At 39.3% G+C, this 72,089-nt stretch overlaps 2 protein-coding genes across 5 annotated transcripts; one reads left to right on the plus strand and one right to left on the minus strand.

Moving 5' to 3' along the window:
- Nucleotides 1-1,049: 1,049 nt before the first annotated feature.
- On the plus strand, nucleotides 1,050-43,129 carry GRAMD2B (GRAM domain containing 2B). Of its 4 annotated transcripts, none has more exons than XM_059492905.1 (14): nucleotides 1,050-1,233; nucleotides 25,778-25,900; nucleotides 27,914-27,995; nucleotides 28,307-28,373; nucleotides 29,321-29,424; nucleotides 32,829-32,924; nucleotides 33,611-33,682; nucleotides 33,799-33,879; nucleotides 34,512-34,623; nucleotides 36,266-36,388; nucleotides 36,577-36,664; nucleotides 37,156-37,257; nucleotides 38,751-38,844; nucleotides 41,877-43,129. In XM_059492905.1, exons 1-14 carry the CDS (start codon nucleotides 1,109-1,111, stop codon nucleotides 41,916-41,918), a joined length of 1,311 nt encoding a protein of 436 aa, XP_059348888.1. In that variant the 5' UTR covers nucleotides 1,050-1,108; the 3' UTR covers nucleotides 41,919-43,129. The 4 variants fall into 4 exon arrangements, with proteins under 4 accessions (XP_059348888.1, XP_059348891.1, XP_059348889.1 ...); XM_059492908.1 differs by lacking the exon at nucleotides 1,050-1,233 and adding an exon at nucleotides 12,450-12,499; XM_059492906.1 differs by lacking the exon at nucleotides 1,050-1,233 and adding an exon at nucleotides 12,479-12,613.
- Nucleotides 43,130-55,752: 12,623 nt separating this feature from the next.
- ALDH7A1 (aldehyde dehydrogenase 7 family member A1) lies at nucleotides 55,753-71,685 on the minus strand. The gene is made up of 18 exons (XM_059491855.1): nucleotides 71,477-71,685; nucleotides 71,320-71,373; nucleotides 70,259-70,324; nucleotides 68,598-68,678; nucleotides 66,166-66,289; nucleotides 65,423-65,555; nucleotides 64,798-64,842; nucleotides 64,397-64,474; nucleotides 63,429-63,526; nucleotides 62,401-62,442; nucleotides 60,704-60,798; nucleotides 59,767-59,851; nucleotides 59,381-59,487; nucleotides 58,570-58,686; nucleotides 58,036-58,133; nucleotides 57,802-57,875; nucleotides 56,978-57,053; nucleotides 55,753-56,240 (listed from the first exon to the last, which is right to left on the minus strand). Exons 1-18 carry the CDS (start codon nucleotides 71,654-71,656, stop codon nucleotides 56,186-56,188), a joined length of 1,608 nt encoding a protein of 535 aa, XP_059347838.1. The 5' UTR covers nucleotides 71,657-71,685; the 3' UTR covers nucleotides 55,753-56,185.
- Nucleotides 71,686-72,089: the final 404 nt, after the last annotated feature.

Consider the following 72,089-nt stretch of genomic DNA (forward strand, 5'->3'; position numbering starts at 1 on the left):
TTTCTTAGCTATTATGCTAATCCTGTATTTCAATAGTGACTGTTTCACACATTTATAGATTATTACAATTTGCTTAACACTGATCACAAGCAAATTTTATATTTAAAAAGTCTAGGTATTTAGTTATGCAAAGAAACCAGAAACAAATTTTAAAAGAGAAAAATACATTTGTTTGTTTTGATGTCTTTGCATCTACCAATAAAACCTGTGGATAGTCCAAATGGATTTGTACTGTTTCACAAGCTGTTCACAGATGCTGAGAACAGAGTGTATTACATTAAACATCTTTTGTCAGTCTCATAGACAAATCTTCATTACATGGTGGTCCAATATGAAGTTTAAGAGGATTTCTAAATGCTTTGGATGTTAAATCAGTACTATAAGAGGATCTGCAGTATAAAGATTTCTGATTATTTCACTCCCTAACCTAATCATTATAGTAATCTTCAACAAACAGAAAACCACATATGTTTGTAGTTAATGTTTGCCAATTTATGAAAAAACTGGTTAGACAAACTGATTTTGTCCAGGGGGGTCCCTGTGCATTGAGAATTAAACTACTACCTGTATTTAAATTAAACTGCAAGGATTTGACTTTTATAGCAGCCACTTGCACACATGTGGACCAACTCGTCACTGGAGAAGTGCAATATAATAATTTTGGCATCTTCACAACAGGTAGATGTAGTCATTTCTTAAAAAAATACACCTTTGTTATTCAAACTTGGACACTTAGAGATAGATCACAAAGTAGAATTTATGACAGAACATGTTTCACCTGAAAACAAAACATAATTGGAAATAGAGTTCATGTTTTACACTCCTCAATTCAGTCAAACAAGTTACTGCTATTTATAATGAAATTTCAAGGACACAGTTCACCTAGATTTGATAATTTTTGTTCTCAGGTAAACTTCTGAAGTGCTGCAGATAAAAAAGAAAACTCCCTTATGATATCACAACACCACGTTACTCATTAACTGATTTTTAAACCTAGTTTGAGCTGGAGTCACACCAAGACAGCACTTCCTACAGAGGAGAAAGGCTGCGTGTTTCACAGATTGCTCCAGTATTGAACTTACTTAAGTCTGCAGTTAGCTCCATTAAAATGCTGAAGAAAGGAAGCTCCTTGGAGGACTCAGTTTTTCTTTCTGAAAGTCAGAACAGCTTCCGAAAATCAAGTAATGACGACCCAGCCAGTCCTACAGAGAGCGCTGGATCAGTATTTATAAGGTAAATCCCAATATATTTGAATATTTTGCATGTGCTCAATGATGGGGGAACAGGGCAGCAACAGAGGAGGGCACTGGGACAAGTAGACTAACGAAAACGCCTAGACAAGGAAGCCTAATACGAAAAGGAAATGCACACAGAGATGGTAATTTCATGTATGCTACTGATTTCACTGGGAAGGGGAGCACTACTGTAAGGGAGAAACTTGGACAGAAGGGTATTTTTTTCTGATTCCTTATTTATTGACACTGAAATAGGGCTTTGAATATGTATAACACTATATACTAATAAAACTCAAATTTTAAAGTGACCTCTATAGGGACACCCAAATATCTATAATATTTGAACTCTGTACAAAACAAATGTAAACTTTGTTAGATCAGGGAGTTTAGCAAAATGTTTTCATGTGTGTTTTGGCCTAAAGAGACCTCATAATGTTTATTAAACTAATTTTCAAGATGAGTGCCACCTTATTCACAAGAAATATTCAAGGAAGTAGAAAACTTACCAAGTGAATTCTGGTAAAGGGTTTCCTGATTGAACATTGCAAAAAAAAAAAAACAAAATAGGGGAAAGTCTGTTTTCCTACTTTGGAAGGGCAGACTTGTTGAATTGCAAATCCCCTCTATGGTGGAATTCATTGCAATGCAAAGTTCTAGATAAATCATGCACATTTTAGAAAGCACAAAAAAATGAGGGAAGGCAATGTCAGAGGGTTACTGGCACTTAGTGCTTATCCTTCCTCCTCTACTGCAGGAGCAACACAAATAAATACCCACAGTACTTATGTGAACCCATCATGAATAAAATAGCTTTAAAAACTATTCAAAATATCATTAGACATTTATTGGTTCTTAATCTGCTTGAAAATTCTTTGCCAAGGGCTGGTCCTGTATGGTGCCAAACAAACCTGAAGACTGATTTGGAACCTCTACATAGTCTTTGTGTGGATGAATTACATTTCTTTGTGGCTGTGCAAAAATTCTTTATATGGGGTGACAGATCTTATCACTAATTGGGTCACTACTATAAAAGAGCCTGTTGGCCTAATTTTTCTCTTTTGGAATATTATTAGGGCTTTTTAATATTACAGCTGCATATCATCGTTTTTTCCAACTCAAATGTCAGAGAGATAATGTCCAACAGTTTGAACAGACAATAGAGAATCAGAAATTTAAAGTTTAATTAGAGATTTCAAAGACTCTTATCTAGACCTTTGAGCTTGTTTTTAAGAAAAAAAATCCCCATGAATTTTCATATGCCTCTTGATCTCATTTTGCATGGGACATAAGTAACATACAGAAGTATTCAGAGGGCGACAACACAAGTTGGTGATTTTTACACACTTCCTAATTTGGACAATATAAATTTTGTCCTCCTTTCTGTGTCCTGTCCAGAACACTGGGCAGACAGACCTACCTCCTTTTTTATTTACCATTAAATAACCAGTACACAAAAAGCTGCCATATATGCTCTGGGGGCAATGTGACCAGGCCTTACAAAGAACAGGTCCTTTACCCCAGATTTCTCAATAATCAACCTGCCTGCCAGGTATTGAGTGGTAGGAGCAGGCCTTCTAGAAAACCAGTTTACTCAATTGCTAGTTCAGTAAGGATAATATGATTATTAAACCTTGCTGTGAAACCATACCTCTACCTATAGCAAAGATAGAGTAGCAGGCTGCAAATACTAAGCAATCATATAAGGAGGATGCACAATAGCACATAATGAGCTAGATGGACTGAGCTCACACCAAACTTGCTTTTCATGTGTTTGTCACAGTCATGATACTGAAAATGAGCCCCATGAAAAATCATGGAAAATGTAAATGCAGACTCTGCATTTTTAGGTACTCCTTTCATACAGTCTTATTTATTTGGAGCATATTTTCTATATATGAAGATTTACCCACAGAGAAAATTTAATGAACCTTCTTGTTCATTCTAATTATTCATGCCCGAGGAGAAAAACTGACTATACGCCTAAGTTTTTATATACATCTGGTTTCACCTCACTGTAATTGGCATGTGGATGAGCATGAATTTGGCAGAAACCAGGGAGTTATTAACATTTCATAAAGGGGAGCTCACAACTTATTGCCATGGCAGCATGTTGTTCCTGACACAGAGCAAAACTGATTTCAGAAGGAAATTGTGCTAAAGCTTGCTGTATTCATATTGCTATTATCTTATTTCTGGAGTCCCGTACCTTCTGGGTGGTTTTCTCACACACAGCGCTTCACAGCAGTGTTGTTCCTGCTTCTTCATCAAGGCTCTCCCCGACCAGACAACCCACTCCTTTTATCCCAGCTACCTCCACGGGCTACAGCTGCCGCCCAATTACGGACATCACAGCTGCAGCCCATTTACAGTAACTAGAATCGGGGCAGGGTCACTTATACAATACAGAGATCTTTTACTGCAGCACATATATTTACTCAGGCCCCTATAAAAGCTGAGGTGTCTGCCACACATTATCGATACAAAATTTGTATTGATAAAAGTACTGGCCACATATCTTTGCAGCATTTTATCAGTATGAATGTATGAAGTTGTTCTGACATAGAACAAAATATGGGCTAAAAAAACAGGGATATTCAAGCTCCCATTTGGAGCCCATCCCTATAATATGAGTCAATACCCTGTATCCAATTCACCTAAAATTTAGGAAAATCTTAAGGCTTTTATTTTTGAATAATCCCCTGAGTGACTCTAGGAAAAAAAAAAAAACAAACATATTGAACACAAGAAAACTAGTGTTTTCAGCAATTTAGACCAGCAATTCTGTGAATGTTATAATGCTATGTATGTTTACATCAATCTTAGAAATAATCACATTGCAGGTTATATGTGCAACACTAAAAAAAATTCAGCATTGGTCAGTAACACTGCTATCAGGTGAGAGTTAAAAACAATTATTTTTAAATTACAAAACAGTGTTTTTAAAGTTACAGAACATGGAGTGGTTTGTTTTCTCACTATCTCATCAAAATGGAAATCAAAAGGGTTGTCAACTCCAGTCCTGACACGGAAGCTCATTTGGTGCACTACAATATACAAATACAGTAAACACAGCACTCGCATTTTGCATCTGTGATCTGGCATTAATATTTACCTATCTTTTGCTTACAACAAAATAACAGAAAAACTCTGTAACAACCAGTAGCAGAAACTTTAGAGATGGTTTTGTTACAGACAGGTATTTTGTTACAGACAGGACAAAAATGAACCCTACATCCAGATTTCTTCTATGAAGATTTTTTGACAGAAAGCTTTTCTAAAGGAAATTCTGCATTGAAATTATATCCCTCAGAATCCTCCAGTGTACTGCTGTAAGACTGAGGCTTATCTCAGACTAATTTAAGAAGTCATGTTAAAAAGATAGGCACACACCACCTTCTAAAAGGTGTGTTGTTTTTATAGCTCAGTTATGAGCACCTGAAACACTGGCAACTACCTTGCTGCTCAATGGCTTGCATCTGGACTCTGGCATTCACCATTACTGGCCTGAATATGAAGACATATTTACACTTGTTTTGGTTTCTTTTTCCCCAGAGTAATATAACTCCTAGTTCTAAATAAGACAGAACAGTAACTGCATAAGCACAGTCAACTAGCTTATTATTCTCAGCCCCATCTGATGTAAAGACTGTGAAAAAACTGAGAGTATGATTAATTCTCTCGTGTTCCTCACTTTAACCTTCCTCTTCTAAAGGTAAGGACAAACCTTTCCTAATCTTCTGGAAAGTCTGGGCACTCTATTTTCTTGTAGAAGATTCAATTTATCCTCAAACAAGTCTGTTTTCATTTTTTTACATACTTAATGTACCATACTGCTGCACTTCAGAGACTGCCAGATGACTAAAGGTTTTTCTCAACAAAATGATCACCATATTTACACATATCATGAATGTTTGCATGCACTTGGGCATATGTGGTTCCAAAAAGGACCCACATGTATTCATTTACGATACACAGATTGAGTAATTATATACATGCACGCGCCTTATTTATTAGACACACATCATCTGTGTGTATCTAATGAATAATAACATACAGCTGTAGCTGGACTAAAATTTTTGTCCAAGTCATTTCTATACAAAGATGTCACACTTGGATATTGTCCAGGATTTCCTTGGACATTTTTAATCAAAGGATGACAAACCAAGCCAATGTGACCCATCAGAGTAGAACAAGCAATACTTACATTTATCTTTTTTAGCACAGATGGACAATATATTAAATGAGAATATATATCTCTTTTATTAAAAATGGAAATTTCTTTTTAAATTATAAATGGAGAAAACACGGATTTTGCTGCCATGAGCTTTTATACAATCATTTTAAATTACAAGATCTAGGCATCACACAGTATTCTAGTATGTTAACACTGACATTCATGAGGCATCCAGGCCAATATATTGCATTAAAATATGCAAATATGCCATAACTACTTTTTTTTTTATCATCAGCTAAGAGGAGACAGTGACGTGTTTTTCAGCAAAATGCCAGCTGGCTGAGTGCTTTCTCATAGCTGGCAAAACCAAACTGTTAACACATCACAAGGTTGCTTTTTCCAATATGTAAGAAAGTTGCCATGAACAATTTGGAGTGAGCTGAAGATTCCTTTATTTCAACGGTTGTACTGGAGGGTTCTTCCATTAACCCTTCATCCCATACTGTTCTTTCCATCACCATGGCACAGTAAGACACAGTGGTGAGGCTCACAGCATGAAGGGTGTCTTCTGTGACTCTACACAGGTTATTTGAAAGGTAATTGGTCCTAAAATGGCAGTAAATGTGGTGACAAGTACCTGTGCAATGTGTTACATGCTCACTGAGAGGTGGACTGATACCATATTACTGATACTCCATAAATTTTGGTGGCAGTCTCTCTCCTTTGTCCTGCTGGGTGTTACAGCACCAGTGTAGCATGGTCTCGTTCACCCAACTGTTTCAAGACGGAGCCACAAGGAACAGCCCTGGCATGCTCCTCCATTTGTGATAAACTCTCCAACTAGCTTTCAGCCCAGCTTACCTCATTTGCCCCATGCACTGCCCTGTCTAAAGGGCGGCTCAACCAATACAGTAATCCAGGCTACTTTAAACAAAAACCAGGAAGAGATAGTCAGATAAGACTTTCAGTAAACAGCTCAGAAGAAAAATATTACCTGTTATGGGTATCTATAAAGTAATCTCAAACTTCTAAAAGCAAATAAATTATTGAATTCTTAATCCAGGCAAGGAACAAGACTCAACTGGCCAAAACTGCTTTTCACTCATTATAAAATCGCACCATTCACTGTGTTCTGGCCCTAGTTATCTTCCACAGACTATTTTGGACCTTGGCTCCACTTATTTTGAGCATACTTCAGGTATGCTGAGTAACTTGAACACTGTTTTTGAATATTCCTGATCGAGTCAGGAGTATCATCAACACCAGCTCAGATCAGGTACGGCATTGTCTAGCTCAGTCTTGTACCCTCCAAAGACAGTCTGTAGCCACTCTGGGCAACTTCTTCCAATGCTGCACCACCTTTTTAGTACAGTTGTTTTGTGGTTTTTTGTAGTGTGCATCTCACAAGCTGGCTTCACTCTGATTTGTGGATGACTTGTGTGTACTCTAGAAATTAGAATTTTTTTCCCTGTTTCAACATCTTTTCAAACGTTTGTGTCTCATACTATCAGAGCTCCTATTTCTATAGCATCCAACATAGTTTACTGCTTTACTATCACACTTCAACTACAAGGACTTAGCAGGTCTTTCAACACTTAAAGGCTTCCAAAACATTTGCATAGCCTTCACAGAATCCTACCAATGCAGAATATCATAAAGAAAACTGAAGACATGTACAAAACCTATTAGGCAAAAGCACTTGTATTCAGGCACAATTGAGGCTGTAGCTCTTCATACATTTTTACACCTGCAAAGACATACAGAAGAACTTTTTACTGAAGAGAAATGTGTTCACAGCACACAGAATGCTTGTAACCACTTTACTACTTTTCTGCTTTGTTTCTTTCCAAGGAAGTTCCCTCATATTCAGGTATGCTGACACTTGCCAGATAAACTGAAAAATACTTTATGAACAGCCACAATGAATGCACTGAAATAAACCTTATTGATTAAGACAGCCTCTCACACCATTTCCAGCTAGATTGTCTTTTTTATCATGCAACAGCCATGAATCTTTAGGCCTGGGTAGCAGTTCCCCTGCTTTTTATACTGACATCTCCGATGTGTCTTATTAGGCACTTTTACTGTTTCTTGCTTCATGTCCTTCAAGATATGATTCATAACTATTGTGATAAATTGAGAAAACAGATTGGGAAAAAAAAAAAGAGCAAAATGCACAAAGGATATGTAGATGGTCAAGATGGCTATACTTAATCAAGTCTTACAATTTGCTGCTGTTGTACTACAGGAGAGCATCTCAGCTAACGTTTATAAAAGCTTCATTAGGTCATACTGCTTGAATACTAAACCTGAGCCAGCCTCACCTGTTGTGAAACACAAAGACTTTACCACAAAATATGACCAGTGGTACCATGTATAGGAAAGATGAAGTAATCTTTTAAACTCCTCTTTATATAACCTTCATAAAACTACTGGTGTTGCATATGAGGGATCATGCTTCAGAAAACACCTAAACCTACAAGAGACAGTTCATAGAAGAAAAAACAAAAAGAAAAAAAAAGAAGTCCAAAGCCACAATTTATATGTTTTATCCGACACTACAGATAAAATGAAAATGATAAGAAAGAATAGACAGGTTTTCACTGTTCTTCATATTTAATAAATAAAGAAGTAATGGCTTTAGATTTAGATTTCACCAACAAGGATTCAAGACCATGTTGTGGATTGAGGACATCCCCTGGACGATAGCAAACACTGGAATTGGTGGCCTGGGCACACTTAGGACTTTTAAGAACAACTGAGACAGGAATCTTGCCAGGAGTGACACAGGAATAGCAGGCCTTAACTCAGGACAAGAAATTAACTCAATGACTCAGTGAGTCTCTGCTTTTCTCTGATTTCATATGTATCATAAATCTTTTTATTTTGCATTGAAAGTTTTCCCTATTGTTCCATCCCTAATGTTTTATCTGTTGTCATGTTACGCATAATGTTGAAGGTACTAATTACTGAAAACCCTGAATCCCCTCTAATTTGATCTTCAAATACTTGCTTTGACTTGATCATAATAAAAACATATGGTTTTCAAGTATATTCCACTCACATGAGCAGTCCCACATTTGCTTGTTTAATATAAGGCACTGCACCCTGAATATTCCTGAGAATCCTGGTATTCAGAGCTTTTATCACTCAGGAGAGTCCCCTCTCACTCTGAAGTTGCTGCACCATATACAGTTTGACAGAGCTTGGTCACAGAGTTTCTTTTTCAAATCCTAAAAAAAAACCCACAAGCTATAGTCCTGGTTCATTGCTTATTACTTCCACTGTCATTATCAGTTAAGAGCAAACTGGACTAAGGACACATTTATCACCAATCTGCCAGAACCAAGTCTCTGACAAGAGTTAAGATATCATTATATGGAAGAAATAACTCAGCAAGGATTCCTTTTTTTAGTGTCCAGGCTTTAGGCATCAATTTATTTTAATGTAAGTTTCTTCTGCACTAAATGACTAAGACAGAATTTATTTAAATCAGAGAGCTGTGCACACCTCGAGAATGGAGTCAGATTAAACTAAAAGAGAGACTGAGCTCCAGGACCAAGCAACTCCTTCCTAGTTCTTGCACCACTGAGGTGAAGACAGGAACCTCTGGCAATGAATGAACAGAACAGTCAGTGGCAGAGTTTATCTCCTAAAGAGGTGCTTACAGCTGACAGACTGAAAATCTAAGCACTCAAAAGAAAACAAATTTTATTTATTCAAATAGCTAGACGTCACATTCTCACCTACTAAAAACAGCACTTCTGCTGAACTGCATATAGTTACACAGGAATTATTCAACCACAAGTCTGCCTCAAAATTAGGACTAAATTAGCAATTACGTTTTTAGTGCAATGAAAAGCCTCCAAAAACAAGATCAGGGGTAGGCAGTCACTTTTCCTACTGATTCCAGTCATCCTGTGTATGCCTTGTTAGTGCACATTTACACAATCCCCAGGGTACCTAAAACCTCACACAGGTTTCTGCACCCAAGAAAAGGGCCTGAAGAGACACATGATGCCTTCCCCAGCCCCTTCAGTGCCAGCTTTACTCATAGTCCACGCAGCTGAAATGGCTCCTATTCTGTTATGGTTGGATAAACAAAATGCTGTTATATTGCCACAGGTTGTATCTGGTGTTAGGAGGTGGGAGAGGCTCTGCAAAGCAGTGCCAAGTGCACTCAGGGGTTCCACAAGGAATAATAGCAGCAATCAATGTTTCACAGGGCCTAACAGGCTGAATAATCTCCCTTGTAAATTAAATCTCATTTCTTTTCCACATGTGCCTTGACATTTTTATTAAATACTATGTGAACAGTAGTTAATGGTGTCTCCCAGAAATACAGTCATTTTAAATGTCTTCCATTCTATACATCTTAGCATATAGTCTTTAAATTTTCCTGTACTGGAGCCAATTAAACCCACACGGTCTAGCAAAAAATCATACAGCAATCTCACATTTTTTGCAGGATCTGTGTGCCCAAGCAGCTGTGGCAGTCTTGAGGCATTTCACCATTACCACCTCCTTTTTATCACTGATTTCCTGAAAGTATTGCAGCAATACCTAAAACTTTTTTCTTGTGTGCCCTAAAGACTAAATATCCAAAGGTAATTAATCTGCTTCGTACACTTTTCAATCTGAAATGTACATTAGTATCTATTTCCTACACAGATATTCACTAAAAGAAACCACTCTACTGTACATATTCTCCCTTTAGCTCATGTGAATAGTCAGCTCTTAGGAAGTTATTCTATTCTTAATTTTATTAAAACATGAAAATAGACCTTTGCCTAGACAAGTTACTTTGAACTCTCATCCCAGGATTTTCTGGGATGAGAGTTAAAGTACGCAATCAATCTCCTTTGATTGCATACTTTAAACCACAGAGTCCATTTAAGCTTTATTAAAACATAATTAATCAAACTGAAACCTAACTTACTTAACCAAGTAGTAAAGACATTTTTCACAGTTAGTGCCTGCCATGCAAGATAACTTGCTGCCTTAAATCTAACCTTCCTGAGGGCACTCAACTTGTCCCACAGCTCTGCCAGCACAGGCCCAAGGAAACTTGACATCTACAAGTCCATGGGCCTCAGCAGGATGCACACGGGAGTGCTGAGACAGCTGATGGACATCATAGCTATGCTTCCTTACCTTTGAAAGGTCATGGTGATCAGGACTAGTGCCTGAGGAATGCAGAAAGCAAACGTCACCCTGGTCTTCAAACAAGGCAAGAAGGAGGATGCAGGGCACTATCAGCCAGTCAGCCTCACCTCAGTCCCTGGAAAGGTGATGGAGGCCACTTCTATCACAGGGAGGACAAGAAGGTGATCAGGAGTAGTCAGCACGGATTCATTAAAGGCAAATCATGCTTGACCAACCTCATTGCCTTCCACGATGAAACAACTGCATGGATGGACAAGGAGAGAGCAGTGGATCTCCAAGGCTTTTGACAGTGTCTCTAACAGGCAAACCCAGGAAGAGTGGACTGAAGAGGAGGATGGGGAGGTGAACTGAGAACTAGCTGAACAGCAGTTATAACAGATCCCAGAGTCATAATCAGTGGCACAGGCTCTAGTTGGAGGCCTGTCTGTGGTGGTATCTCCCAAGGTTCAATACTGGGCCCAGTCTTGTTTAATTTATCCATCAATGACTTGGATGAAGAGCAGAGGCCTCCTCAGCAATTTCACTGACAACACAGAGCTGGGAGCAGTGGCCGATAGCCCAGAGGGCTGTGCAGCCCTTCAGAGGGACCTCAGCAGCCTGGAGAGATGGGCACAGAGGAACCGTCTGAAATTCAGCCAAGGCAAGTGCAGGGTCCTGCAGCTGGGGAGGAACAACCCCAGGCACCAGCACAGCCTGGGGGTGACCTGCTGGGAAGCAGCTCTGTGGAGAAGGAGCTGGGGGTCCCGGTGGACAACAAGCTCTCCAGAGCCAGCAGTGAGTCCTTGCAGCCAAGCAGGCTGATGGATTCGTGGGTTGCATTAAGAGGAGCAGTGCCAGCAGGTTGGAGGATGTGATCCTCCTCCTCCTCCTCTATTTGGCCCTGGTGAGGTGTCATCTGGAGTACTCTGTCCAGTACAAGGCTCCTGCATACAAGACTAGAAACTCCTGAAGATGTCCAGTAGGACGGACTAAATTGATCAAGAGTCCAGAGCTTAGCTCCAGTCCTCTCGCCTGAGTAAAGGCACCTTAGCCTGAAGAAGGTACGACTGAGTGAGGACCTCATCAATGCCAAGGGGACAGAGCCAGGCTCTTTTCACTGGTGCCCAGCAATAGGAAAGGCAATGGCCAGAAACTGATGCAAAGGAAATTCCACCTGAACATGGGGAAGAATTTTTTACTCTGCAGGTGACCACACACTAGAACAGGTTGCCCAAAGAGGTTGTGGAGTCACCCTTGCTGGACATATTCAAGAACTATGTGGATGCAATCCTGTGCCACACATTCTCGTATAGTCCTGCCTGAACCAGAATGCTGGACCCACTGGTCCCTTCCAACACCACATATTCATCAGTGGGTTTGTGATTTTTCTGTGCAAAGCAGCACGGGGTGCTGCTCTTGAGTAAGGAAGCATAATTGCCTACTTGTCTGTTCAAGATGTAAAGCCGCAGATGGAAATACCAGCTAATCATTTCAGAAGTTCACCTTAATAGAACAGTCCTGAGGCCAGTATTTGGACTACTGCCTACTTCCACGACTCACGAAGCGCGTTGAGAGAAAGCAGGGCCGTGGCCACCACCACCTTCCCCCGGGACTGCGTCTGTGTCAAACGGCGTATCTCCTGTACCCCCCTATAAAACATTAAGGATGGCTTTTGTTGGAGCCGGCGGGAGCCGGTGTCTCACGCGACAGCGTCCCGACTGAATAATTTAAAGCTCGTAAGGGATCGGCCTCACGGGGAGCGAGGCGCCGCATCCCTCACCAAGCCCCGAGCCGCGGGCGGCGCCGGCCCGGCTGGGCGGGCCCAACCGGTTTGTGGCGGCTCCGGCTCCTGCCGGCGCGAGCGGCGACGGGTCCGCCCCGGGGCGGGGCGGCGAGGGCGGAGCGGGCCCGGCCCGCGGGTGGCGGAGTGCCTTGTGGCGGCGGGGTGAGTCCTGCTGCCCGTGCCGATGGTGCTCATGACCGAGCCGCGGTGCGATGCGGAGGAGCCGAGGGCAGCGCGGGCCGCCGGGCGGCGGGAGAACAGGGGCGCTCCGCGGCTGTGAGTAGTGCCCTGCCGGGAGGGGGGCTCCACGCGGGGCTGTGCCCGGGCCGCCCGCCGGGCAGCGCTGGGGCCGCGGGAGCTGCGGGCGGGGCGGCGGGGGAGCCCCGAGCGCTGGGGCCGCGCTGCAGGGGCGTCGGCCTGAAGTGTCCGGGGAAGAGTCACCGAGGGGGCTCCGCCTCCAGGCTTAAGTGAGCGCGAACGCCCACCCCCGCTCGGGCAAGACCCGCGCTCGAGTTCAGCGTTGAACTCCGAAGTTGCAGTTTTAGGAGCAAAGAGTACAAATACTGCTTGTAGTAGTTTCACCCAACAGCCTGAAAATCTTTCTGCGCTGTGGGACTTAAATACAGTAATTGTGCTTTGTCGCTTATGTTAAAGTGCACGGGCTCCTGTGGGAAGCTGTGATCCTTTCCTCTGGGTGCCAGGAATACCCAGGACTTTATCGAAAGTTGGCAAAGTCTGATACAGGCAAGAGACATTAAAATGGGAGTTCATTCTGATGTCCCAGAAAGCAGAGGATGTCCCTTCTCAGGAGAAGGATGGTAGTCACTTGCTGGTCATGGCATGGTTCCCCGCGGGGCCATACCCCTACTCACGTTTCTGCTTTCTAACCTGAGAAGTACCGTAAAAACTGAGCAAGTGAAGAGGTCAGAAATATTCTTCATGAGGAAGAGGAGGCCCTGCTGGCTGGTAAGGGCAGTCTGCTTGGACTAGCTGATGGAAAGTAGAGAAGTCAGAGTGCTCAGAGGGGTGGGAGAACTCCCTGGCCCTGCTGACCTTCCCAGCCTCTGATGATGACTGAGAACCTCCAGAGTTAAAGGTTCGCTCCTGCATTGGTGTCTTGCTTCCTGCAGAGGTACCAAGTTGTTTAGGTGCTTGTGAGCCATGGCAATGACCATCACGTGAAAATGTTGCTGAAATCAAGCAGCTGTCTGTTTCCATACCAGGCTCCCAATTCACATGGGTCTTGGCAGTCCCAAGGACAGTTTTTGAGAAGCATCTGTGAAACAAGAAACTCAAACATGTGGAGCTTTCTCCTCTAAAGAAATTAATAAGATTTAACTTTCTGCTATACTGGGATGATTCCTCTTCCTGAAGAACTTTTCTTCACAAATATTTTATCTTAAATAGCTTCCAGGAGAAAGGCAAACAAGTTACCACCAGCTAGCTCTTTCTCTTGAAACAAATTCTGAGAAAGTCTGTGTTGGTTTTTGGGTTTTTCCCCCAGCTGTTGTATTCATGATGTCTAAGCAGGTGTATTCCTCAAGTATGTATTGTAGTGAAATCTTTTGCCAGAAATAACTTGCTTGTTAGAGAGCACTGGGAATTTGAGTGTCTTCTAAGTGTCCTTTATCCTGTATGGTGTAATCACATCAGTGACTTCACACTACAAATGAAACATAAGTCCCAGACCTTCACTAGAGTCTTCTGACTTCAAGCCTTGGATCCTGGTCCCTGCATAGAATTATGCCAGTGAACCTAATGAAATTTTTCAGGTATGCAAGATCCGTATCTGATTTTTCTCTTGAAACCAGAACTAGGAGTCCTAGGTAGTATATGGAGAGCTCGATCTCGGAGGTATTGAACATGCACAGGTAACTGACCATCTGTTTTGCCCCCAGGTGTTTAGTCTTTCAGTCCTTCATCAGTTAACAGTTTTAGAAGCAAGGTCAGTCTTAGCCAGTGTGATAAACAGAGAAGTCTTACTCACTATGACTCTCTAGCTTTTTTTAGCTATCAATTTTTGCTGTTCAGTAGATGTCATGCAGGGAAGAACTGGGCGGTCTGTTACACTTTAAGATACAGTGTTCAGCAATAGTAGCCTGACAGCAGGAGGGTGAAAAGACTGGGAGAGAAAAAAAAAAACTTGAAAAGATTGTCTTAAACTAGAAAATTGTTGAAGCATTTGCTCTTTGGAAACAAAGTTGGAATTTCTTTTCCAGCCCCATTTTACTGAGAAGCTTGTCTGAGAAACTCTTGTGTTCATTTGATTGGGAGTTAACTTCACAAGCCATGTATCTTTGGTTTGACTAACGTGAAGTTACAGGGGAGATTGTTCAGATCAAGAACAGAAGCATGGCTTTAATTCAGTTAGAAGTGAGATTACTAGAAGTTGAATTGTTGAAGATTTGGTATTAGAAGATGTTGTACATAAGTGTGTGTGGATTTGGTGGAGTTTCATTCCCCTCATGTACTTCCAAGGACCAATATGCAGCTAACAGAGCTCATGACCTCTATTTGCAAAAAATATTAGCAGGATTATAGAGGTTTAGGGAGTCTTTAGTGTTTTCCAAAGCTCAGCGGGAAGAGAGATTCATATGTGTAAAGAGATTTATGTACCTGTACTTCCTGGAGGTATGCTTACAATGTTGTTCAATTTAGAGATGAACTTCATAGCTTACTATGCTGCTGGTGCCATAAAGGCTCCTTGGGGGATAGATGCATCTGAAGGACTGAAGCTGTAAAAGTATTTTGGGTTGTTTTGGTTTTTTGTGTTTTTTTCAGGGTTTTCTTGGATGTTTTTCTTAAATGTTTCAAGATTAGAAACTTCAGAGTTCATATTTATCCAACAGTGATTCAGAAGAGTTAAGTACTTTCATACTGATTCAGAAAATGGCCTACTCTGGCATATTTAGTGATACTTACACATTTGCAAAGTTTCTAATAGAGCTCTGTGAGTTGTAACCCCAAAGATAATACTATGAGGAAGATGGGCACTGTTATTATGCAAACCCAAAATAGTGATGTGCCAAAAGTTTGTCATTATGTGGAGCTGCTTCCAAGCAAATAAAAAATTTGTGGATGGAAAAAAACTTTCCAAGTGGAGCTCCCTAACCATTACCTCCTGATGTGGCCTTAGAACCAAAAAGGAGTTAACCCTTGCACTGTATTTAGAGATTTTTTCTTTTTTTTCTTTTTTGAGTGGGGAGTGGGGTGTGGTTTTTTGTGGTGGCACTGGACCTCCCGTAGAAGCTGTCAGCCTTATTTCAGGGACAGTAGGTGGAACAAATGTTTGAAAATTGAGCACTGAAAATAAGAGTGAGGCACATTAAGGAGGAATGGCAGAGGAGTAATAGCAAGTAGTTCTCATGCTTTGTTAGCATCCCTCTGCTTTTACCCATGCTTGCTTCTGACGAAGTCCATGCAGCACGTTCTGGTGCCACTGGCAGTATTTGTTCTCATATGATTCAATCTGTCTGTATAAGTGTAATGTGATGGGTTACCATATGGCACGATTTTGCTAACATTAAGTGGGACATTCTATCCCCTTATGATTTACAGAATCAGGTAATGTCCAATTACTGAGTGTAACTTAAAGAAATGAAGGGACTGGGACTTAAAAATCTGAAATATGTGGAATGTTTTCAATTTTTATTTTTTTCTTTTTAGCAAAAATGCGTACTGGGGAAAAAAGGTACTGGGAAAATATGCTACTGCAAGCAGTGGAAAATGCTTGCAAGCAAATTGGGTACTTCTGGGCAGGGAGAATGTGATTTTTATGGTTTGTTTGTCTACCATATTATTCTGCCGTAACACATGTTTCTTAATAACTGTTCATCAGTTGATAAATTAAAACAGAATTAATTGAATGGCTTGTGCTTAATCAAAATTCACTTCTTTTTCTTAAAGTATCTTACTTGAGAAAAACATAAAGTGCAGAGAAAAAAGGGGAAATTGTTTATTACCGACTTAATCTAGATTAAAGCTGAAATAAAACTTTAACTCCTTTCCAGCAAAAGTGGGGGGTTTTTTTGTTTTTGTTTTTGTTTTTTTTTTGCAAAGAGGAAAAGTGTAAGTATGTATTTTCAGGGGATGAAACTGCTAACGCATACTAAGTATCGTATTTTTTAATTCTTCCCTAGTAGTTCTTCCTTACTTTTATAGCAAAAGTTGTAACACATGATCTCCAAAGAAGGAGAGGCTTGTAAATGAAACATTTAAATTTATGTGTGTGACAAGAGTTTTCCAGTCTAGGTTTGAACCTTCATTTGTTCATTATGATGTTTTTTGATCACTTCCATTTTTTCCCTTCTCCCTGCCATTCCTATGGTGTTCACTCTATGTGCATACTTAAGTTATAAAAGCATATTTTTAAAAATAATTTTTCTGTGTGTAAATGCATGGTATGGATCTGAAGAATTTTTTCTTTCCATCCAGATGCCTCATGTGGCTAATGTATTTACTAGTTATATGCAATCTGTGAGAAGTGCTTGTTAGAAAATGTAATAACTACAGCTTTGGGCAGCAGGATTTGTTGTTGGTATTTAACAGGTGATGCATAAACATCCCATCACAGTATTGTCTTACTTCCATCTCCATAACTATTGCAGTCATGTGGTTAGAAATTATGTGCTTATCTAATGAGGCCACTGCTGAGACTAATGATCTGAATGCTCTGTACATAGCTGCTGCCAAGTCCACGTATATCCTTTCCAATGAATCTTTTCAGACCTGTGTTACTTTAACTCAACTTCTACTTGGCACTGACTGTCTTTGCCTCTGCCCTTGAAAAATAGCACACTAAGGTTAGGGAGGTTAATAAGCTCCAGAAAGAGTGACAGGAAATAATATGTAGGCTGCAGATAGGCAGCAGACAATTTCAGCAGAACAGAGGACATAGAGGCAGACTGAAGCCTTCACCCTCTGTGGATAGAAGAGTCAAACCTAGTTATGTGACTATGAAACCGTAGTTCTGTACAAACATACATACCCTGGCATGACCTGCACATGCCTCAGTTTAGCCCTCTGACTGTAGCTTCAGTCTGTTTGTGAAAGACAGAGCACAAAAGACTGTTGATGTTCTTCTGTAGCTGCCATCTATGCTATACTAGTTTAAGAAGAGCTGTTTAGATTTGCTCAGCCTTTTTCTCAACAGGAAGGAAGTTTATCTTACAAAAGTCCAGTAAATAACAGGATTATATATATTCCTATTTGGTTTTGAGAAATTTTAAAATATATGTTAACGTGCTATGGCCAGCATAAGAGTGGGTGTGTTTTGCCATGGAGGACAGCTTATTGCCAGTGGAAAGGCTCAGACTGAAGAAGTAAGCTTTGAGAGCATTCAGACTCAGTGTCATGGTGACATAGAAAAATTTAAAAAAATTTGTGAAAATAGAAAATTGTCATTAGCAGATGTCTGGCAACCGTGTGTCACATCTGATCCTAATAAGACTACCTTTCTCCATGACTCTGGAAGGAAAATGGTTCCTTATATTTGGTGTCACAGTCAAAAGCACTGTTGTGACTGGTGTTGGTTAGATCCATTGTTGGGAGCTAGTATTTCCTAGTATGAAATAGTAGCTTTTGTATTCAATTATCCACATTGTTCTAGTCTTTTCCATGAACACATGAGCTGGTCTGTAAGAGTAGTCATAGGTTGAAAAGATAATAATGGGAAATTCAGCATTGCCGGATCCTTGGTGAATGGTTCACTTCTGTCCTTGGTGAAAAGCATCAAAAATGTACTCGGGTGTTTCTTGAAACTTCTGATTTTGTCTCCTTGATTAGATGTGTTTTAAACTAGGAATGCCTGGTAAAGCACAGTAGATAGAAGCAATGAGAATTTCATTTTCATCTAATTGTTTTTCATTTGGCTTTGTTGTGCACTATTCTTGCTGGGGAACCTCACAGAAAATGTATATAAGATATTTAGCAGCAGAATCTAACACTCTTTAAACAGCAAAATCTTTTCAATGATTTTGGATTATCTTTTATCAATGCCAGTTTTCAAAGACACTGCTTTATTAGAAAATTCAATCCTTCTTCTCTTTGTATATAACCTGTCAGAAGAATAATTTATTTTTTTTCTCATGTACATTGATTAAAACACTTTTTCTACAGCATAGTGAGATACTAATACATCATTATTTCTAAACCTACCATAGAAGAGAAACTGCTGGTCAAGGGTTTCATGGCAGTTTCACATTTAAACAGCAGAGAATGGAATCAAAGTGTTTATAAGTTTATTCCCAAACCTCTGCTTTCCAACTACATTCTTAGTAACAGTTGTTAATATAATTGCAGGTGTCAGCTTTGCTTTTTTTCATTTTGGTTTTTGGGTTTTTTAGTGGTTTTGGGGTTTTTTGTTTTGTTCTGTTTTTAAGTATTTGAGTCTGATGGTAACTACTCAGATTTTTTTCAAAAGCACAATTAATGCTGGAAAACTGGCATCCAATTCTTGCACTGTGCTGAGCTATGTTTCTCTGGAGTTCTTCCAGAAACCAGCTTCAGGCAATGAGGCCAAACCTTTATGCTTATTCTATGGTGATCAGGCCTTATTTGTAAAGATGCTTTTATTTTTTCAGATAGGTACATATTGTTTCTGGCTGAGTTAAGGAAAAGCTCTGATTGATAGATGTTTATATGGTAGCATTGAACATCCATAAATACTGCACCTGTATACAATTTCTTTCTCATTGAATTTGGTATTGAACAATTGGTAGACCTGCCACTTAAGTGCCTTTTTTATCTTTTTTTGCACCCTGAGCAAGTCATAAATCAGGAATTTTTTCTTTTCCCTTTCTCCTGCCACTCCTGAAAGCTAAAGATAAAAATGTGGCTTAAGACTGTACACTGCCTTTTCGGTATGAATTGTGATTCTATTTTTGTCTTGCTTTGGATTAGAAGATTAGGTAGGCTAGAACTAAGGAGATATGAAAACATTTTCTCCTAAAGGATGCAAGCAGGTTGAAGAATAAGAAAAACACATGCTCCTATCTAAAGCAGTGATAAATTAGTGTATTTTGCTTCATTTTCTTTTTTTTTCTCCCTCAGAAATGTGTTTGTCCAAGATTTCTGCTGTGTGCTAGATTTGACTATGCCTACGTTCAAATAAATAGTTGTTGGTCATCCTACTGAAACTCCCATGGAAGCTGCCTGATGGGAATCTTGTGGAGTTGAGTGAAGATACATATGAAAGGGCTTTTGCTTTTTGAAGTGGATATATGAAACGGAAACTCTTGAGAAGACAAGAGAGCTAAATGGCTTGTGTTCCTATTCTAGTGTTAACTTAGTAAAATATCTTGTTATAGTGTCTCTGGTTTCAGAGCACAGGGAATTCTTCTGTGGTTGTTGGGGTTTTTTTTGCTATGGAACTTGATATCAGTCTGGTTTTGATTAGACAGGGAATACAGACAGTTAATAATAGATGGTATTTAGAGCAGAGAATTTACATACTTGCTAATGACGTCTGCGGTGTCACAGTGATCTTGCTGATGTGCAAGTGGTAAGGCAGTGTGAAACTTGATCTAGTTATTATGTGAAATGTCTATTCAGTTGAGGAGAAAAACCTGGCTTTCTCTGTCCTTAACAGTGTTGGAGGGCTTTCTGTTCAGTACTAACTCCAAAATTTCATTTATTTTTTTAATAAAGCATTGCACCACAAACATATGAAACTATTCATGGGTGAGTAATTGTTTTCTAAGAGGTAGATTAGTTATAGAACACAGTAAGCATTTCTGCAATTAATTAGCTTGATACATAAAATTATTTTCAGATTTTGAGGAAGTCCTAAACAATGGGTTTCATTTCTCCTTTGGTGCCATCTGACATCAAGGTTCCAGCTGTGCCTACATGTGTGTTTCATCCTAGAAATGCCCAGAGAAGCACGTGGTGTATGTGCAACTGTGCCCATCCATATGCATGTTTCACACAGTTAATGTGTAGCTGTGTAACTCTGCCTCCATTATGCTGTGTTTGACTCTGATCTCACGAGAAGAGAATTAGCCTGATCCCTGAACAACCAGAGGAAGTTAAATCTCAGTCTGGTTCATACCTATTCATATTGGCAAACTGACCTTCTCTGCCATGCAGGGTGTCGCATCTCCACACCATCATTAACGCTTTGCTGGTCTCTGTATTTGGCATAAATACATGTGCTGGCTGTAGATTACCTATACAAAAGATGTGCAAAATTGTGCATTTCACAATCAGCTGCTTTCTTACCTTCCAATTTCAGCCTTAAGTACAAGCTGTGTACTAAGTATGTAGAATTGTACAAATACCAAATCCATACATTATGTCGATCTAGTATCTATTATAGCAGTTGTTCAGCAGCTTTCTGCCCCTTTGTGTTTAGAGTAGCTGTAGCTTGTTTTCTGCCTGTTTTGATAGTTTGGGAGTCTTAGTGATAGTGAATGGTTGTCCATTTGCATGGTAAGAACAGTATGTGGTCTTCAAGTAGATTAAATCACAACATTCTGAAAAATTGTTTCTGAGAGATGTGTTATCCTACATAAACAGTGCTGTGTGCCACATAACATGAGCATGGCTGTAGAGCTACAGGAGGCATTTTGCATCTGAGTGACCAGATTGTACAGACAACACCTAAATCCTCAACTTGAGCACTATTGCTAGTTTTTCCAGGATGGAGAGGACAGCAGGAGAGTTTACAGTGGAAAGGTGTTTGCTTCAGTCCAGGGGTGAAGTAATTGAACTGTGTACAGTATGAATGCAAGCTCATCAGATAAAGCACTCCAGAATCTGATTACCCATGCCAAAAAGGTTTGTTCAGACTGGTGTAGCATAGAAAAAATACCTAGTAGAATGATGGGAATCTCTTCTGAAAGAAAACTTCAAGACTTAAGTCCTAGTAAAAGGTAGTTGGAGATGATTGCTTTGCTAGCACATGATATGTCAAGAAAATATGTGCTTAGGAGGAGACCTGTGACCTGCAGCGTGCTGAACAATGTCCTTCCAATCATTGGTGCATTCCATCTTACCCTCTTGTAGTCATCTCTGCTTGAAGCATGTTGCTGGTATGTCTTTTGGATAATGCCTAGATAAATCTCCTCATCCGGCTCCATATTCTCTGCTTTTAAAAACCTGCCAAAGTCTGCCCTCTTTATTTGGGATCCTTAAATGTTTGGAGTCTATCCCTTTGACTTTAAATTTCTGTAAAAGTGACACAGTTCTTTACCTGAATAGACTCATGGAAGAGAGTAAGAATAGCTTAAATAGCTATCTCTTAGCATTAGGACTGTTCACACTACTTTGATTCCTTTGTCAAATCCTGTCAGTCTGCCAACAGCTACCCAATTAATGAAACAGAACCAAAAGATAGAGAATGTAATTTTATTTATGATGGATATTTTCTCTTGGGTTGTACCAAGCATGGTTGTGAACATTTAGGGTGAAATTATTCCCCGACTTCTTAGGTTGATCATTTGCAGTAATGCAGCAATCTAACTGCTGTTGCAAAATTAATCCTTTTTGTATAACACAAGTGAAACTGGACCAACAAGGCTTCTAAGGTAACATGGTGATCTAATATGTATGCTCCATCCCCAGAAGGAATGTTGCACCAATGCTGAATCACATTAAACCCTTGAGAAATATGCTTTGACTCCAGTTTTGCAAACAAATGAAGATCTAACATCTTAGATTATTCAACAAGTCTTTTTTATTCCTACATAACTGATCTGCAATTTGTGGACTGGCAGACTGATTTGTCCAACTTATTGTGGTTTCTGAACTTCTAGAGCAGTTACCAGGCAGATCAAGTAGCATGGGTGTCCTGAGGAAGCTTTGTAGAAGGATTTGTGTGGTTGCAGGGAATTAAAGACAGTAGCCACCATATAGTTATGAAATTTTGGTCTCTCTTGTGTATGCCTGAGAAGTGTTTGTGTCTGGTTCAGTACTGGGGTTGTCAAAGACAGCAGGTGTTCCTTGAGGTTCACGTTCCAAACTCTGGCCTATTACCACTTCTCTCTCTCATTATTTTTGTTCGATGCTTCTTACTCAAACTATACTTGAGGGGAATAGAAGTTGCTATTTGAGATTAATGTATTTAATCTTTTTTCTCTTGAAAAATTCCCACTAATGTGGTACAGCAATGTGGTAACTTACACAGGGAGTCTGAATTTTTCAGGTCCCAGTGAAGGTTAATGCCAAACAAGAAACTTTGAAGTTCAAAGAATTTTATGCAATACAAGGAACTTGACATATGCCTGCCACAAATTTTTGTTTTCCCATAAACCATTCAGATCAGAAGAGGTGAAGCTCCTCTAGCTTTTAAAATTTATTGATGACTAATGTGTTTCTGAACTACATTAGAATGGGACTTAGTCCACTGCCTTGGTTTATGTATTTCATAGCACTTTCCCTTAAACATAACTAATGTTTATGTTAAGTAGCTTAGGTGCAATGTGTGATTGCACTGTAAATGCATGTCTTGGCTTTGAAAATAATCCCTATGACAACTGTTCTTTATCTGGAAACTAGAGACAACTTCTTTTCTTTTAGCTATTATTTTAATAGGCTTGATGGTAGTACCAAATATATGAGGTTTGGGTTTGTGGGGTTTTTTTTCCATTTCAATGGCCACAATGTCACAAAGTTATTCTGCTTTGCCCTGACATTTGCAAATCCAGGCTCTTTTTTTATGTGCATCTACTCCCAACAGTTGTAGTGAGAATCACTACAGTGATTCTAAGTGCTCTTTATCTAATTTGTTGTTGTTGTTTGTTCCTGACTTTTGTGCTCTTTTTACAAAGCATTTATGAGTACTGACTCACTCATGAAAATGGGAAGAGTGCTTTAATTTCCTTGTGGGGGAGGGAAGGGAAGGGAAGGGAAGGGAAGGGAAGGGAAGGGAAGGGAAGGGAAGGGAAGGGAAGGGAAGGGAAGGGAAGGGAAGGGAAGGGAAGGGAAGGGAAGGGAAGGGAAGGTTCTTCAAAGCACCTGCTGTGTGGAGCTGTAATTATCAGAAATAAAAGGACAAATCATCTGTAGCTTTTCATTATGTGAAGGAGACATAAGGACATAGGGTGAAGAATAGACATGATGAAACTGTATCAGCTAGTAGGAAAACACCCTATTGTTACTGTCAGTGTCATGTGTTACATGGGAGAGTCTCCTCGCAGCTGTGCTGCTGTTCCCTGGAGGTATCCTGGAGAGGTGAGCAGGCTGGCGCATGTTAGCTCAGCATTCCCACACACAGCTGTCAGCAGGATTAGCATATTGGGATGCCTGAGCTCTCTGCCAACAGAAAGCAGCTGGGTGGAATGGGTTCAGAGGCTAGAGATTCAGGAGTAGTAGAAGTTAGTAGAGAAGATAGAAAGAATGGATGAGGAAAAGGGAGTATGAATTGTAAGTAAAAAAAGCAGCAGCAAAGCATCTCACCATGCTGACAGATATGAGTGGTAGAACCTGTGTTATAATTTTTTTTAAAAGATATTTGTACTATAGAGGCCTGAGACTGGCCTCCTTGATCAGTTGGTAGCATTGCCATGTGACGATAGCAGGCTGACCAAGGCCATGATGGACACCAGTCAGGCTTCAGGCTCAAGCAACTAATCTTAAAAACAATGCTGTGTTATGTAGTTCTGTTCACTTGGGAGTTTCCATGCTAAGCTGCTTTTTTTGAACCTGGCAGTTTTGCCTCACCCTGTTCCTTATCCCTTACTCATTTCTGGTACTCTCTGGCCCCTCTTGGAGCTCAAGGATCTGGGTAATAGAAATACAGCAAGACTGTGAATAAGACATTTTCATGATTTGCAGACATTTGGAATACAAACTCCCCTATGCTTGCAGGGAGAACTTTGAGTAGGTAGTCCATTTGTCTGTCTGTTTAAAATCTTAAACAGCATAAAGCTGCTTATTCAGTTTTTTCAGGCAGATTGGGTTCCACTTGAATCTCATGAATTGCCTATTTAGTTGTCATTTATGTTGACTGAAAATAAAAGCTGATGATATGTGGTTAAGGGAGAGCTGATCCAAGAGTGAAGTTATGGGAAAATAATAGGGTCTTTTCCTTATCAGCTTTGTGTATAATTGAAAGAATTGAAAATCACAGTAATAACATAAGACTTTGGGAGTAGGAATTCAGTGCCCCTGTGGTGGGTAGTGCTAGGGGTGCTGAGGAAGGCTTACATATGGAAATAATTGCTCTCTATGAATATGAGATGCTTTGAGAATCCAGCATTTGTCCTGTGACATAAGTTCTAGTTTATCTATGAGGTAGGATACCACCTCATTAGACCTCAATTAAAGTGAGGTATATCTTCTGATCTTACTCATCAGAATGTAATAAAAGCAAAAGATCTTTTTGTGCCCTTCCTAAAAGAAGATTAAATTAGTTTGAGAACTTCTGTTAATAAAACTTTTGCCTTAGTAAGAAAAAAAGACTGTTCATAGTAAAGACAGTGCCACATGATGACTGTTCATAGTAAAGACAGTGCCACAGTCTTGCTGTAAAATAGCAGGAATGCTGTAAAATAGCAGAAATTAAATATATTATAATGGAAAGCTTCTGTAAATGGAATAATTCAGGCCAGGTATTAAATTAGTGGGTGACATCCTTTGGCTTTCCTCTTTAATCCTGAGAGCATTCTATAGTTTTTGTGAAGCTTCAGGTTTCTGCAGGCAAGTGTGTGTATGTATTTGTCATGTCATTTTAGAATATCATCATTCTTCACACCCGTTATTAATAACAGGTCTTTTTCTCCAAGTTTTCTGGGTTGTCATTTTGTTGAAAAGTTATGAAAAGGGAAGCCAGGGGAAGGCTCTAATGGTACATCGCTTAGCCTTCAGACACACATTTCTGAAGCAGCGGCATGTGCTGTGAAAAAACAGTGCACTGTGGTGGCAGTGCTGCTTTTTAAAATAAAACCAATGCTTTTTGTACTTGGAGAGAAACCTTTATTGCAAAGATCCTGCATGTGGACTCACAGAAGATGGGAAGTGAGAGGCAAAATAGGACCCATTTTCCTCTTGCAATATTGAGCTACAAATAATCTGCTAAGCACCACATGCTGCCATGCAAGATGTTTTTCTCATGGTTTGCCAATCAAATTCATTTCCATTAGTCATTTGAGTCTGAGTACTGAGTATGGAATGCATTTTTCCTAAACGAGATGTTCTCTTCAGAATGGAAGCTAGAGGTACAAATTTTATGAGTGCTGAAATATCCATGGCAGTCTTTCAGTTCTCTGTTTGTCATTGCTGAAATTCCAGTACTGGGGCTCAGGTGCATAGTACTGTTGAGTCAGTAGATACAGATTTTTTCAGGATATCAGAAGAAATATAAGTTACAATTATAAAGAACAATTTTGTTCTTTAATATATGCTGTATTGTCAACACGTTGCAGTGGCTTTCAACATTACTGTGAGTCCTTTTATTTCTTTGGTTCTTTGTTTATTTTTTTATTTATTTTTCCCCTGCAGTTCAGATGGAGAAAATGGAACTGATGAAAAAAGAAAGGCTGGAAAATCACCCACTGTGTCACTTCAGACCCCTACCAGTGAAATGGAGTATTTTGATGAACGGAAAAAAGTTGATCTTGATAGGTAATGCCAGAAATACTGTCAGTTTTCTTCTAGTAAGATAATTTAAATCGCTGCAACCCACTTCAAAAGCTAGACTGGGTAGCAATATTTATCAGATATCCTAGGGTTAATTTGCCCTAGGATATGCTATGCACGTGAATTGGAATCCAGGCACCTTCCTTAGTTGCTGTATTACCCATTGCAAGCAGTCACAATAGAATTTAGACTCTGAGCTGGCTTAGTTCCCCTGTTCTAGGAAAAAATATATTGCACTGTTTGGTGCCACTGCTAGTTACATTCCTTTCGTAATCAATTTGACAGGCAGTCAGACAGAGCTGCAGTTTTAGTCCTGGCCTGTTTCCAGAACACATTCATGCTGGAATATTGATTGTCCATGGTAAAACTGTGACATAAGTTTTAATTTTGGAGTCTGTGCCATATGTTGCATCAGATTTTCTAATGTCTCCACAAAGATATTAATTCTTCTTTTGCTGGAGAACTGAAATGCATTTTAAGTGCTTTAAAAGCTAAAATCCCACGTGGATGGCTTGAACCTTTGCATCCCTTTCACTTTGTCAACTGAACAGTCAGTGCAAAAGTCAGTGGTCAGCCTGACACTGTTGTTTTGGTCACAAGGCAAATATTTAAAAAAAAAACGTAATTTAATTTCATTAAGCATCTTTGAGGAAAAGGTATTTGAAGGAATATGTTATCACTTTTTTTTCCCCTCCAAACATTGTAGTCTTACCTCTCACATGCTATAATTGAGTACTTTTGGTGAAGGCTAAATATAAGATTTTTATCAGGTTCGCAATTTGTTTCAGTTTGACCTGTACTTTATATAAGCACACAAAGACATGTACTTACATATTTTTGAGTTTTCTTCTATGAGGGACTGCCTGAAATATGCAGCTGGTTTCTCTGCTAAGTCAGTGTGTAAGTCAGATTGCTGTAAAATCTCTTTCCTACTGTGTCTCCATAGCACTTAAGGTTTTTCTTCCTCTCACTCATATGGTGCAGTAATGGAAACTTTTGTAGCACCTTTATTTCCCTACTATATCTTTAGCACAACATATTTTCAGTTCATTCAGTATGAGTCATGTGATGTGTTTTTTCTTCTGCTGTTCAGTTTGCTTCCTGAGGACCTCTGAAAAAGAGCTACCTGATTTTTATAGTAGGTTAATATGCATTTATTCTGTGCCATATAGATCTCAGAGAGAGTGCTCTCACACAGTGCTCTCCTCTTTCTGATTTGTGAAACAGTTGTCCCCTTCTCTGTTTGTTTTTCTGAAGAATCCATGCCATTAATTCCTCCTGTATAAAACAGCAAAACTGATTTTCCCAGCCATCCACAGAGAACTTGATCTGTACTTGATTTTTTAAAAGTTGTTTGAGGTTTTGTCTGGATTTCCAGTATAAATAGCTGGAGCTGTACAAGTACAGCTACCTGTACAGCTGGCACTCAGAATTCCATTTCATTTCCTGTAGGGTTGCTGGTTATCTTAATGATTTCATTGCATTATGCTACACTACACCGTTCATAGCCATCCTCTGACTTGTGCACCTATTCTTTGTTGCACTTTTCAAATGAGCTCGTAGCTTGGGTTACAAGGTCATAGCTTTTTGTACACTGCCTTCCACCTCAACTACTAAGCTTTGTATCATTTTATCTTGAATTAGTAAGGAGTGTGCTTGCTTAGTATTAGTATTTCATATGTTGCTCAGAAACGAAGGTGAAGCTAAGCAATGTGATAATTCATTAAGCTGGAAAAATGTTTTGAACTTTTTGTATTTCCTTACCAGATAGTCGGTTATTTAGAATACCTCTTCTAAATAAAATGGAGACCATCATCAGACTGTCATAGTCAGCAGTTTAAGAAAAGATACACTCCTCTTTATCTCTGCATAATCCTTGATGATTGAGATAAGTTATCTAAAGGATTATTATTTTCTGTGGAAAAGCACATCCTGTTGGTAACTTAGCAAGACCAATGAACTGGGGCCAGGCTAACATCAAATGCTTTAAATCTTCAGGACCAAGAGCACCACAGATAGTCCAGTCCTGACAAGCAAGAGTGACTCCAAGATTGAAAGGAAAAAACGTGCCTCAAATCAGGTAAGACAGAGACTCTATTTGTTTGCCTATATAGAGTAAAAGTAAACACAACTACTATGACAAGGCTTTTGTTTAGCAACACTATAGTTCGTGGTTGTATAAGGACACAGGTTCCTTTGTCATCAGTGTATTTGAGTCTGGATAAAGCACAATATAGTATTAATAACCACATAGAAAACAAAAATGATTTCTTGTAAAACAAGTGGGCAGAATGGGAAGGTGTGTGGAGGATGGGAAGTGAAGCAGGTCACTTGGTTGTCAGACTGTCTAATAAAGTGTGTGGTTTTGTTGTTGGGCTTTTTGTTTTTTAGCTGAAGGCAAATGCACACTTTCATAAGCTGTTTCTAGATGTTCCCATTGATGAGCCGCTGAAACAAAGTAAGTCTTGTTGTTGTTGTTGTCTGTGGATCCTAGATAATGTTGTTACCCAAGCAATGTGGTGATGTACAAGAGAAGCTACCTAAATTTTAAAAACTTTCAACTCCACTTACTTAGAGCTAGAGGGCCTTGATTCACATGCAATGGGCATTTTATTATAGCCTTGGAAAACTTAAATCTCTACATGTTTGGTCTATTTGGAAATTGTAGCCCACTTTGCCATTCCTGGAGCGTAACCTAATCTAATGCAGTATTTTTTGGTACTGAATCTTTCTTAATAAAGACTTTACTTGAGACAGCATTGATCAAGTGATTAGCTTGAGTTTTTGCTGTTGATGATGTTTTAATGATGTAGTTCTTAAAAGAAGAGAATTGTACACAGACATGTATAGCAAATGTTTCTTGAAAGGAGTGCAGGGAAGGTGATTCATGAGCAAGAAATGGTTTGCTCAATGTCTGTGAAGTAAAAGCAGTATTACTTTACATGTGTTGTATCTCTTTTGGACATCCATTTTAGACAACAGCTGTGGGGCTGGAAGTTTAAAGACAAAACCTTTCATTAAAATTCTTCACATTTTAGTAATACAGCTATTTTAGTAATACAGTTACCTACAAGTTAGTAAAAAGTTCATAGGATGATAGGTCACATTCTCTCAGAAAAGATTTTTGACCTTTGGAGGCTACTTGCATGTTGCCATTCATTTTATTCATTTCAGTTGTTGTCCTTCAAATACTTTGAGTCTAAACTTAGGCCTGTGACATCATCTGAGCTTGTCAGTATTAGTTAAACTTACTGAAAATTTTAAGGTTTGACAATGTTAATCAAAAGGCATAAACTTAAACATATCATAGCTTTGTAAAAAGAACAAAAAAAAAAAACAAAACAGAAGCCAGATTGGCTTGGGTTGTGATTTACATTCAAGATTATAGAATTCTATTTGTTTCAGGCTTTACATGTGCTCTGCAGAAAGAAATTCTGTACCAAGGAAAGTTATTCATTTCTGAAAACTGGATTTGCTTCCATTCCAAGGTCTTTGGTAAAGACACTAAGGTTAGTAAAATGTTTATATATAGAACAGTAATGCTATTCTTAAAAACTTGTTCATCACCACAAGTTCAAATTACTGTGCGAGGCTAGGATAGTAATACTTCCAAGTTTTATTGAATACAATCACTATTTATAAATGATGTTTGAAATACAGTCTAAAACTGAACACTGTTATTATTAGAGATTGAATCTTTTGTTTAAGGACTTCATGTCCGAAAGAAACAGATGAGAGGACAAGCAGCAGTGAGGGCATTGTCAAAACCATGTAACAGAATTTGCGAAAATATTTCTCTTGGTTTAAGTACATAAAAGAGGAGGAGGAGCTGGAGGAAGGAAGGCTGAAAAATATTAAGGCCTTCAAGGCTGTAGCTGGGGCACTGGAGAGAAGGATTAAGCATATTAAGGGATTTAGAAAGCAAGAATTAAAACTGGTTTCTGACTTGAGTAGCAAAGCTCTCTGAAGGATTCTTCTAGCAGTCCTGTTTTGCATAAACAAAGAACAGGATAAAAGAAAAACAAATTGGCAAGGTTTTTATTTGTGAGCCCAGTGTGCAGATCAGAACTGATATGTGAACTGTTGGGAAGATCATAAATTAGTCTTTCTTGGTGATCCACCTAAAGCTTAGTACCCCTGAGGTGAATGATGTGCATACAGAAAAATCAAAGACTTGGGTCTGTTGATTTGGAGCTTTTGGAGTGTGCTTTGTTTACATAAACTGCTTTAGTTTTCACTGCATCTGGGGAAACAGATCAAAATGCTTCAAGGATTTCTTTGGCTTCTTCATTTCAGGTGTATCCTTGAACAAAGCTTCTGGTTTGATCCAGTGATCTAGGGGTTGATTAGGGGTTGAGATTATCTCATTTCTCTGGGGTCAACTGTTTTGATGGTGTACCATCTGTTGTTTAAGGTCTTTTTATAAAGTATAAAAGGTTTAAAGATTGTTTAATATTATTGACAGCGCATTGTCCATAGTGACCTTATGGGTTATTGTCTACCACCACTTGGCCCAGGACTATTGTTGATTTCTAGTTAATGGATTCTACTAGTCATAGACAGTACGTTAATGTGGATGATGTGTATGTTAGTGAAAGTTGTATGACACAAAATAAAAAACAACTGGTTCACTACTGTCATTCAATATTAGTAACAGCTATCTTTGCAATTTCTTAACATTTAAGCTGCTGTACTAGCAGTCTTCACTGTGAACACAATTCAAACTGTGGAACAGCTTTGTAGTGCCAAAGCTAAAAGTAGTGTAGTGTAGTGTAAGCTAAAAGTATACAAGAATATGGTAGAACTTTATTGAATAGAAAAACTGGTAAAATATGCAGAATGATGATGATGATGTAGTACTAGGAAATTATTTGTTAACAAGGTTTTAAATTCAGGAATATATACGTGCTTACACATACGCTGAAGAGTGAAAACATTTTACAAGATAGAGTGAAATAAACACTGGAAATGTAATTATAGCAATTTTGCAAATTACTCAGTTTTGGGTCTTACTTTCAGAAAACATTGTGGGGAAAATTAAGTGTGAAGGAGATAGTCCTTATCATTTATTTACAGCGTCATTCTGCTTTTAGGAATACCATCAAGAAAAAAGCTTGAGAATCAGGCATACAGTAAAAAATTATGTCGTGGGAAAGGAAGGAGGAAATCAAGCTGGACAGGAAGAGAAACATTCTTAGCAGTCAGATACACTGACAAAGTTTTCAGAACACAAAGCTTCTGTTGATTAAAACTTGTAAAACCATATAAGCTTAGGGATAAAGTGTTTTATTGTGAGAAACAGCAGATCTACACATTCCAGTTAATTTTTGATAGGAGTTCTACCTGCAGGTTTGGGGTTTTTTACTGAAAGCTTTCATGCAAGGAACAGCTATGCAATTCAGGAGTTTTGAGTATGCAGTAAAAACAGTGTGTATATTCAAAAGTAAAAGATTGCTTCTGCAGGATTGAATAGGCATTGGAAAACTTTTTTTCCAGGTAGCACTCATTTGGCTGTATATGTTGGCCTTGAATCTTTCTTGGATTTAGACATTGTTTTACCCTTTTAAATTACTTTCAATGTTGCCTGCAGGTAAATCTTTTATTCTGAAACAATTACTGTTCCAGATAAAAGTATTTGTTATCAAACAGTGATTCCACCCTTCCAATGTAATGCTGTGGGAGCAGTGCAGTAAGCAAGTGCTGAATGCACACATTAGTTTTGATTACAGTGATGATGTCCATCTAAACTACACACAGTAGAATGCCGTTTACATCTCTGATTTAAAGTTCTTTAAGGTGAATTGTGAACTGAACCAACTAGAAAAATTGTAAGCTGCTTTCTTGTAGCAGGATTTGTGTTCAAGCAATATTTGGCAGTCTTGCAACCAAACTATAACTTGAAAAGATTTTTCTTTTACCTGGTACAATTTTTCATTTCATGATTTTGTGTTACTATTCTGAACAAAAGTTAACAAGAAACTGCACAGAGTAAATCCATTCTCCTCCCATGGCATATTTTAAATCAGTGCTATGATTGCAAACTGAGCAAATTATGAACACTTTTAACCTTGCTTCCAAATTTCTCAGGTAGATCTGAGAGCCTGTGCCAAAAATATTTTTAACAGGATCTGTTTCTTAATCATGGGTGTTGTTATATTATATACATATCCAGGATTATTATATTTGTCTGACTCACTAAATCTCTAGGCTTTTCAACTCACTGTCTTCAAACAGATTTTTTACCATTGTAAATTGGGATTTACAGGAAGAACCCATGCAGAATATCTGAAGCGAAATACTCTGAAACTTAGCAGACGTTACTCTAATGGTGTTGGATGTAAACATAAGGGAGGAAGGAAAATTGGGAACTTTTCAGGGTAAATGTAGACTGCCTCCTTGGCACACACAGGAATCAGTTGAAGTCAGCAGGTGTATCAATATTGGGTCTTTCAACCTTGCTGAAGGATGAGCTGTTTACTCACCTGCTTGTTGCAGATCTGTAAGTGGTAAGAAGACTTTTATGCTCATTATTCAACAAGCTTTTCTTCTCTGATATGTTCTGAAATATTTGGTTTCTAAACAAAGAAGCATAGCTTTAAGATTGGTTCATTTTGCTGATCTGCAGTGCAGTAAGCCCATAGTCTTGTGAGAGCCAGAAGGGATCAGGAAAGGAAGACACAAGCAAATGCCTGGATTAGCATTTTATATAAGGAGAAGTAAAAGTAGTTAGGTAATTACTATTTCTTATTTTACATGAAATAGCAGTAATCAGAAGGGCAGTGGAGACATCTTTAAATGATGAGTGTTGAAGGTCTGGCTTATCCCAGTAGCTGGGCTGGCCCCTCAGGAGAGAGTGTGGTACAGATTTGTATGTGAGTATTGGGATTCCAACACTACATTTACCTTGTTTCAGATTAGTATACCTGTGCTGTCAGTGACACTTCTGAAGAAAACCAAAACTGCCCTTCTTGTGCCAAATGCTCTGATCATAGCAACAGTGACAGATAGGGTAAGTACTGGTAGAGGACAAGGTATTCCAGTGAGAAAATAAAGAATAGAATCTCTGTTTGCCACGTGGTCTCTGTAATCATTCATTCCCTGTTTTCCAAGAGCTCATAGCACCAGAGGAACTGGAAAAGCTGAGTCAGGAAGTGCATGCACAGAGGGTTACCTTCTTTGTTAGCAGCTCTGTCAATGTTCTTCCATTTACTTGTATCTCTTACCTAACCAGTCGTACTTTAGACACACAAAAACCTGTTGCTTACAGTTGTATTCAGGAATTGTACTTGCATCAATCAGTAGAAAATATGATTATGCTATGAGCAGCTTCAGAAGCAATGCATTTTCATTGCACAAATATTCTGTGGGTGCAGGAGACAGTACATAAAAGCAAGTTTGGGGTTTTGTTTGTTTGGAGTTTTTTTAAGGGTTAGGTAAAACACAGCATGAAAAGGATTTTAAAAGAAAGAACAGATCTGGATTATGCTCTTGTTCCCGCAGCAGAACATGGTAACTTTTATATGCCTGTTCTGTGTTTGTGTGATAAACATCAAGTCGAAGGCTTAAAAAGAACCACAGGTTTTTGCTGCCATACTTTGTTACTTGATCACCAGCAAAATCACCTGTCAAGTTTTATTTAGATAAGAGGAAAACTGTATGTCTTTTGCAAACAGTCTTGGAACTTTTATTTTGCAGTACATGTTTGTCTCACTACTCTCCAGAGATACCACCTACAAGCTATTAAAATCTATCTGTATACATCTTGACGTAAGTAGTAGTGGCAGTGAAGATGGTATGTAGTTTGTGTTCATTATTACTGCTATCTTGCTGTGAAATAGTGCTTTCTGCTTGTGTTGCTTGTTGACAGTGCCACTATTTTTCAGGATACAAGCATGGGCAACAGTCCAAATCCCTCTTCTGCAGAAAACAGCTTCAGGGCTGATCGCCCTAGAACTCTGCCCCTGGTAAATGGCTTAGAAGTTTGTTCTTTTGTGGCATGGCATCTTTCATTGCAAGTACTATTTATAATGCCTGAAGAAAGCGAACTGCAGAGAATCATGACATCTGTTTCTAAAACTTCCATGAGTCTTTAGGCTGGAAAACAGTTGGACTAATTACCATAATTATCTGTGATGTGCAGTTTATATACATGCGTACGCCTTGGATTTATTCAAGGTCTGTATGTTCTCCATATCTCTGTCTAGCAGTCAGATTTCACTGTACTGACATAAAGTCTGCCATGGACAGTTTTTGCAGTGTTTCTAGTAGCAAACCTTCCTCTGTAAAACAGTTACTCATCTGCAAGAGCTCTGAAGCTGCATGTGATAACCAGAGTCTTAAGTCTATGGACTTGCCCTAGACTTCACAGCTTGTCTAACTTAACAGTCTTTCTTAGAGACAAGGCAGGAGATGAAGCTTGAATTCTGGTGCTCTTATGGAGCTTATTTTTTAGTTTGATCTCCACATATTGATGTCAGAGATTGTTCCTGGTTAAACAGTTCTAAAGCTTGGATCTTTGGTTCAGATTCTAGAGGAAATTAGATTGTTTTGATTTAGAACAGGGATAAGCCTTTTTGTGATTTGTTCTACCCATCAGGATTTCACTGAAGATTATTCTGATCTGGATGGAATAGTGCAGCAGCGAAGACAAGAGATGGAAGAATCCAGCAGCACAGGCTCGCAGACACCAGAGCTGGAGTGCTTCCAAGGTGAGTGGGATCATGGAGCTCCAAGAGAAGGAGAATGGACTAGCTCTCAGTTTTGCTTCTGTATCCCCTTCTGATGTGGAATCTAGATTTGTTTGGTCCTGGAGAATTATGTGCATTTTCAGATCTTCCTCAAGGCCCCAGTATCTGCATTTCTGTTATTATGGCCCTCTGCAATCCAGACTCAGGCAATGACTTAGTCATCAGTAGATCTAAATTGTTGCTGCTTGTTCCAGTTGCTTAGCCATGTGAACAGAGATAGAATGTAGGAGCCATTCATGCTTTAAAACACGAAGGAAAAACAAACAATCAAAACCCATTTTAAAGTAGTTCAAGTCACAGTGCAACTTCTGATCTATACAAATAACACTTTGTACTATGATCACTTTTGGTCACCAAGGTTATTTTTGGCTTTTTTTGGTGGGTTTTTTTAAACACTCATTTTATTCTTTGCTGCTATTAAGATATTTGAAGATACCATCCAAAGTTGTTCTTTCTTTACCACACTCTTTGTAATCTCGTCTCAAGTTCTTCACCTCCTTAGCAGCTGTTCTTCATAACTCATACTTCATAACTTCATGAGTACAGCAATACTTGTTTTGTCTAGCTCATGCAGAATGTTGTTGTGAAAACCTAGAGTATTCTCTTATACACTTAATATATATTAAGATATTAATATGTTGTTATGTTGTTAGTACTCTGGGTTCCATCTTGACTGTAATTTGTATAAGAAACTGCTGAAAGATACTGTCATTTTTTTAGCAGTTCTCTGTCATGTCATCTTTTATTAACTCTTTTTTGCTCTGTGTTTTTGTTCAGCCAAATAATTTGGAGTTACTTGCTTTCATTGGTATTTTACATTTACAGTGCATCTGTATTTAATTGTGTGTTGCTCTTCATTAAATTGTGGCATCATCACATGCCACAGAGTGCTTCTAAATAATTTTTTAACTTGCTGCCTTACTTCCTTATGGCTAGTAACTACTTCAAGCCATTTCTTTTTCCACAAATGAAAACCAATATCCAAGCAAAGAACCATCCTAGGAAAAAGAGTTGAAAGTAGGAGTGAAAGGTAGCACGTCTGTCACTCATGGTTGTTTTTTGTGCATCATTAGAGCAAGTCCAGGTAAACAGGTAGAGCATAGAACTGAGTGTGATTAGATTTTTCTGTTCCATTTCTTTCAAGATACCACTGGCTGGCATTTTTAAAGACAGTCCAGACAGGAAGTTTTAATGTCCTTTTTAAAGTAGCAATGCACTATCCTCATTTGGTGTTGCTATTAAAGTAATTTGGAATCATTACTCTAGCAAATTCAGGCCTTTTGAGAGATTACTTTTGTGACTATAATCTTCTGCCTGAAATTTCAATAGTAGCTTTCAAGATTTTCATGGGTTACCATCTTTTAAAAGATCTGGAATAGAAGTGCAACATATATTTACATTATCTTCTTTCAACCCAAATGCTTCTTTTTATTTTGTGTTAATGTGGAACTAGTACGTAAACTGTTTCAAGGATACTAAACCAACTTCTACTTTTTACCCAAAAGTACAGAAATGTACTTTTAAAATTCTCCTCTTTCTCTATTTCTTGACCAAAATAAGCTATCAACAATTTCACCTCTATCAACATTCTTTCTTTTGACAGATTATCACGTTGTTGAAACGGAGACTCATTTGAAAGTTTCCAAGCCTGAGGCCAAGTCTGTTCGTTCAGATGCACATAGTAAACGTGGGCCTGATGGAAAAGCCCGAAACAGTCCTCGAAATGGTAAGAATTCAAGGACAGATCTGCAGCTGGAATAACTTGAGATAAGTTTGCAAAGTACATCGGTTCACATAACATGCAAGAGCTCTTTCTTGCTTCTCCCTCTACATTATCTGTTGCGTTCTTCAAAACACTGTTTATATTCTGTGATCTGCTCTGCTCAAAGTAAGACTTGGTTCTTTCCCTTGCAGGCCACTCTGAAGCCTTCAGGTTCCTCCACAAAGTGAAGTCCCAGAAGCTCTTATCTCTGAACCATGTACTTGTATTTTATGCAATTCTGTAAGTTAGCAATAACAAGATTGTCAAAAACTAGGATTTTCTTATGTTTACAGGATTGATATAATGTAAACATGATTGATATAATCTAAGCTTTACTTGAGAAAAGGAAATTATTGGGAATTGTGGCTTTTATACTTCCCAGAAATGTGTATATACATACGTACATATATCTATATAAGCCTGCTGCATCAGGCTTATACTTAACTGGCCATTTACTTTTAAAAGCAAAGAGTCTTTCGATTCAGAAAATTTTAAAAGTGTTTAAGTACTTGCAGAGGTTCCTTTTGCATGTCATTTAGCAAACACATACTCAGGTTTGAGATTTTCATAACTGTCTGAATGCCATTGATGCTATTTCTGAAATGTTTCTAAGAACAATACCTTTATTATTGAACATGTGCAAGTAATAATTTAAATGGCTTTTAACAATGAATTTGTCAGGTGCTGCTAAAGTTTCCTTAACTGATACACTTTATTTTTCTCTCTTACAGTGTTTGTGTTTTAATACTTTCTACCTTCTACATGAGATATAAAATCAGTGTCCTGGAGGAACGCCTTATGTCCATGACAGCCTTTGATTCACATATTAAGGAGTAAGATAAACTCTGGAAAAATATTGGGGATTTAAATCTTTTTCCAGAGCAGTGATTCCATGAAAAAGGTGTAACTTCTGTCTTCAGTCTTAGTGTCATTTGATTAGTATATTAGAAACATACTTCATGCTCTTTGAGCTAATACATGTGTTTTGCTTGTATAAAGCTTTGTGTTGTCTATATACCATTTAGAAACTGATATCCTGTCTTTCTGAAATAAAAAACCCCGCAATAGAAAAACAAACCAAAGCAAAATCCAAACACACCAAGGTACAGGTGCCTGTCTATTTGAAGAGGAAATAGGGAAAGGAACCATAGTTACAGAAATAATTCCTTTCTGTAGCTGAAGTCATGGCTGTCATCTGCCCCTGCAGTTAGTTTTTTGGGATTTTTTTTTTGTCTCCATGTTGCATAAATGGGAATATGCAAACATTAAATGGTGCAGCAGTGCAGAGGTATGTGGTTTTTTTCCAGAATAGTTTGCGTCTGTAAGCTGTATGGGCTCCCTGCTCTTGTCTTTGGAAGTTAAACTGGATACTGCTAAGAATACTAATCAGTTTATTGATTTTGCATTAACTCTTCTCCCCTTCTTATAACAGATTTTTTTCCCTGAGCTGCTCTGAAAAATATGGCTTTGAAAGTCATTTATAAACTCAGTGCAAAACATGCAGCCACATGCAACATGAGTGGAAATGATGACTGCTGGAAAAGCACCATGTGGAAAAGAGAAGGGAAAAATAAAATTCAAGACAGAGCTGACTCAGGCGTGGTGGAACTGTTTATAAAGTGGTTCAAATTTAGCAAGCTCTTACATAAGTGTGCTTTTAAATTCAGCTTTCTTTGATTACCCATCAATGACAAAACAGGTCACTCTGACATTGCACTTGTGGTCATATCAAACAATGACTGTGCTGTTTATGATCCAACTGGTCTCAGCTGTCATCTGTGGAAAGCAGTAGGATTTGTATGCATGTGTCAGAAGACAGAGCTAGGTTCTTCATTAAAAAAGGGATAGAAGGAAATGATGCTCTATCTATGCAGCCTTGCATTTATATTTTACCATTTTATAATCCAAGAAGTGGGGTAAACCTGTCCCACATATTAAGCAATGTCAAAAGCCTTTTTTCTCACTTCTGGCGTATTTTTATTAGCAGGATACTGTATCCCTCTTCAGAAACACTAACACAAGACAGTCCTGATTTTGTTGCTCTGATCCCAAACAGTGCAAGATACAGGAAGGAAGATCTAATGTGCACTTCTGCAGTGTCAAGGGCTTGGGCTTTCCAATTTCCTCAAGTCACAGGATGTGGAACTTATAGAACTTTTCAGGGGAAATAGCTCAAAAGTGTTCTATCCAGACTTCTGGAGAATGAGATTTCTGTAAACTAGTACAGTTTACAATTTTGGCACTGTTGCCATCTACATGTGTGTCCAGTTCTGTTTTCCTCATTTTTTGAGTCTGTCACACTTAAATTTTTCATTCTATTTGACAGACATCAAGTGCACCAAGATTTGGGATCTCACCTGCAAATTAATGCTGATGCCCTTTGTGATGAGTTAACTGCTAATCTTAGAAAATTGGAAAAGGTAATAACATTGTATGATATAATGCAAATGCTGATAGACCCATCAAGTTCTTGCTGTGTTTCTATGATCTTGTATCTTGAAAAGTGTTGAGTTACCCCAAATTTGATACCAAAAGGTGGCATATTTTCCTAGACAAAGGACTAGTTTTCAGACTATAAATTAACCCTAATATAAACATTGGTATGTGTAAAAGCTTTGCCTTGAACCGAAGCTTATAACCAGGCCAAGTGTCCCTGAGGCAGACACTTCAGGGTGATTATTGCATTATGTAGTCATCTCAACTGTTTTTTTTCTTTTTTTTTTTTTAGTCCATCAGGGCTAAGGATTTTAAAATCAACCTTTATTGGTATTTGATTAATTTTTCTGTTTGGGGCTTTTTAGGAGTTTTGATTAAGAAAAGTGGTGCTTGCTTACATATGCAGTCAGCTTCTTCACACAGAGTGGCTGAGATCTGCTTGTTTTATTCCAGTAACACCAATGCTGCTGCACCTGTTGTGCAGTTCCCTGTACCGGACTCCTGCTTTTTACCATTCTCTAATTGGAAAACTAAACATATTTGGTGACTTAAATTGGAAGCCTATGCAAAACAAGTGGGTGTGCAGACCTTATTTCCTTATTTGGTGTTTTTCTCCTTTCTAAAACACTTTACCAGAGACTCCACTGCTCTTGTGGCTGTGCCCTGGCATGGGTCTGCTGGATGCTGTTGGAATGGTTGTGCCCAGCACAGGGCAGCCCCTGGCCCTGGCACACTGCTGCTGCCCCTGCAGACCTTGCCCCATCTGCCCCCAAACCTTGACAAATGCACCCAGTACAGGTGGGTGAAATGCTGTGTGTTGGGTACACATACACAGGCAGAACATGACAAAAGCACTAGTGGAACGAAACCAAAAGTTACTTGAATTCCTTTGTGCTTAAGTCACACGGGATATTTTTGCCTCTGTTTCTAAAACTGAGTCTGTGCCAAAGTCTTTCAATGCCTTTTTTCCCTCAAACCAAATTTTTCAAATAGCATAAAGCTAAGAATATAAAATATCACTGTTTACACGTATGGTATAGGTTTTAGAAATAGTGCCAAAAATGGGTTTCTTCTCCCACATTGTCGCTCTCTTGGCTATGAAAATATAGAGTAATGCTGGCTTAACTCCTCTGTATTTTCTGGACAATAACAGCATGAATACAAAGGAAAAATGCTCTGGTAACCAGATGGTTACTAGATGGTTACCAGATACAGTCTTCTGCCAAATTAGGTCATTTAAGAGGTTACTGCTTTCTGGCTGTCTGGGACAGGCTGGCAAGATGGTTCATAGGAGACCTCATTTCAGTGGGAAGCCAGCCAGCCCTCTGCAACAAGGCTAGGCACTGTCCCACTCCCTTATATAGTCTCTGCTTGGAGACAGTAATGGACAGCTGGATGGTTAGGTCATTCAGCTGTTCCCAGAGAAGTGACCTTCTGTCCTGAACTAAGTCTTAAGTGGTGTGCATTTTTTGTTTAGTGTCCTGCCTTCTTTATTTCATGTCTACAGGATTGGAGCCTTAAAGACTTACCTTTATCTGCCAGATATTCAGGGTGTTGAAGTGCTCTGCATACAAGCTAAATCAGAATTGCCTGTAGCTGCATATTGCCACATCCTGTTCTAATCTAGATGAGCAGTGGTTAGAAATCTGACAGCTTTTTGTTCTCTGAGCAAAGTTGCTGCAGTTGTTTACCAGTTTCATATGCCTTAGTGAAAAGTGGCTGCAGCAGCAAAGGTAGCATACATGTTCTAGTATAACTTGTCATGTCTTCCCTTACTTTCCCTGTGACCACAGCACTGTAAACTGGAGCACTGAGATTATCTAGATTAAAAACTAAAAATTACTCTGCAGTTAAAAATTGGTTAATGCACAAATATGTAGCAATGATTTTTTCTGTGCGACCTTGTTATTTTTACAAGTTCTGCTTCATACTTGGAGTCAAGGAACTGCCATTGTTTAGCAGAATTATGCTAACTTAGCTTTTAATTGCATTTAGCAGTTTGTTAAAATGCAGCGTGTCTGTCAAAGGATAAAGCATTAAATTGTGGGAGGGAAAATGTGGCCTAATATTACTCATTCCCTTACACTAACTTACCAAGCTAAAAGGAAATTCCTGTTTACACGTTAAGCAATTCTCATAAAATTAGGTGCTTCTTAGTGTTTCCCTTTCCTCAAAATATCCTTATTGAGAAAGGGGTGCATCTGGGATGGAAATCATGATGTAGGACTGAAAAGTGGTATCTTTGAACAGGAAGTACAGTGGCTCCTCAAATTAAAGCCTGAAAGTAGCTGTGACTAAATCTGTTACCAGTGCCAGCGAGTTACTAAGATACTGAGATACTGAGAATGTGTGTGTCTGGGGATGTGACCCACTCTATTCCCTCCTCTCTGCTTTTAAGGACAAGGAGATGAAAAGTGGGTAAATAGGCTGTGTAAAAATAGATCTGTTCAAATTATTCTGGAGGATGCAACTGGCTGAGAATACTTTCATTGCAGCTAAAGGAAGATAGTCCACAATCAGTTCACTGAATCTGGTAAATGGGACGTGTCTGCTAATGGTTACAAGACTGTACTTTACTGTGCATGTATCATGGCTGAAGCTGTTAAAAAACTATTTGAATTATCCATTTAGCCATAGAGCTATGACTTGGAAGTTTGAGGCTTTTACTGTATTTTGATCAAGGTGAAAATAATTCATTTTCTTGTCCCATTGCTTTCTAGTTCTGATTTTTATTTCTGTCTTATGACTAATGGTGGAGGCAATCTATAGGAGAAAATTTCAGAGGATATTCATTATATGAAACTTGCTGGTTGATTGTCTAGGTGTTACATTTTATGCACTTTTATTGCACTTACAATAAGGGAAGCATTTAACAGGAATACCAGAGGTATGAAAAGGTGTGACAGAATTAACATGCAGACAGAGTATATTGAAGAGTATGTCTTGATATTTTTTTTAATTTAAAATGCGGTGTAACACTTCTTGCCTCACAACTCTTTCCCACTCTTTTTCTAAGATACAGAGCAACTTACAAAAACTACTTGAAGATGGTGAATGAAACATCAGTGTTCTTGGACTGCTTCAGACCTCATTCTTCTCTCTTGACAAACTGTTCCAAAGGAGCTCTGCTGGCCAGAGTTCAAGCTTCTTTATTTTCAGTCCAAGCCAAGCTTAAACTACTGTAAAGCTCATGTCATAATGCAAAAAAGTCAGTTGATTCTTCAGCATGTATCTATATATTTTGCAAACATATGGTTTGGTCTACATGTATCTATGTTTTAAAAATGTGGGGATTTTTCTTTCTCTGTTGTGTGTGAATTAATGGATTTTATAGCTTGCTTGATTTTAGAGTTGCTTTCACCAGTGCAAACCTTGTGCATATCCTTTTACCTCAACATTTACTTTATGCCTATTGTCATACAAGTATATACGTGAACAATGTCAGCCATGATTTATTACTGAAGTGTTGTGTGAATGAGCAGGTATCTGTTTTAGCTATGATAATGGATTGGTGCTGTGCTCTTCATTTTTACTTACTTCTCTGCACCTTGATGAAAACAGATGCCTCTGTGTTTGGGTATGCTGTCGTGAATGTCTGAGGTCTGCTCAGTTCTCCAGCGCTGTAAAAAGGCTCAAGTCTGCTTTTCGTGACACTGTATCACCACTGAGGGTAAGGTCTGTTTCTACTGGGCATTCAGGTTCCATTGAAGTCATGCCTGAAATCTGTATGGACTTGCCAATTTGCAATCAAGTTGTTTATGAATAGCAATATGGGTGTGACACACCTGCACAACTTAGAAAAACTGCTTGTTTTCTGTCCACTCATGTGGTCTCTGTCCTTTAAGTTAATCAGTGTGAAGATCATCAGTCAGCTTTCCTTGGAGTTCATGGGGTTTTGGTTGGCTGAGCAAGTGCAATTTGTAGTGCAGTAAATGGAAATCTGGTCTTGGCATGTGACTCCAGGGACTGGATATTTCCACGTAATGAGAACAGGCAAATTAATGGTGCAGCAATACAAACAATCAGTAGAGTGAATGAAAAAGTGGACACCTGCTTCATTATATCACATACTGGGTTTTTCCAGAGTGCCTAAGATGGGGATTTTTAGATTTCTGATTCACCAAGCAGGCTCATTAGTTTTTAAAAAGCAATATTTAGGATAATAACTACTATCTGTGAAGTAACAGTATTGTTTATAATATGCTATGCATTTTATAACCATTTCTGTGAAATGTACCTACTTTGTTTAAATAAACTTTTTTAAAACCAGTGACTCAGTACTATAATTTGGATGAACCCAAGTCCATCCATCAGTTTTAGTCAAATGTGATGTTCATGAGGCTTATATCTCGTGGTACAGTTTATGCAAAACCCAGCACTCAACACAAGGGGTTAGGAACTGCATCCTGCTTCAGTCCTTCCTCTGACTCCATTGTGTGTGACTTTTTTCTGCATCTCAATGACAACAGTAAGAGCAAATTCGGCCCCCAGAGTTTTGGGGACATGTTAATGGTTTTCTCAAGTTCCTCAGGTTTCTCAAGTTTCCTCCTTGGAGGATATTGGATGGGTATCAGAATGCCGAGGCAGCTTTGAGGGCTCTGAGGGCTCTAACATGCCTGCCTGGCTCAAGATTCCTCATGAGTACAGTATGTAAGAAATTGTTGAGATTTGACTGTTCTCCCTATTGAAATACCTGCTTTTGTTTCCTCAGCTATTGTGACTTTATTGGAAAACTCAGCTTCACAAGAAAAATGTTGAAAAAAGTTTGGTTTTTTTCCATTTTTCCCCCTACTTTCCACTACAGTTGCACAGCTTATGTAATGTTTTGGACTCTCACCTCATCCTCTACCTTCTCTTGTTCCCTCCCTTTAATTCTGTATCAGAAGTCTCCAGCTCTGTGGTTGAAAAATTGATGCCATGAGTCACTTTTATCAAAGGAACTACAAGAAGACTTGGTTTTTTCCAGCAGCTGAACTGAGTTAGCCTTTTACTTACCTTACATTGTCAAGTCTGTGCCTTTCTGCAGGAGAACAGGGAGAGAGATATTTGATAGGTGCCTTAAGTGAATCAGGCAGGCTAAGGCCTTATCATTAGCCATATGGAACACAATAATTACTGTATGGAATCCGCAGTCAGAGGTGGGTGTGTGCCCTTTAGCCTGCAGCAGCAGCATGCCGGGGGAGGCGAGTCTGCACAAGGGTGTAACAGCGTCCTTCTAACGCAGGAAGGTGAGCTGTGCTCCCGAGAAAGGATTGCATTGTGACAATTGAGTCACAGCAGCCACATGAGCGCAGTGGCACAGTTCTGTGTGACCCCTGCCCTGCCCCCCTGTGCTGCCCTCACTCCCCCTTTCCCTAGAGGGAGCAGGAGGAGGGCTCAGGATGTCACACTCTTCGGGCACCAGGGCAGCCTGCAACGCCCCGCGTGGAGAAAGCTTAGAAGGGAGTGGAGTGATTTAAATCCTGTGATTTAGGCTTTTCGGCTTGGGATGGAGGGGGTTGGCCCCAGTGTTTGGGAGGGAAGTACTAGCAGCAGGGATAAGCAAGGAAAAGCTGCTTCCCCCAAGGTTGGGAGTCTGTTAAAGAGCAAGGAGACTTGTTCCAGTATCTGTGGCAGGTAGTGCATACAAAGGCAACGAGGAGGGGCTTTGCCTTTTGGCAAAAGTGCGAGTTTGCAGTAGTAGATGGGAAAGGTGTGACTATAGGGAAGTCAAAAATGCAGACAAAATTCTTAGCACACACTCTTAGTAGCAATTATTCATAATTTGCTGCATAGACTGCATAGAAATCTGCTTTTAAAAGACAGTTTTAAAATTTCTTGTCTGTTTGTTTCTCCGGCTTTGTCTACCTTTGTCGACCTCAGCACAGAGGCTGAAAACAAAGAAGAGAAACAAACAAGAAAAACAGCTGGGTTCTACCAGCCATGCAGGACTAGTGATTGCTAGTGCCAGGTTCTGGGAAGATGCTTTGAGTTGAAGATGGAAGGCTAGAGGGACACATCACTTGTGTTTTCTCTAGTTGATTAGTGAAAAACATAATGAGGATTTGTAATGGCTATTTGGATTGAGGGGTTGTTGAATTAGTTTTCTGTCAAGGTATCAAGGTCTGAAGTTTATGGTGCTGTTGGTGTGAAGGATGCAGCTGGCACTCTATGATCAGCTGAAAGCCTCCCCTCTCAACAGTAGTAGGTCCCATTAGCATTTGCAGGAAAAACAAACAGTTTTGCCTGTGTTTTTGTCTGAGTATGTCTGAATTTAATATTATTAACTTCTTGCATGTGAACCTTTGTACAGGTGTGTGGTAATGCTTTCTGCTTCCTGCTACATCTGCACTTTCATTTCCATGTTTCCACCTCATAGTCAGTTGACAAATGATAAAGAAATATCCAGGTTGCTGATACCCAGGCCTTTGCAGGCTATTGCTCAGCTGGTTCAGGCTATTGCAAGTGAGGTGTTATTCCCAAATACATAGGAGCTTTTGCATTTACAGAGCAGGTGTGACATGCAGTAATGATCAGAAAAAGCTGGCTGTTTAGACAGAAAACTGAGCAAACAGTGACACTGAGCAAACAGTTCTTTTTGTGTTCAGTGCCTGTGTGTATGCTTCTATAAACAACAGAGGAATAATGTCATTTGAAAGGATTTTACCAGCACCTGCTTTTCAGTTTCCCTGGTGAGACTGTCTGAGTCTGACAGGCAAATTTGCTCAAGAGGGAAAATTGACTCATCTCATTTGACACTTCTAGGTTTATGGTTTGAACCCAGTGGACCATTCTGCTAAACATGGTTGCATGTAATGAGACTTTACAAAAGAGATGGTTTTTTGCCTTCTTGGGTTTTAAAATCGGTGTAGTATCATTTTATGAATGTAGAGCTTCATAATATCCTGTTTTTCACTGAACAGCCACAAAAATATATGTCAGTAAATTTCCTTTAAATGCATCTAAAGTTACTCCCTGTTTATCACAAGCCAGTCTGGATTTTAACAAAAAAATCAGTCAAATGCAAACAATAAAGCAATGTAGACTCTACAGTAGAATCTAAAGCAATACAGAATCTACAGAATCTCTCACACTCTCTACGTGTGAGAGTTTATTCCCTGAGCTTCATGGAATGTTGTCATGCCTGTCACTAATCCTGTCCAAAATATAGGCATTTCACTTATACTGTTGTTTCAGACCTTCTGGTCTTCTTCCTGGTGGCACCTACTTACCCTCAAGTTTCCATTTAGTCAAACTGGCCAGTGAGACTATGCCTACTTGTCTTGGATTAAATCTCAAATTATTTGGGTGACAAAGCCTAGATTTAGCGTCTACAAGACCGTGATTACACTTGCTATTTGTAGTACCCTCAAAGGGATGATCCCAAGAAGGAACTGATTAGAAGTGTGCTATGAGAGGATACTAGCAGGGTTAGTATGATAATCAGAAGTAGGTTTTTTTCTCCTGTGCCTAGTTTCTTATCTATTATAATTTACAAACGAGGGGTCAGGATGCAGCCCCTTAGCAAATAGACTTTGAGCAAGAATTCAAGGCATGTCAGTGAAGCCTTTCCCAAGACTGTGTTTCACATACAAAATGGACAAGAGTATTCCAGTTATCCCCTACTGAAGTGACAAATAGTTTGCTTGAATCACTTTATCTATTTTCCCCACATTGGACAGTATTTGTGCCAAAAAGTTGACCCTGAGTTGGATGTCTGTTCACTAAGTAAATACCTGTGCTAATGACCTTGGAAATTAGTTCAAGTTCTTGAAGAGAGTTGTTGTAGAAAAGATTGTCCTGCCCTGCCAGCCTCCATGAGTTCAGTCTGGATAGCTCTTCCACCTGATTGTTTTTTAAATTTGTCCACTGTGGGTAGCGCTTCTACTGATGTATTTTACTGTCTGTGTGACTTTTTTATTTTTCCACTTTCTGTACTAAATCCATTAGGAAACTGCTTAAATGTTCACTATTTAAAGATACCTTTAGGGAAAGGTATCTTTTAAAATTTGCTTTACATATTGCTTTACATAAACAGCAAGATCATGTCATGATGATGTAGTAGCTACATCATGTTCTGGAGGTGTGACGTTCTACATTAAGCTTTATAAAAAGGATTTTATAGTCTTTGGCAATGCAGGTACTTTGGACTGTACAATAAAGGCTCCTTCAACTTCTGTTCTCACTTAATGGTATTGATAAGGTAATTTTCCACTGACTAGGCATTTTAGCAGGAGATTACAGGAAAGTCATTGCAATGTGCTGTCAAGTACTAAATTAAAAATCAGCTCTTCACACTATCTACAGGTAGATGGATAAAGGCTCCCTCCAAGAAGAAAAGGTAATGAGTAACTTAATTATAACCTTACATGCTGGATCTGGCATGCAGGACAAAAACTAGCTCTGAATTCTTCCTGCACTTCAAGCTTGCTATCCTGGCAGTGTGCACACATGGGCTCATTCCAGGGCAAAGGCAAAGTGGGAGGAAAATCAGCTTGTACTAACAGCTGTTTCCACTACACATATAAAGATCCACAGACCTCTCACAAATGGATCATGAAACTTAAATGCCTCAGCACTGGCTTATGATACTGACATGAAGAGATGTCCTTCTATGTTTTTTACAAAAACTGTTTAAGCGATGCCAATGACAACACACATGAAGAAAACAATATAATCTACATTAGCTGACTTGAAAATGGTCACACTTCTAAAGACTCTGATCAATAGTAATGGCTGTAGGAATGCTGTGTGAAAGACCAAGTTTGTGATTGTATGAACACATCTTCCACACTTCTTTTCCAAGTCTCTTTATGGATGTCTGATTCCGCAATCACTCTTTGACCATCACAGTAAATGCTACCACAAAAACTGTTTGTGGGTTGGGGTCTAATTGAACTAAGAAAGTACAAGATTTGTGTTAGGTGTAGGGCTAAGGATATGAGACTGCTTGTAGCTGAATACTGAGAGTTGTAGTATTTAGCTGCTCCCTTCTTCTGTTTATAGGCCATCCTCTGCCTCCATTTCCCATGTTGTTCTACCATATGTTGGATCCAAAAGGTGATCTTCTTAATAGTAACCCATCCAAAACCAGTTAATTTTCCACCAGAGATATGGATAAGGGTCTGTAAAAGAGCCTAGTATCAAATGCAGGCATGTTGGTTGATGTATAAAATAGTGCTTTAGGAGCTTTGCTGACATTGCAACTTCTTTTCCTCTATTGTTTCTCTAATTGTATTCGATGTAATATGAAGCAACACTGGAAACTTGGCAAGAATATTGGCAAGAATATTCTGAGGTGAGTTCTCTGCTGACCTGTCCTCTACCTGTGTGCTTCCCCAGAGAGCTACGGCCACAGACAATGGGCCAGATCTGTCAGCAGCAATAAGTTAGGCTTCTACACAACTCTGGTGTCTTTCCTGAGATTAAAAATTAATGTAAAAAAATCAGCAGTGTCTCGTCCTTAAGGTTTTAGTCATTCATCTGCCTAAGTCTCTTCAGATTCTTGCACGTGTCTCTCCCCTCTGCCATTAAGCACTTAATTCAGTTGTGACTCTTGTCCAACCTGCCAGCAGCTGCTTTCCTTACTAACCAGTATTGCTGTCACCCTACCATCACTGCCTTACTGATCATGTGCTGCTGCTTCCCATCCCTACTGGTACACCTGTGGTGCAGTGTCCCTTATTTTCTTCCTGGAAAATCAGCTGGAGTTATTTTGTGCAAAGTTCATATCGCAAGGGCATGTTGCATCACCTTTGCTGCATCAGCTTTGCTAAACAAATTAGAACATCTGAGTAATCAGTTTGGTGGAGGAATGTGGAACTAGAAATTATGAGAATAATACTTTCATATCTTATGGGTAGATGGGGAAGATGCTGCTTTAGGTGTCTACTTTCCTTTTAGCAGCACTTTCCTATGCTGAGGCCAAGGTTGAGTAGGACCATCATACACATCCCTAGACAAAAAAGAAAACAGTTGCAGCAAAGTTGTGTTAGATTCCCTGTCCTAGCACAAAGAAAACTTACCAAATTAGGCTGACAAATGCATTGGGACAGCAAAAGGTGCCGTCTTTTTGGTGGGCCACAGAGAGAACAGCATTGATTCAGAGGGGAGCACATGCCCTGTGTGGAAAACAGCAGGATGAGGCAACAGGGTAACCAAGATCCTGGTCAGCCCCTGATTCAATGCACAAGCCAAAATCTTCTTCTGCAATGCTCTGACCACATCTCTGTAAAGGAACTCTCTTCATACAGAAATGTGTCACTGCACTGTGTGGCTGTGGAGCAATAATGATTCCTCTGGAAATCTTGTAGGCAGGAGCAGACCCCACTCAGCCCAAGATGCTCCTGGATTGCTCTCACCCAGCAGTCAGGATATGCTGCAGCCAAACCATCACATTTGAGGCTCGTGCAGTGTGAGGCCTTTCTCAGTAACTCTGACCCCTGGCAGTCAGCCCTGCTGATGAGAAATTGGGAGGGAAGCCCAGCTGGGTGGATGTAGGCGTCCACAGGGAAAGGCAGCAGGAAAGCACAGACAGCTTTTCTCTTGAACAAGCAGGACAGCAGAAAAGTATATTGGAGAAAAATACAGCTTTTTGCAGCCACTCTCCTGGGAAAAAGCTGAAAAGAAAATGTTCAGAACAGATTGGGAAGAACCAGATTTTTGTGTGTTGGCTTGCACTCATCTTGCCCGGGTGGAAGAGACAAAAAATTTATATGCTGAGTTTCAGTTAAGTGGCCTGGTAGATCCAGATTCTCTATCCCCAGAAAATACAAATCTAGAGTAATTAGACAGAATTATGCAAACAGAAACAGTACAAATTCAGAAGAAGAAAGAGCACAAATATTTTGGCTCTGCTCTCATGATTTACTGAACCATAACAAAAGTTAATTAATCCCTCAGTACCAAAGAATGAGAAGCTACTGAATGACGAAACAGATACATTTTTTTTTAATAGCAAGTTTGTGGAGATGCTATAGAGACTATTATGTCAGTCTACAGGTATTAAGGGGGAAAATTAACTGTTTTGACTTGGATAATATCTGCTATATTTCTGCAACAGAACTTGGTGCCATTTACAGCAAGCAAATGGTGAAAGACCATGGCTTCCACGTTTTAACCCACATTGCAGAAGAAGTTTTCTTAGCAGCTTAAATACAGGATTCAAAATATGTCTTCTGAGTAGCTGAAAGTTATTGAAAACCAAGAAAATCATTCATCTTTTGCATATTCAGCAGGCCCCAAAATACCAATGTCTTATCCCAGTTTCAAAATAATCCCAAAGAAACAAGCTAAGACTCTCAGGAATTACAATCTTCTCACTTATTTAGGAAATTTGTGGTGTGAAGAACTCAAAAAAGAATTGTGCAAAGTATTCTTCAAATTTACTGTTTCCCATAGGAATAACACATCATGGAATAACACAGGCTAAGTACAAGGAAGAGTTACCCTTTCTGTGAACTTTCAGTATTTGTTCATGAAGAAGAAGACAGTGAACAGGCGGAAGAGAAAATGATATGATCAGCACGCAAGCCAGAGTACTTAGACAAACAATGGATGTCATAAATCTCACAGAGATTTGAAATGCAGGGTTTGCAACATCAGAGATGACTTTTGAAAACAAGGAACAAAGAGACTGATGTGTTTTTTTGGCTTGGGTTTTTTCCCCACAAAGCATGCTTCATGACAATGGGACAATTTATACAGCAAAGAACATATTAAGAGGAATACAACCATCAAAATAATGTTTCTTCTGTTCTGAGATGGCTTTCTTTGTCTTCTTGCTGGGTTTTTTCCTTAATTGCAAGACATAGTTTTGACAGCCTGCTAGATTCATGCTTCAGTCAATGAATTCTGAACAGATTTGGAAGTTTGGGGTGGTACTCTACCTTGGTGAATGTGTCTATCTATGTCTCATCTGCCATATGTGTTAGCTTAAACTACATCTGGCTCCTTTCCCTGCATTTTCCTCACGCAGTAATCCTCTTATCCTTTCATATATTCAAAACCACACTCTTTCAATTTATCCTAGTTTGTGCACTCTGCCCCCTCTCCCACTTAAAATAGTCTGATATTTCTCAGCATTCCAAATGCATTATCCAGCAGTTCAAATCCTGCCTAGAATCCTGCTTGTGCCTTTCTCATTTGCTTCCCCATCATCAGTATCTCATAATCTTTTCTGGTGATTTTGAATTCCTCATCCTCACTTTAAAGGCCCTTTCACTTTCTGCAGCTAATAATGAGTTGGTGTCTTCCAACATATTCTCCAGCAAAATTAAGGTGCTTTTCAGACTTTGCAGGGAGTCACTTCAGCATATCAGGCAGGGAAAAATAAATAAATCAGTAACACAGCTAACTAAAAAATATGAGAAGAAAATAAGCCATCAAAACAGAGTCACAGCAGCCAGTGTTGGTTACGCCAAACTAAAGTCCTCATGCTGGATTTTTAACCTACAAGGACTCACAACAACAGCAAATCTTCAGAGCATAGTTTGACTTACACTGTTTCATGAAACATCACCATAACTTTATTCTGCTATTTGCTCTGCTTTAAAGCAACACCATAAATCAACTGTCATCCAAGTCAAACTGAGAAGAGGAATGTGGCAAACAGATAGGCCCCATCTCTCCCACACACAATCACTAGCTCATACAGTTGTACGTGAATACAGACAAATAGGAGCTAGGAAGAGGTTTATATTCTCAGATTCTACAGGAATCCTGAACACTTCTTGTGGTACATGTGTTAAACAAAGTATCAGCAGTTGTGGTAAAAAATTTAGTTAGACAAACTACAACTCAAGGAGAGGCATGTGCTACACTTTTTAGACTTGTTTCTTGTCCAGCTGCCACATTGGACTGAGCCGTTTTATTATAGCTCAGTTTAATCAGGCCAGTGACTGAGTAGCCTTATAAATCCACAGAAGACAGGAGGCAATACCACTTAGTAACAGTTTGTGGATTAACCAAAAATCCTTAGAAGCAAGAGAGCTTATATTTATCCTGTTCCTTCTGAATCTCCCATTTTTAAACTCACCTGCTGCCATTTCATTCCCTCTGTGAGGCCGCTCAGCAAGCAGGCAGGTGATGTTAGTTGGCTTCGCTGTCACAGCTAAGGAGGTTTGGACACCTGTAGGGAGGGTGTCAGGGAAGCGTGAAACACAATTGCCACACACTGACAGCTTTTCAGACCCTAATGTAATGAAAGGATGTGCCTTTCTCTGAAATTCAGAGATCTAACTTGAGCTGTTTGTTTCCTGTAAGTCCATCTTGAAATCAGGCTGCAGGAAAACAGCTGTAATGCCAGAGAACACCAGCATTCTACTGAGTAAAGGAGGCATTAAACCATTTGTTCTTCCTGGCTGAAACACTATTATTTTTAACCTTTGGCTTTTGGAGTTAATGTTTTATATAACAATTGCACTAATCAACTGAGGCTTTTGCAGAATAGAGTGTATTTAATTACTAGCTCAGAGGCAGCAGTCCCAGATGTACTGGAACATAAAAAGCATTCAGACAAAGAGGTCTGTGTTCTACACAGCTGGCTAGCAAATGCAAAGGCTGCCCTTGGGCAGGCCTTAGCCTGGCCAACAGCGACACCGGGAGGAACACAAAAGTTTTTAAAAAGGCTCTGCTATGCAAGTCCCTGTCCAAAATGCATATGCATTTTCTTATTATTTGGAGGAAAGTAATCAGCTGTATGGAAAATCAGTGCTAATAATTTAGCAGAAATGAAAGACTGTTAACCAGTATTTACCTTTGTACCAGCTATCCATAGGGCAACCATGTCCAAAATGTGAGCCAAGACACTTACTTCAAGCAACACTTCAGTGGCAGCAGATGTTTGCACACTGAAAGCAATTAGTTTCCATTAGTTTTCAAACACCAAGCATGTACCACATGAGAGCATGGTTGCTGATTAAGGAATACCAAAGAGAAGATACTAAAAAACAATCCTTACTAAGTCACAGTTTTGTACTCAAGAATTTGATTCTGTGTGATTAAGTCATTTTACCCCTATATTATAAGCCTTAATTATTTTTCTGCTTCCCCCTGAAAAATAAGAGGACACACTTGTGCAATACATAGCCTACACATTAGTGTAGGACCAAGAATGACAGCGATTCAAAAGAAAATCCAGGCAAAGTCTCCTTACTCTCATGTAATTTACACTTTTTCACATAGTTACTAATGAAATCAATGCAGAGACACGAACGGGTTAGTACACGTAATGAGTCTTGAATGCAGCACCTAAACACATGATTTCTCATACAGAAATATAGATGTCACAAATCAAAAGTTCTGGCAGCCATGTGGTTTTGAACTCATCCAGCAACAACACAGAATGATGAAAACACCAGATGAAAATAACGTGATATAACATGAATGGGCTGGTGTATTACTGCTGAAAGAAAATGGTGAACACTTTCCCTGTTGATTTAAATTCAACACTGCAGGACCACTTTTTGCAAAGTCCCAAGCTGGGACCCACTACTGGCAAGTAGTGTTCTTGGTTTCTGAAAATCATCACCTCTGCAAGAAGCTGTGATAGGACACAACAGGATAGAAGAAAAGCCGCCTACATCTCCCATTCTCACATTTCATTAAAAATCAATTTCTCTGTTTATCAGCAAAAATATTAATAGAATTTTCATCTTTCTTCAGGTAATAATATGGCAAGAAGAAAGGAAGTTACTTGTAAGACTGTTCCCATCAAGGTCATTTCACAGTAAGCAATACTGTGCTAACAAATGAATTATTGATCACGTGTCATTTAACACTTGTTATTCACTGGTGTTACACACTCAGTGGTAATTAAGTTTATGCAACAGTGGAAGACGCTGATAGAATTTGTATTAAAACTGCAAGTCCATTATGTTGAACATACCAGTAGCTCCAAGACACACATTTTATGAAATCTCAAAATTGTTTTCCCTGGGTGAGATAATCCACTGACAGCTAATGCAGTTCACAATCTCCTGAGTGGACTTTCCAAATTAAAGCAGAAATTGAGAAACTGTGTTCTTATAGTATCTTTAAACCTCCTTAGTTCATTACTTCATCATAACGATAACTATTTGTAGGCACCTGCATGCCTGCCAAAGCATATTACAGTCTGCTGCAGCCTTTAAAAGATGCTCTTCCCAGAGCCACTTCATAGGAAGTCATTCAGCAAACCAATTCTAGTCGGATTGTTCATCACCACATGTAAGGAATTCAAAGCTGTCTGGAAAGAGAAGCAGCACTATGATTACCTGCTCTGATGCCACATTTGCAGTCCAGTGTCAGCACAGATAACACATCTTTGGAATAGTAATTCCCATACTTTGCAAAAGTGGGGCTGAGTTTGTAACCTACTTATAGAGAGCTCATTCTCTGCCGATATAGCATGGATCTAACCCACTTACTCCTGACACACAGAAGCAGTTACACAAGCACTTCACGCCGAGTCCCTGTAAGGCTACCCTTACAAAAGCTTGCATCGAAGGAGGAATTATGTATCAAGTTGTCAAGTTAGCCTTCAGAAGTTTAGTGTGTTTGCTATGCAGCCACCTCTTGATCACATTTGTACGTTTATTCCATTCATATTAGTTTGCACATGAAGATTTGAAGACCAGTCAAACACCAGACTCACCATACCAGTTTTGTTCTTTTCATGAGCTGAATTCCCATACCTGAAGCCAGGTGGCAGAATCAACCTTATTTCTGTAAATTAAACAACTGGACTTGTGAGATAGTTTTACCCTAAAAAGAGCTTCTATTTTCAAGAGAAAAATCAGATGCAACATGAGGCTATCCAAAAACTATTATAAGCAGCAAGAAAAGAGAATTCTTGAACTAATTTCCCATTGTTAAGAGTTTCATAGTAACATTCAGTACCACAGAATAACATTAAAGAGTACAATTTTTATAAATTGGTGGTATTTGCTAAGCAATTATATTTGGGAATTGAATTGCTTCTCTGTCATATCTGCTAGTGATTATCTGCCTGTTTAGGGTACACCATTTCACTCTGTGTGCTAAGGTACAACATTCTTTAATGAAATGTTCAGACACAAAGAAGTAGAGGAGAGAATACTCCTGGTACTAAGCGATTCAGTAAGAAAAAAAGCTTTGGCTACCTAATGTCTGATTTACAGAACACCAAAATACCTTATATTACATCTGTGTATAACACAGATGTAAAATTTAAAATACTATGCACTTTAAAATTAAACACACAGCTGAAAGGAGACCAACTAGCATTGTGGTGTGGTGGACCTTCAATCCAGTTCAAATGGCATTGTCATCAAAAGAACATCAAAATAAATCAATAGTCAAATCAGATTCCTAGAATCTGAGCCCATAATAAACAGTTCTGTCACATTCAGAGATAGTGGAAATTTGCTATATGACATTGAGAAGAAATCCCCACAAAAAATACATTATGATCCTCAGCTCTGTGGAAAGCTAAAATCAATCTAATAGCACTGTGTCTTTTCTCATCCTGAGTCCTGAGCAAGGTTCCTAAATGAGATGTTGTTGCCTGTAGTCTCCAGTGGCCAAAAGAAACTCTCATTTGAGGTGAAACACAAGTAAACAATATGTCTTTCCCTAGAAAAGTATTTCCTCCGACTGCATCTCCAGGTCTCATCTCCAGCCAGTCTGCTTGTAGGGTATCACACCCTGATATGGACAACCTGAATTGGCTGTAACCCCTTCAAGTGTTAAATGAGATTCCAAGACACTACAGTAGACCTCCATCTCCCAACATATGCTGAAAGTCTCCTTTCTGAAGGAGAGGCAGGAAAACTAAAGCAGAACTTTTAGCCCAATGATTCTTTTCCCAGCTAGCAACTTAGTGTGTGAAAATAAATAGTCCTCTGAATATTCCTGCTCAAAACCAGTGAATAAAACAAATGAGAAGCCCAAGATATTTCACAAAATGTACCTTTATTTATTCATTGAAAAATAGCCCTGTACTGCAGCCCAAATATCCCCCAGTAACAGGTACTGCAGGAAACTTGGCACACAGCTTGAAACACAGATGTAGCTGGAAATACCAGCAAAAGGTGGGGACGGGATAGAGTGTTAGTACTGAAATACAGTGTTAAGGCAACAGGTTATCCAGGCCACCTGGACCCAAGGTGGTTAGTTTTAGTCACCCTCCCTTCCTCCCAAAGACCACAGACTTCTCATCCGAAGACAAAATTAGTAAATACATTCATAGAAAGTGAAGCAACTAAAGAGCAGCTGATTTTCTGACAGAATTGGTTTAATATAATTAATTTTTATCCCCATGATGCTTAGGAGCTGCTTGATGCAGAAATTCTAGGATGGTTCATAGCACAGCCATTCATAAGGTGGTTACTGAAACTTGATTCCTTGAGCCAAGGGCAAATCTTTGCTGTAGTTGATTGTACTGAAAGAGAAACAACAATTTATAGACCAGACTTAATCACTGAAACAGACTGTGCAGTCCACTTGATATGTAAAAGCTGTTATATCTAAACTTCTCCAAAGCAGTATGCCTACTTAAAATTATGAACTAACTTTACTCCAGTTTTCAATATAGTAACCCTGTACAGGAAAAGACAACATTTGCCACTTTCTCTTCCTTTATGGAGGATCTTACTTCTCTTTATGTATTTAATCTCTTACTAGGAGAATGTCCAGATAGAAAAATCAAGGTGGGACTTCTCACGTTCATAAGTCTTTGCATGGGAAAAAAAAAGATAGCACAGGTAAGAGCTATGGAAGTCAGCAGAGAACACTAATGCTCATCCACTATTGGCTGTCAGGAGATTTGTGGATAGATAACCAACATATATAGCTGAATCGCCTACCAGAGGCAATAGTGGTGGCCCCTCACTGTGGTTGCAACTCAGAGTATTTCCTGACAAGTTTCAGGATGAATTTAAAATCAACCAATGGTGGGGGAACCCCAAAACCACCTAATTTTTTTCCTTTGAAAAGTTAAAAAAAATGTCTTTATAAAAACCCTCCAAATCTTCTTCGGCTATGAATGTGAAGAAAAGGCAATTACACTTATAGATGGTTATCTCACATTCAGTAAAGATAGTAGCCTTGTAGCAAAGATTTATATGTTTTGCACTTTGGGAAGTTCATCTGTAATTTAAATTTATTTGTCTGTCTTACCAAGTAGACCGTCTCATGTAAAGTTTCCATGAATCACTTCCAGATTCTCTTCCCCCGCCAGTGTGCTTTTCACCACCTGTAGCAAAAACATTTTAAATTAAAACCTATTTTTGGATATGGCAATCTGGACTAATTCCAGAAGGTAAGACATTTTTATAAAAAAACATGGGAAAAACTATCCCTTTTCCTTGTCCCATATGTCAATTAAATTACCATCCCACACAACACACACAGTAGCTCTCTCCTCATGCTTGATGTAAAAAAAATATCTCCCTGGAGTTCAAAATCCCATCATGGTGGCACTAGAGGACCTTGTTTTAAAAACATTTCTCTTAACACAAGACAAGAGTACAAGAATGTGCTGGTTCTTGTACTGCTTAAATGATAAGGTTAATGCTTCTTCCACCCTCTTAGTTCCCTAAGTATATGAAAAAAGAGAAAAAAAAAGGCAAAATTTTTTATTATAAGATTTTCTCACAAAAATGCTACATGCCATACATCTTATATAAACTTACCAATGTACACAGAATTGCCCATGATTGTTTTAATTAAAACTTTTATAAAGTTTTCCACCTGGCCATATCTTTAAATACCTCCAGAATATATATCTGAGTAACATTCCTTTGATGGAGAGGAGGACAAGGAAATAACACATGGAATTTTTAAAAACCTACTACAGCTATTTTTAAAAGTTTAAATCTAACTACTGCTAGTCAATATCTGTTTTCTGCTAAAGCAGTATGATTCAAAATTAACTTTGATTTCATCACATTTAGTCATTTAAATTGACTGATTAAAACCTTGACAAAGGACAAGTAACATACCAAAAGCACCTCCAATCTCAGCTCCACTGGTTGGGATGTTAACATTCACAATGCCACAGTCAGATCCCTTTGGCCTACAAAGATAAGGTACAATTCCTCCTTAGGATCAGGAAAGGTTCCCTCCCTAAAATGAGGTCTGTAAATGCTCAACTAGCATTATGTAGATGTTTACAAAAGACATGAAAGACTAATCTTTTGTACCTCAGGAAAGTAAAAAAATAATTTAAATTATACCCTAGCCAGCGGAAAATCCTTCCCAAATCCTTGGTAAAGATACTGCTGGAAAGACCTTGTTTTACTTCATTATTCCAGGCAAAAACCTCCTCTTCCTCCTAGAAGAAGCACGTGTCAACGGTTAAGCCATGACCATCCAAAGCAAAGCAGTTACAAAGAAGCTCTGTGAGAAAAAACCCAACAATTCACAGCAATAATGCAAATGTACAGAAGGGCACTGGGCAAATACACATGTGCCACGTCAGCAATACCTGCACTGCTGCAGAACACAGTCTGCTTTTGAACAGATGTGAACAGTATCAACCATGAACACTAACAACAGAAACCTGTTCCTGTATCTCATTGTAGCTCCAGTGCTCTTCACAGAAACAGAGCTACACATTGAGTTGAACAGTGGCTCTCTCACAGCTCAGAACAAAAGCAACCACTTCTTGAGGGGCTGGGACAACTGTATAGACGTGACACATCTCTGATTTCTCTCTTGTGACTCTACTGTTACCATCCTTGACACTTGTTTCACCAGTGTTATTTTACCTTAAATTTCAGCACATACAATATGGGGGCAAACGTCTCAGTGTGGACAATGGGCGCGTTATGAGGAAGGCCAGTCACAATGGTTGGTTCCACATAGTTCCCAGGGCGATTTATAACCTTCAAAATAAATAAAAAATAACCAAGTAAGTTCCAATCAGAATCCAGCTTAACATTGGTGTAGGAAAGGAATCTTTCATGGTCTGACCACTACAGCTGAGAAATCAGAAACAGAAGGCCAGACAGGATAAATAACTTAAATTTTACTTATTTAAGTATTTAAAATATAGAAGCACAACTTATGTCCACTAAAGATATAATCAAGTTGTAATGTCTAGCAGCTGAAACTTCCTTTTTCCTGCTTGTAAGCTACTCAGAATTTTAAAGTATATAGAAGTTGCCAATGAAAGACAAGAAGCCCCAGAACAATCAGTCAATGAGAATTAAACATCCTATATGATGAAGATGTACAAGTGGTTGTCTTGTATCTCCAGTATTTCCTCAAGCTAGATATTGTGAGGGACAGAACTGCAATTTTCCTTTGTTACATGTTTGACATTCACCGTTTACATTGGCTTTTTTTTATTTTCACTATCACTTGCAATTGGGGAGTGATGTAAGACCAGCTTCCAAGCAGAATTGCCTTTACCCTGAAGACAGGATTCCAATTCAAACAATTCTCAATCTGACTAACCTAACATCCTGTAGTGGCTGACAGGACAAGCTGAAGTACAAGTTTGGCCTAAGCCATCATGTTACTGTTTTTTTTTTCCTAGAGCACAAACTGTAGCAGTGAAAATAAAAGTTAAGTCACCTTTCCGCCACAGACCACAGAGCCACCTTGTTGTTTTGCTTGTTCTACTGCATCAAGGAACATTTTCACTGCTTCTTTGGTATGAAGAGGCCCATACAGAGTGTCAGCTGAAAAAAGATTCAGAAGCATACTTTCATCAAAACTGTGTATGTTTGCAAATATTCTTATCTTAGAATTAACTGTTTAATCTGTCCAGGATGAGCAGTATTACCCAGATTCTTCATTTTCCTTTCTGAGTCTGTATTCTAACTGAAACCAGCAATTTCCACCCCCTGGTATATTGCTAAACTTAGATAATTTGGATCTATAATCATTTCAGAATTTAAACAGAAAGAAACCAACAGCAACTTGTTTCCTAAACCCGTGAGATGGAAATAGCTACTTACAATCCCATGGATCACCGATGCGGACCTGGGCATAGGCCTTGGCAAGCTTTGCCACCACCTCATCATGGATGCTTTCATGGAGAAACTAAAACATGGTAAGAAAGTTGTAAGACAGGGCAGCCTATGTAACTACTCCTCAGGTACCACTGCACTTTGAAGGGGGCTGAATGAAAGAATGGAAACACTGTTGTTCATATTCAGCAAATCCCAAAATTAAAAAGAGACAGAGGCCAAGGCCTCTGAAATAGCACAAATAGCAGAAAATGAAGATGTAAAACCTTCATCATAAAAATTTAAAACAAGCCAAGTAACAAAAATCTGTTTTAATTTTACCCCATCTCAGATCAGTACTATCAATGTGCGCTGTAAACATTTCAATTTAGGGTTCTAGAACAAACGCTCCAGAAATTTTATTGCTCCAGTTTGAGGAATCGCTGCCCATCCAATACACCTGAATCAATTTACCCACATCCATTTTACCTAATATTTCCTGAATTAACCTAACAGTGACAAGATGGACACTGACACTATAACACTGTTGAACTTGTTGAAAATGATTGGTTAAGAATTAATAACAAAGCAGGTAACACACACACTCTTGCTTTGCTGCAATATAAACACTGAACCAAAATTTGTAGCAGTCACAAGCAAAGCTCTGGCAACGAAAACAGAAATACAGAACTTTGCCAAGTACTATTTTCCTGACTTAAAGCACATTTAGAAATACATACAAAGAAACTGTTTAGAGCTAGAATTACACTGGAATGAAACTATGTTCTTATTTTCCTAACATACTTTTTTTGACAAAATAAAAGCGTGTTTCAAATATTATTTGTTGCTTTTCACAATATTAGGAATTGTTAGTCATTTTCTCAGCCAATCTGGAATTAAGTTAAAATTCAGAGCTACCCAAACGAGACAACACACATTTACTCACCAGCCTTCTAGCAGTTGTGCACCGCTGACCTGCTGTTCCCACAGCAGCAAATAGAGCAGACGGAATGACTAGGTTCAGATCTGCGTCTTCAAACACTTAAAAAAAAATTAAAATATGAACATGTTACTGGAGTAAACAGGCAGTTCACAAGACTTAAGATGCTAAACAATATTAGAAACTGACAGGTTGGTCATGAACCTTTAGGAATAGTTGCACAAGTTGGAACAGTTGCACAGCATGGTAAGATACAAAGAAACACCTTGAAACTCCTACTATTTCTCTGCAGCTGGAATCAGACACATGCAATTGGAACTGTAGGTTTGAACTACTGAAGGGAGCCTTTTGCAATAAAGTTTGCAAATAATTCTAGCTTCCTTTTAATCCAGGAAACCACAAGCAATTTCTTGCCATTTCTCCAATCTCTCACTAAGTTTATCAGCATAAAGTAACAATCATAAAGTGTATCCACATGGCCTTGCAAAAAGCACAGCTAAAACACACAGGGGTACAGTAATATAAAATGTACAATGAGTTGAACAAATACATCTGGCTAGAAGACATTGAGATGTTTTATAAAGCTCAAACGATCCCCAAAATATCACTTGGCTTAACCAGTCCCAAAAAAAGTCTCTTAAGCATCCAAAATCTTTAGGAAGGTTGGGATGAAGACCAGCCAAACAATGAATATGTGATCATTCAAAGTCAATTCCAAAAAAAGCAGGACTTCAACATTAAAAAATAAACAATTTTCAAAGCATAAAACAAGTTTATACTGCTGGCTACAAAGCAGCATAGAAAAAAAGAAGGACCTGCTCAAATGTGATTTTCAAAAGAGTAGATGACGTAGCATCATGTTTGTACTTCAAAAGAGTATATATATGTAAATAAGCACATTTGTCCAGAATATGAGAAAAGTGAAACAAAAGGCAACAGCACAACAGGACAGCAATTTAGGTATTTATTGAGCTTATATATTCTTTTGGCAATGTTGCTCAGCCTTGTAGTATTTGTTGTTTTTCTAGGAACTGGATCATACCCTAAGGAACTTAAACCTGAAAAATAAATACCTTTATGCTTTTCTTTCAAGTATCATAAGGACCTTATACTTTACATATATATATATATATATATATATATATATACTTATGCTCTAAAATGCTTAAAGTGTAGTGTTCACAAGATAATATATAAAGTGCAGACCAGCATTTCCCAGGAAAATGGTGGAGTTGTTATAGATGGAAGCATCCAGAAGGTATGAGGCACATGGGGACATTGTTTACTGATGAATATGCTGTTGCTGGGTTAAGAGCTAAAGTCAATCTTAAAGGTCTTTCCCAACCTTAATGATTCTACAACTAAAAGTATCCTATAATCAAACTCGCTTAGTTTAACATTGTCCACAACCCATTATTGAAGCTTACTGCTTCTCTCATTCCATTCTCCTCTTCAACACTGATTACTTATGAGACCTTGGAATCTTACTCTTTGTCTTAAAACACTGCTCCCTCCACAATACCAAAGACAGAAAAATCCCACAACATTCTATTATTCTACACAAACTAGATGTACTTTTAAAAGCCCAGGGCTGGGGGGGAACAAATAAAAGAAACAGAAAAAAAGTGACAATTAGCTATGAATATTTGCATACTAGCTTCCAAATATAATCTATGGGACTAAATTTCTACAGCACATATTACCAATAATGGCATTGTTTCCTCCCAATTCCAGCAGGCTTCGACCTAATGAAAAACACAAAGTAAGTTATACCATAGCCACAAGTATTCCCTGTACCTCAATGAGACTACCTCTAACTAGAGCTAAGCTTCATGAAACATATTTTTAAGGATAAACAAAACATTTTAGAGATCACAGTCTAGACAAAGCAGAAAATTACACCAAATACTACATCTATCACATGTCATGAAGATACATGCACAGCAGTTATGGCATAATGAAGTTTAAAAAGATAGGCAAAAAAATAGCACTGGAAAGAAAAAAAATTGAAACAGGAAAAAGTTGCGGCATAAATAGTATGACATAGATAAAGAATAAGGTCCTACAAAGATCAAAATGCACATAAAATTTAACTAAGCTAATTTATTTCCCTGGCAACTGTTTATCTACAATCTGAGACAAAAAATAACAACCTGCATCTGGGTGAATATTTGCTACCTGTTCTGGTTTCTGGGGGGGCTTTTTTACACTTGCATGCACTTCAAATGTATAAAACAAAAAAAATATGTTTGCAAGGTGCTGCTCATAAACTAAGAAGTAAGAATCTAGCAGCTGAGATTCTTGCCTGTACACTTTTAAATATTTGCAACAAAAACAGCACCTCCAAAATCATCATTGTATTTATCAGGAGTAAAAGGTGAGAGGGACTGTATTCATGTATTCTATTCACATTGGTAAAAGACCATAAGCCCTGGTTGTTCACCCTAAAAATCTCCATACAACTAAATACTAATGGACACCACTACACCTCTCCTCACATTAATTGTAAGACTATAGATTTGCAGAAAAACTGAAAAAAAATCTGAATTGTAACAGAACTAACTGAAAATGCCATATGTATCTACAAGCAGTTTGAAATCCCCATTTATCCAAGACAAAAAAAAAAAAAGTAACACAGCTGAAAACTGTGTTACTGTTATTTTAAAATCTTATGGGGCACTGCTGCCTTCACCAAACATGGAAATAAATAGAGAGGAACCCACACACTCACCAAATCTCTCCTGAACCATAAGTGCTACTTGTTTGCCCACTTTTGTGCTGCCAGTGAAGGACAAGAGGTCCATTCTCTCATCTCTAGCCATTGCTGTCCTGCACAATGGGACACAAAGCACTGTGCTCAACAAAAGAAATGCAGACAGAAAAGCAGCTTGCACCTTCCACATACATCAGCTTCAACCAGGGAGAGCTTTAAAGCCAGAGTTTCTTTGAAACATCAGGCAACTGAGCTAATGGCAGGAAAGCTTCCCCTTAGCCAGAAAAAAAGGAACAAGGCTGTTTCCATGCACCTTTTCAGGCCAAAAAAGCATCACCTGCACTAACACTGACATTCAGTCTAAAGTATATTGTGAGATTAGTTCCAGTTGTTATGATCCACAAGAAAACATGCAAATCTATGACTTTTTTTAATGTTTGCCATATGCTTTGCCTTCTCTTAAAATACTCAAAAGATATATCTGAATATACATTTGTACTGGGGATTTCCTCATGGTAAAAATCAAGCAAAGTGATTTAGATTGTACAGCTTCCAAGCTGTACAATAGATGTACACAGATATACATCTATGAGCAACTGCAGAGTTCTGCACAAACATGGAAAAGGGGAATTATTCTCCTCCACAACTAATCTAAAAGTCACTATACATTGAAAACTCTCAAGAACGTGGTAAGGGAACCTAATATTAGCTGTACTCTTTGGGTGTAAGCATATGCAGAAGTGGAATATAAACTTAGTCATGCCTCTTCATTAAATATCTGACAAGTTCTTTGTTTGCAGCTGATCTCACAACAGCAAGTAGACATATGTATTATATTTAATGGAGGACTAGAGCCAGAGTTTCAGACCAGCTGATAAAAATCATGGCAACATGTGCATTCCGAGAGATTAGAATAACTTCACAAGTACCTCAAGAATATTTTTTCCTTTTATAAACGTTCACAAAACACAAGAAATATTACCTACCCAATGTCTGCTCCACCACAAACCAGAGAGCAGATTGCTCCAGGCAACTTGTTATCCTCCAAGACTTTTGCAATTATCCTGGAATCAAAGATGTAAAAATGTTAGAGATTTCTGACATGTGCAAATGGGGAATGAACCATTAGAACTGTCTGGGGGTTTTGGGGTAGTAGTGGTTTGGGGTAATTGTTCTCAGGAGTTAATATTAGATCTACAAGACTTAGTAATTACCTATTTTAAGGGGCCTACTTTTATTTAGCATTTTAAAATAAATGTTATGGGTAATGCACAGTAAGTATTTAAAATGTTGATATAAAGTAACAATAAACCTAAAGGAAGTATTGCTATGAAATTCATTCTTTGGAGAAGTTCTCCTTTTGAAGATCAAAGAAACCAGAACTCACTTTGTAACAGCAACACTAACAAGGGATGTTGTAGGAGCACCCTTCCTAGAAAGCGAAAAAAAAATTTACATTATCTTCTTATTTAATTCTTTAAGAATAAGAAATAATTCAAATAAGCAATTTTTAGGGTCTCTGATCTACAGCACACTTTGGTTAGGCTAGTTTTGAGGTACAAATTAGGACAGGAACTCAAGAATTTTCTTCTACAGCTGAGCATTCAGAACTTCTACTGAAATCCATGTAGACAATGGCTAGGTCAGACTTTAGAATGAAGGAGGTAGATGAAAGCAAAGTAGGAGATGGGAGAGAAAGTAAAGCTACTTATTTAGATTTTTAATCTTAGCTGTACCAACTTGGAATATATTAACTACCACTGCTGCAAGCCCTCACTGTGGGTTGTTAATTCATAGGCCATTTGGCTAAGTCCTGGATGGATCTGCACCATAGTACCTCAAAAAAGATGTTACCACAAAATTAAAAAAAGCTCTGACTAAAAATTATTTACACCTACCCTAGACAGAATCAAATAGCCAGAAACACTTGACACTCAATAGCAATTTCATGCTTGAGTTAATAGCTTTCCAATTTATGAAAACTGTTATCAAGGTGGACAGCTAGCTCTTACCAGAGGCAAGCATTTCCACAGATCATTGCAATCGCGCTGTTCCACCCATAAACTGCCACGGGGAAGTTGAAGGCTGTGATGACTCCCACCAGCCCAACAGGATTCCACTGCTCTATAAGGGCATGGCCAGGTCCTGAAAGCAAAGCCACAACATAATACAGTTTTCATCCATTTAATGTCTGGGGTTTTTCTAAAAAGGGAAAATATGTAAGCAAGAAGCCTAGCATCACTCTTCAGTCCACCACAGCCTTAGCTTGCAAAGAGCTGTGTTATTTGTGTTCTGCAGCTTACCTGGATCAAGGTTAGCTAGATTGTGCAAAAAGCTAATGATCTGACAACATAAAGTTTTATTTTAAACATAATGATGACTTGTGGTAATCAATAACTGACAAGGAGGTCTCTCCTTTCTAAGTACACTTCAAAACTTTTTACATACTTTTCTCTACCACCTTTCATCAATTAAAAAACCAAAGAGAATCTAATGTTTCAAAGAACAGAGAAAGTGGATGGACTGACTTGCTTATCTGTCACTTCATTAGGTACTTCAATAGCTGGCACTACTGCCCACCACATGTATTCCTAAAGCTCCCTAAATAACACACAGAACAGAGATCTTGATGCACTACAAGACCATATATTTAAGTAACACCTCCATATCTGAATTTCTTTAAAGAAAAAAAACACCAAACACCAAACAAAAAACCAAAAAACTCCACAAACAAAACAAAAAAACACATACTTACTTTCTGAAGGCAAAATAGGTCCACCAATCATTCGGGACAAACCAACAGCATAGTCACAGACATCAACATACTCCTGCACTTCCCCAACACCCTCGACAAAAATCTTTCCCATTTCTAAAGAGACCTGAAAAAATTCAGAGTAAGACAAACTTTTTTACAAAATTCCCGTGGATCCCTAATATATTTTGTCTCCACTTAATGTCAAGTGTGTCTACTGACCAAGTAAGATTTTAACACACACTTTTTCATTAGGAGATTCACCTCTTCCCCAGTTATTCAGAACTTAAAGAAACAACACACTAGACAACTGGACAAGGGTCATATCCCAATACAACAGGAAGAAATTAGAAAAGGAAATTCATGGAGAAAAATTTTTAAAAAACTATTGAAAGGAAGATCCAATACTAAGGATATGTTTTGATCAACAATACCCTGGATTTACATCCGCAGGCTTGCCTACATTGTGGGCCAGACAAGGAACAAGTTGAAAAAGAGGGATTACTCTGCTCCAGCAAAAGAAAACAGCCACTTACGTTTTTCATATACAAACTACTCATTTTACAATATTTCAAAGCAAATTTGAAAGATTTCATTTGCAGACACTGCTGAAAATGCTTTTACATATTTAGTATTTTAGTAACCTGGGATATTTAGGATCAATTTATTGATTTTTTTTTTCCTGAAGTTGACCTTAAACTACATTCTTCTCTTAAAATTATGTTAGACTTACTCCATTGAAATATATCAGTGAGAATAATCTGGTATTTGAAGATATCGCCATCCAGAAACGGGAAAATCTCAAAATTTGGGAGCTGAAAAATCACCTACTTATCTCCATGCAGTTTGTGGTCATGCTCTGACAGCTAGATGTGGACTTCAGGCAGATAACACCTGCCACTTTATAGTGATGACTGTATTTTAAAAAGGCTGTTAAATGATGCATGAGGTTCAAAGGATTTCCACAGGATTTTTCTCTCCATGTGAAAGTTAACACAAAGGCAACTAACCGTACTTCTCTGATGCCTGTGGTTATCTCAAGACAGAAGGAACAGTCCTTATCTGTGACCAAAAACAGAGCAGCATCCGACACATCTACTAAGAAACACAGCAGTGGCTCTGTAGGTGCAGTAGAAACACCTGGATACTTCACCAGGGCATGGCAAGGTGAGGCTGGAAATTTCCTACAGTGTTTGAGAAAGATGAGTTTCTATACAGCTCCTTTTTACATATCCTAAAGCCAGGCAAAGTCCTAAAACCTGAATACCTACTGCACTTCTTTCACCCTGAAATTCATCTCCAATCCTAGCAGAGCTGAACACACATATTATCTGTTTGGGAAAACTAAGAAAATATGGCAAGAAGCCATAAGTTTTGGTCAAGAATAGAGAACAAACTTCTGTAGGTCCACACTCATCAGGGAAGCTCTACTGTTTTTGAATACAGAAGTATGTTAGCACTCTAATTCCACAACAGAAACTGTGCTGAGGAGACAACATCAAGGGAAAGAGAACAAGGTTTTGAAGGTTAACAATATGGGCTTGACTACACAAGGAGTTATTCACTGACAGCTGTTTCTGAACAGCAGCACAGACAGGCAAGTCCTGCAAAAAGAAAGTGGAAGTTCCCCACTTGACTCCTTTTCTTCCCTAGCAAGAAAAGAGTAAAGCAAGAGTTTTAAAGGAGTGGTCCTTCAGCCTTTATGTCCTGCACGGCACTGCTAGATCATCTCATTAAGACCATCTCAACTTCTGAAGCCTCATGTTTCCACATGTCACTTGGCAAAGTCCTACAGATCATCAGAAAGAGCTCAAAGCTAAAAGCTCTGTATTAAGGGAAGGTCTTTTTCAAGATACTTTTAGTATGAGAAAGTGCCCTATCTGACAAACAGGAGGGAAAATAGCAGGGCAACAGTTGTAACACTCATCCCAGAGAAGCCCACAATAAATTTTCTTTTCCTATTACACATTGTCAATTCACAGAATCACAGAATACCCTGAGCTCAAAGGGACCCACAGGGATCAAGTCCAGCTCCTGGCCAAGCACTCTCTCCAGGAATCACATCATGTGCCTGAGAGCATTGCCCAAATGCCTCCTGAATTCTGTCAGGCTTGGTGCTGTGACCACTTTCCTGGGGAGCCTGTTCAGTGCCCAAACATCCTCTGGGTGAAGAGCCTTTTCTTAACAAGTAACCAAACTCTCAGCTGACACAGCTTCATGCCATTTCTATGCCATAATAATTTTTTTCTTCTTTTTAAAATTAAAAGGTAATTAGGCAAGCTAATGGAACTAACAGCAATTACTTAACAATTACTAAGGTTAGTATTGCATAGAAAACTTAGTGTTACTGAAAAAAAGCAGTTTTGAAATACCGCTCACCCTCATTCCCCATTCCACCTCCCAAAAAATGTGGGCTACTTCTGAAAATACCTTACCAAGCTTCCTAGAACTTTGATTTTTTGTCTCAGGGCATCACCAATCTGTCGCACTATTTCTCCACGTTTAGGTGCAGGGATCTAGTCAAAAGAAAACAGAAGAATCTATGTGAGATTGAAAATCTGTAACTACTGCTGTATATATACTTCTAGTTTTCTGTCCTTGTAGTAAGCAAGCACTGATTGCTGTGCTTTTTTGCTTATCTTCTGAAGACACTGTTACTTGTTCATTTTTATCATGTGCCCTGCTTTACAAGAAGCTGTTTTCTGCCTCAGGGACTGATAGCAGTACAAACATTTTGTCTGTTCAAAACTTCAGTTTCACTAAATATTGCCAAAAGCATTCAGATTACTTCTATTACTTCTGTTCAACTACATCAGCCCCAATGCAACCAATCAGCTGCATCTCAAGAAATAAGCATTTTTCATAAAAGTGCACTTAATGGTTTCTGAGCCTTGAAGTGTACTTAATAACACACTTTCAAACTTCCTTTTAGTATGACATTTACCTTGTTAGCAGAAATTAAGACACACAAAAAACTCAATCATGAAAATATTAAGCTCATACACCTACTCTTAATATATTTTTTTAATGTGGAACCAGTATGGTAAATAATAATCCATAGCCAAGATCAATTTGCAAACTATATGCTAGCAGTTCTCTATTAGAAACAAGACTGAGGAAAAATGCATAAACCATGCAAGCATATCTCTTTACAGACAGTATCTTTTCAAATAAGCTCATTACAAACAGCAAAGTTCACAAATTAATAACAAATAGCTTTGAGGAAAAGCCTTCAAGAAACATTTGACGTGTTGATTCTTTATCTGTTGGATTGCTTTCAGGTTATTGCCGAAAGTGTTAAGAGTTACCAACATTATACTCACAAATTGTAACAAAAAACCACTAACATATCCTGAGGAAGCTGTTTTGTTTATCCTAAACTTTGTTGTCTTCAGACGAGGTAAACTACTTTGCTGGCTAAAACACAGAGTGCACATCGCCTTTTGAAATCCAAAGGAACAACAGGTAGCTGTAAGAACCAAGCCTGGCACAGCCATCAACAGAATGGGTGCTGGCTGGGCACGGCTGGTAGGTCTGCGTGGGGAACTACAGCTTGCTAAGGAAAAACAGCTCAGCTGTTATATACAACGTAACACTAATGCTTTTGAACCACACAGCTGTTCTGTGAAATACCAACACCGCAGGTGAAACAAAACCCCCCGTGCTTATAACCAGCAGTTTTTCCCACACCAGGGAACAAGAAGATGAACAGAAGTTACTCCTCCAAGTACTCCACAGATCTCTCCCAGAAGAGGGGGTGACAGGAAGTGAAACATGCACAGGGACAGTTTACTTGCTACACGGTTTCTGAACTTCACCAGACCTGTTGGCAACAGCACACGGGCACAAGCCTTGGTAAATCTGCCAGGGTTTTCAAAACAAACATATCCCACAAGTCAATGTCCTCATCTTTGTACCTCAATGGCATCACACACACAAACTATCTGGGTTTGTTTCTTCAGGTCCCCATTGCAGATTTTTGCGCTAATGCACCACACACAGTACAAACACATTTTTACACCTTCACTTTATGGGGCAATTAATAGCCTGTCTCTGCCAGAGATCTGTAATAAAAGAGAAATCTCCATTTACTTACATCAGCCCAGACCTTCCATGCCTCTTTAGCCTTCTTTACTGTTTCTTCATAATCCTCCAAATTACCCTGCATGAAGAAGCACATCAAAGTAAGGAAAATCAAATCCCCAAAAGAAATGCCACAAAAAAGCTTCTGCATCCAACTCAAGATATTTTTATAGAGTGTACTTGCACTACAGGATGCGACTTTTATAGAATGCCTGTAACTTGACACAATTTGGATCCAATATTACAAATTGTCTAAAGCCACTGTCAATGAAAAGCACATATGCTACCTAAATTAAAAAAAAAAAAAACAACAAAACACCACCCAAAACAAAAACAAACAAAAAAAAAGAAAGAAAAAAAAAACCACAAGCAGAAATTTTCATTCAGGTGTTTGAGGAAGCTCAATATAGAATAACTGTTTTATATATGTTTGTATCTAGACATACATACACACATATATAAATATGTCCTACTCCATCAGCATCACTGGACATCAAGGGTTAGATGAGTCCTAATACACAAAAGGAGTAGATTACTATTCTTTTACTGTAAGAATAGTGCTATTCTTACAGTAAAAACATTCACAAATTTACTACTTGAATGTCACGTTGGTCTCCCAACTACCTGCTCCCAGGCCTCTCATCCCTACTAAATAGGCACAATCTGCCCCTATTCTGCAACTTCCCTCAGGACAAACGAAAAGGGAAGGGCGGAGCCCTGGCTCTTCCCAACAACGCTTGCAAGAGTGCGAGGCGGAGGGCTGGAGGTCAAGTTAAAAAAAAAAAAGAAAAGAAAAAAAAGAAAAAGAAAAAAAAAAGGGCAAACAGACTGTTTTTCTTCCCAGGAAAGCCGCAGGCATATTGCCAGCAGTAGGCCCTGGCTGCGACGAGCACCAGCGGCCGCCCTGGACTCAACACCCCACGGACCCTGATGTGGAATCGGGAGTTTGGTGCCCTTTGCTATCGGGTGGCGGGCAGGGGCAGCGCCCAAACCAAGGCCCCAGAACGCCCCGCTCCGGTGACAGGGCCCGCGGGCAGCTCCCGCCGCGCCGGTGCTGCCCCCGGCCGCGCTCACCTGCCGGACGCTGGCGATGGGCTCGTTGTTGGCGGGGCAGTACGTGGTCACCACCTAGAGCAGGACGAGAGCGGTGAGCGGCAGGGCCCCTTCCCCCGGGGCACGGGGCGCGACCCCCGAGGCCCCGCCGCCCCCCACCCCCGCGGCCGCCCCGCACCTGCCCGCGGCCGCCCCAGCGCCCGTTGTACACGCCCGGGTTCTCCTCCTGCAGCCCCAGCTCCCGCAGCCACGCGTAGCGCTCCTGGTTGATCAGCAGCGTGGACATGGCGGCGGCCGGCGGCGACCCTGCCCTCGGCAGCGGCAGCAGCGCAACGAAGGCGCGCCGAAGCCCCAGCATGGCCGGCGGCCGCCAGCGCGAGGGGACGGGGCAATGGCGGCCGCGCCCCGCCCGCCCGCGGCCATTGGCGGCGCCGTGCTCGCGCCCCCCGCCCCGCCCCGCCTGGCCCCGGCCCCGCTGGCCGATCTGGCCGCGCCGAGCCCCCTGGCCGGGACCCCTGACCCGGCCTGACCGAGCCTCCCTGACCGGGACCCCTGACCCGGCCTGACCGAGCCTCCCTGACCGGGCCTCCCCTGACCCGGCCTGACCGAGCCTCCCTGACCGGGACCCCTGACCCGGCCTGACCGAGCCTCCCTGACCGGGCCTCCCCTGACCGGGCCTCCCCTGACCCGGCCTCCCTGACCCGGCCCCCCTGGCCGGGACCCCTGGCCCGGCCCCCCTGACCGGGCCTGATCGAGCCTCCCTGACCGGGCCTCTCCTGGCCGGGACCCCT

This window comes from Ammospiza nelsoni, chromosome Z (assembly GCF_027579445.1).
Source record: "Ammospiza nelsoni isolate bAmmNel1 chromosome Z, bAmmNel1.pri, whole genome shotgun sequence".
Classification (NCBI taxonomy): Eukaryota; Metazoa; Chordata; class Aves; order Passeriformes; family Passerellidae; genus Ammospiza; species Ammospiza nelsoni.

Bases quoted from the DNA above. Each gene is read 5' to 3' on its own strand.
- ALDH7A1 (XM_059491855.1), bottom strand. From the start codon at position 71,656: ATGCTGGGGCTTCGGCGCGCCTTCGTTGCGCTGCTGCCGCTGCCGAGG. The intron at 64,475-64,797 runs GTGAGTTCTGGT...CTTTGATTCCAG, and splicing joins GTTAGTGTTGCTGTTACAAA to GATAATTGCAAAAGTCTTGG. The intron at 58,687-59,380 runs GTGACTTAACTT...TTTATTTTGAAG, and splicing joins CTGTGGTCTGTGGCGGAAAG to GTTATAAATCGCCCTGGGAA.
- GRAMD2B (XM_059492905.1), top strand. From the start codon at position 1,109: ATGCTGAAGAAAGGAAGCTCCTTGGAGGACTCAGTTTTTCTTTCTGAA. The intron at 27,996-28,306 runs GTAAGACAGAGA...TTTGTTTTTTAG, and splicing joins AAAAACGTGCCTCAAATCAG to CTGAAGGCAAATGCACACTT. The intron at 29,425-32,828 runs GTTAGTAAAATG...ACCTTGTTTCAG, and splicing joins TCTTTGGTAAAGACACTAAG to ATTAGTATACCTGTGCTGTC.